The sequence below is a fragment of the Notolabrus celidotus genome, chromosome 1 (genome assembly GCF_009762535.1).
Source record: "Notolabrus celidotus isolate fNotCel1 chromosome 1, fNotCel1.pri, whole genome shotgun sequence".
Taxonomy (NCBI): Eukaryota; Metazoa; Chordata; class Actinopteri; order Labriformes; family Labridae; genus Notolabrus; species Notolabrus celidotus.
The window spans coordinates 29,173,527-29,245,615 of record NC_048272.1 but is presented as its reverse complement, the minus strand read 5'-3'; the positions used below and the strand labels follow the sequence as shown (position 1 = coordinate 29,245,615).

At 38.3% G+C, this 72,089-nt stretch overlaps 1 protein-coding gene across 3 annotated transcripts; it reads left to right on the top strand.

Annotated features, from left to right (window-relative positions):
- Positions 1-16,601: 16,601 nt before the first annotated feature.
- foxp1b (forkhead box P1b) lies at positions 16,602-56,629 on the top strand. Of its 3 annotated transcripts, XR_004632922.1 has the most exons (17): positions 16,602-16,977; positions 24,567-24,710; positions 24,872-24,967; positions 27,275-27,425; positions 27,656-27,706; positions 32,275-32,464; positions 39,678-39,785; positions 44,193-44,280; positions 45,391-45,474; positions 49,335-49,539; positions 49,733-49,809; positions 50,488-50,589; positions 51,910-52,031; positions 52,302-52,500; positions 52,837-52,906; positions 53,102-53,268; positions 55,812-56,629. XR_004632922.1 is itself a non-coding variant. In XM_034695328.1 (16 exons), exons 2-16 carry the CDS (start codon positions 24,591-24,593, stop codon positions 55,954-55,956), a joined length of 1,776 nt encoding a protein of 591 aa, XP_034551219.1. In that variant the 5' UTR covers positions 16,611-16,977; positions 24,567-24,590; the 3' UTR covers positions 55,957-56,629. The 3 variants fall into 3 exon arrangements, 2 of the variants coding, with proteins under 2 accessions (XP_034551219.1, XP_034551231.1); XM_034695328.1 differs by lacking the exon at positions 52,302-52,500 and having other exon boundaries at positions 16,611-16,977; XM_034695340.1 differs by lacking the exons at positions 16,602-16,977; positions 27,656-27,706; positions 52,302-52,500 and adding an exon at positions 23,515-23,641.
- The last annotated feature ends 15,460 nt before the right edge of the window (positions 56,630-72,089 follow it).

Genomic DNA, 72,089 nt, shown 5'->3' with positions numbered 1-72,089 from the left:
GGGGCACTGTTTACCCTCTCCTCTGCAACTCCTCCAATCTCCACCTCCCTTCTCCAGCATTCTTTCCTCCCCTCTCTTACCTTTCCTTTTTTGCCTCTCTCCTCTTGGTTTCATACACTTACCCCCCCCCCCCCCCCCCCCCCCCCCCCCCCCCCCCCCCCCCCCCCCCCCCCCCCCCCCCCCCCCCCAGATATAGACACACACACACACACACACACACACACACACACACACACACACATTCACATTCACACACACACACCCTAGTTTCACTCTACTCCCTCCACTAACAGTTATGCTTCACAGCCCTCTGTCCTCTATCTCCACTCACAGTAAATGACTTTTCTTCCGTCTTATTTCACTACCAGTCAACATTTTCATCCACAAACCTTACTTAGGCCCCTGCATTACCTGTAAAGGAATGAGGTAACAGAGGGAGGTGTGTTACACTAACATAATTGGGTATGTATTGAACTAACATTTTCTCATATGTGAGTGCCAGCTCTCCATTATTGTTTAAATGAGGACTAGAAAAAATGTTATTTTGTCATATATTAATAGATTAGTCGGAAAGTGCAGAGAATAAGGGATTGTAATGGTTGAAAGTGGGCATAAGGCATGAATTTGTAATGTACTAGGATTAGTTGGGAACCCTAAACACAGACTGAAGTGGGTTGTTATTAAGAACCTAATGTGTACAGTTAGATAGTCTGTCCTCCCTGAGGGAATTCTATCTGCTTAACCTGCAGTCCTAACATGAGACTAGAGTGTCATACATATTATTATAATTAACATTTTCAGTCATATTATGTTCATGAGTTATTTCAAGTTATGTATTATAAACTGTCTTGTGGTTAGTCCTACAATCATCAAATTAATGAGATTTAGCTATTGTGCTATTCCTGGCATATTTAAATTGATGCATGCTGCTGTACTGTTGATTTTAATGAATTTGTCAGAATGCATGTTTTAACATTCCTCACTGTTTCCTGCTTGCCACATTTTCTTTGATCAGCCATTAACCGTTAATTTAAACTTTTGTGCTCTCCAAATAAATTGAGATGAATATTCATAGTATTTTTAATATTGTTTGCTGATGACTTTACTGACTAACTTTTTTGCCAAATTGTCAACAGGCAAAGGTGGAACTTCATAAACTTCATAAATCTGTTGGACCCGCTTTTACTATTCGGAAATGATTACCATCGTTTAGGGATTTTGACCAATCAGAATCAAGTATTTAAAACACTGTTCCAGCTCAAGTAACTAATATCTTTATTCAAGTCAAACTTTATTTATACAGCTCATTTTGAAACAACTGCAGTTGACCAGTGCTGTACAAGCTTAAAAACACAATCAATAAAAACAAATGTTAGTTAAAAAGAATAGATATAAAAAATGCAATAGATAACACAAAAATAAATAAAAGCAAAATAAAATGTTGGGATGTCTCGCTCAGTAGGTATTAAAAGCCAACACAAAGAAGAATGTTTTAAGCAAAGATGTATAACTCGCAATGGTCCATGCATTTTTAATATTTGGAGGCAGACTGTTCTACAGTGTGGAAGCAGCCACCACGCAAGCTCTGTCACCTCTAGTTCTCAGCTTTAAGAGTTAAAATAAAAGGACAGATAATGTTACGACAGATAAAAAGATACATGATGATATATGATGTGAGGATAGAATAATTAGAACAAGAATAGGTGTAAGAGTGACCTGTGTGCTCTGTGTTCATTCCAAACTTAGATTAAGGTTACAGAGTTGTGTATAAGCAAACAAAAATACTATTGTCACGATAGAATTTCAATATTTCAATAGAAAAAACCTCTCATCTCTGCTTAGTGTCTTTCACCACTCAGCTAATTATGTAGAAATCAGGTGACTGACACACTGACAGTCCACCAATAAATATTCCAGAAAAGCTAAGAAGTAGGAACTTATGTGTGTCCCACAGCTGCTATGCTCTCATCACCAACAAGAGAGTTGGAGAAAAAGTGAGAGCTTCTGACACCAATTATTTAGAAACCAGAAGCCGGATGATGCAAGTTATTTCAGGAGCACTGGAAGTATACCCTGATTGGTTGTTTGATTTAGACCAGATGATTTAAAAATGATAAATCTATACAAAAGGGCAGGCGCTCACAGACCCAGTTGAGTAAGCACATTTATTAAAAGGAACATTTTCATTTTATAGTGTTAGCGACGTGCAATAATTACAATTTGTTATTTTAACCAACAGCCTATACGTTCTTTAGGCAAGCTTGAGACTGTAATAAAGACTTCAGTGCACAGATAGACACCTCTATACATCATAATTATTGTACTGTTTCTTGGTCTACACAAACACAAATGGACGGCAGGAGAGTCCCATCAGGGGTACTCAGAAAACAGCCTCAAGCACATGACAAAGGATTTTATCAGCAGAAAAGCTGCTGCAATTTGAAATCCTTGTCATTCTCAGTCCTCTGTCATAATACCCCTATCAGTCGTGTTGAACGTTTACACCCTTTTCTAACGTCATTTTCTCAGTAAATAACAGCTGTGCGACTGTATCTACTTTCACATCATGTAAGTGAATGGAAGCGGGAGTGTCTATTATGTCCCTGGGCTATCAGTCTGTATTAAGGGAACTGCTCAGTACTGGATGTCTTTATGTGCAGTGTGCACATGGGAAGTATTTACAAGCTTTGGGGTTTCCTGCTGCTAAAGCCAGCTCTAGATGTCTTGCAAATCCCTTCTCAGAGTATTGCCACAAAGTCTAGTCTGCTCTCTTCTGTAACCCGCCCCTGCAACTTCTTGCCACTGTCAAAAAAACAGCATACTTGGATTTGACTGTAGTTCTCTTTTTATGTAACTTAACAGATCATTCGCATTTAGCAAAAACAGTATGAACAGGCTAAATCTGACAGACATCTCAAAAATCCTCACATTTTTCTTTAAGCATGATGGACACAGAACTCCCATCACTTTTTCAAATAACACACTACAGTGGAGAAGAAATGTGATAGCTAACATGGATAAGATAGAGATGATTCAGATGAGAGCTTACCGGGGATATCAAACAAGCATTGGGAAATGGACATTGATAAATAGGCTAGTATTGTTTGTTTAAACCCATTAAAAGAGAGCCCTCTGTACTGAAATATAAACATCCAGCTCCCCTGGACACAGCTGGGAAAGACCTTGAACATGAAAATGTTTTGAGCAGATTGCTCCTAATTGCGAGATGCACAAGCAGCCGTTACTGGATCCCTGTGGCCACTCAGATAAAAGGAAAAGGGACAAGATGTGCACCTGTTTGTGTATTTGAATTTGTGTGAGTGGGTATGAGTGTTTTTTCTTCACCCTGTTTTCTCAATTACTAAGTAAGGCTCTAACAGTCAGGAGAATGTGTGGCTCAGAGAACGCCTGTAAAAAAAAAGCCTATGAAAACACAGCTTACAAGTCATCCACTACTATAGTCCGACCAAGAAGACACCCCTAGTCTGCTGGTCTTGTTCTGCAGCATCTGTGGAACTCCAGTGCTGGTGGCTAAAATGTTAAGGTTATCTGTTTGACTTAATGAGTGGTTAAACACCCCAACTCACGAGCTTTCCATTTCAAAGACAAAGCCCTATGCTTGTCAGTAGTAGCCAATCCAAGCAAAGATTATAGGTTCTTCTCAAGCTGCAACCTCCGGTCTCAAAATATGAAGCCCATGTGGAAGTGTTATAAACTGCAATTCATCGAGAATCCGCTTGAGGCTGGCTGCAGAAACACTGAAACCACATAGACACCAATTTAAAAAAGATGATCTTTGCAGCATTAATAAACATGTTTACAGCCTGGTTCAAAAAGCGGCTTGGGTCTACATAGCTAATTTCTCTATCAGCTCACACTGTACGCGGGGAGAATTTTTTTCTAACGCAATGGTTCAGAAGATATTAAGATTCCGAGTTTTTGCCCAAATAAGGACATGACTGACTTGACTGACGGGCGAAAAAACAGCGCTCAGGAACAGGTGGGTGACGTCATGGCTACTACGTCCATTATTTATACAGTCTATGGTTCTTCTACTCTACATACTGTATGTTTTGTACAATGTCGAGCTAATTCAGCATCCCATAACAGAAAGACAAACAAAACATAAATGTCAAATCAATTAATATATTGTTTGGGTGTCACAAGATTTTTGATGGTGTAAAAATATAATATTTATAAATATTTAATATTTACTGAATGTTCCTCTCTTTTTTTGTAGTTTAACAAATATTTTTTCAAAAAATAAATCAGGGAAAGTCAATTTTCACACAAGTATTGTGTTAAAAAAAGACACTCCATGGAAAACATGTCCTGTTATTTATTCTTTGTGCATTCAAAGGCACAGTAAAAGAGAGGGAGAATGTATGTACTATTAAGTAAAGGATAAGTTACAGGTTATGAGAGTAGACATTTTCAGCCTGTGGTGATATTTATGCCCTTTGTCATTAGATAGTCGTGTGTTTTGTAGGGTCAAAACACACACCCAAAAACATGCATCAACCTCTGATTCTCTCTTTTAGTTTCAAAGTATAGTCAGACTTGTCAGAAAGATCACCTTTCCCTGATTATATATCTTACTTTCACTCAGTTGTTTACATGCCATTCTTTTTCCCTTGTTTCTTTAGTTTCTCGCACTCTCTTTCTTATTGAACATTCATTCATTGACTTTATACTTTCTCAAATATGTACTGGTTATCTGATAGATTTCAATGTGTGAAATGATCTTGGAAGTCTGCTTTGTTGAAGGAGCAATCCTCTAGGGAACCCTGAAAGAATGAAGCCCATTTTCTGCCCAAATGATTTACATGTGGAGGTGTGAGCCTGGCCAGCTGACTGTGGGAACACAGGGTTTTCTTAGCTTAGCATCACTGAGCATTTTCAGGACCTCTGCGTTTCCCCCCTTGCTCTCTGGATTGCATGTTTGATTATTTAACATGAGGGAAATGGGTAACTATAGCAATAAACATGACTGCAGTGCATTTGTTTTCCTTAGAGAAGGCCAAGTCCTTTAAAAGATACTGGGAGCAGCCATAAAGCCTTTTATTCAGGGAGTTTGCAGGTTCAAAAGCACTTGATTGTCTTTGTGTCAAGTTGTGTATGCTAAGAGGGGAATCTCTAAGCAGATCAATATTTCTTCTTGATGGCTGCAGCTCTCTATCTTCATTCTGTCTGTGACTTTGTTTTGACATCAGGCAATTAATACGATTTGACAGTACATTCATTGTGAAAGCTACTGCTGTAAATGAAGTGAACATACAACAGATTAGTCATTGAATACCCGTTAGTGAAGGTAGTTTATTTTTGGTTTGATTGAGTGTTTTCTGTTCAGCATTTAAATTGTGGCTTATTATTGTCTGGTTTAAACTTCTACATATTAATTTACTTTTACTGTTTCATGCTTGTAGCCCTTCATACCTGCTGATAAAGCTGATTCTGACTAAAGCCTGATGTTTTCTGAAGTTCCTACAAAAATAACTAATTGGCAGTTCATGGCGAGTGGTTGAGGAAATCTACGTTTTGGTGGAGGTATAACCTGCACCAACCTAAAAGAGAGAAGCAACACCACTGGAGACATGGTTCTAGGTGTAGAACACTGTAATTAAATGCTTTTTTACAAAAAAACAACAACTATATATTAAAAACTATCAACACAAGTCAAGAGGGGGTAGTGCAGTTGAAGGGGAACCTAATCAGTGGATCAGGCCTACCTGTGGGGAATTGGATCGATGGAGGGACAGCAAGAGCCCAGGAAAATAAATAAATGCGATGACAAGCGCCAGTCACACACTCATGCATATCTAAACCAGGTGGTTACAAAGCACACAGATGAGGAAGACCACCACCCAGGGGCACCAACACCAACACTGTCAGCTCTCAGCAACTGAAGGATGATGGAACAAAAGAAAAATAAACGTACCAATAAACCAAAATCATACCAAACTTATCTGGTTGGCAGCTACCAATTTGTAACTTAAAAAATACGGTTAAATGTTATAAGCTGCTGAAAAAGTAACAAGTTAACGAGAGGAACAAATATATAAATAAATATTAATTTAAGATAATAATAAATATCATAAAAATCCATACAAATGTGTATGATTAATCAATATATGCATTTTTTGAACCATTTGTTGTCCTTAGCCATTTTCTGTATATATAATTAAATTGTGCCTTAAGTAACAAAACTGATTTGTTGTGTATTCATGTCATCGTGTTTTGGATGTGGTGTGTTTTTTGTAACCTGCAGCAGGTTTAATTCCTTTTCGGTCAACAAATATGAATAATGTGCGTGTTTTGCAAGGGCATGGTTTTGTATAGCATTTAAACTTGATATCTGTCTGTGATGCTATTGTAAGAAATGTCAATGATTGAAGGCTAGCGATTCAAACACAGGAGACTTCTGAAAAAGAGAGGCTAGGTTAGCTAATATGAATGAACATGAACCGGTTCATGTCTTGGGCTGTGAACTTAGCTCAGAATTTAAAAAAATGTTTGCTTACTTGGTTTGTGGTTGATCAAACAGAAAAAGAATAGTGAAGCTATGCAACAAGCACTAGAAAACAGTTTTTGTGAAAAAAATCAAAGCAGAGTTCACAAACAGGAAATGAAAGTCACAGTGCAACATTTGCAGTTTTGTATACTCATGCAATATATGTGATGTAACAGCACTAACACTCAAACACATGCACACAATCGCACACACAAACACATGCACACAACCGTGTTTTGTCACAGTGGTGGGTAGATATGGGCACTGTCGCCCACACATTAGGATGTGTATGAAAATCCTAACATCTAGACTAGCAAGCCTGTGCTTTGGCATCGTTCATACAAGTTTACAGCTTGGTAAAACAGGATGAGTTAAAAAGAGAAGAGAGATAGTTTCTTTGCTGTAAGTCTGGTAAATAAATGTGTGTATATATGTGTGTGTGTGTGTGTGTGTGTGTCTGTGTGTGTGTTTGTGTGTGTGTGTGTGTGTGTGTGTGTGTGTGTGTGTGTGTGTAACGGTGAGGAAGTGAGCAATTGTAGCGGCTTTATTTTGAAAAAGTGTCTTTGTTGTGCAGATGTCTTCATGAATGTGATGACCTTTCAGATGTGTGCTTATTAGTCAGGATTCAAATTAGTTGAAGGATCAAACTCAACAGTTTCCCCGGCCTGGCAGAGGATTTTTGAAGCAGAGGTCAACATAGGAGACAACAACGGCAGATTCCAGCATACAGCCAGTTGTTTTAAGTACTAGACCATCTCCTACAGACAAAGGCAAAAATTAAAATTCTAATTTATTTATGTATACAGAGAGCTTGGCCAAGCTGTCACTCAGCTATTGAAGAGAGATTCGGGTCCTTTCCCCCTGCTTCGTATTCCCTCCCTTCTACTGCCCTGTTGTTATGTGGAGTTTTGGTGTGCTGAACAAGACAGACATTTCTATGCTCTCTAAAGTTGTGTGTTACTTTTTGCTTGATTGAAATTTCAATTTAGAGGAATCCACAGGTCCAGACAAATGTTTCTTTATCTCTGCACTATGCTACGAATCAAACACACTCAAACTATATTTACACACTTGGTTTTACATATAGCAAATTGTGCTGTTTATTATTTTCATGGTTTTCTGAGAACATATTTTTCTTTTTTTTTCTCTATGTCTTTCTCTCACAAACATATTTTGTGGATTATGCTATGATTCTATGCTGAAGTGGACCATGTCATCAAAAGACATGGTCCAATTATGGGTATCAGCATACTGTAGTAAGTTGACACCCATAAAAGCACCTGATCTGCGGACAAGGCTCCATTCATCACAGCAGTTTTCCCATTAGGCGTGAGGAGATGTGCTGAGACTTTTCCTCATTTGGAGATGTGACTCACTTTCCAATTCATTCTTGTTCAAGTCAAAAATAATGAAGCACGCTATACACAGAAGATCTGAAGAAAAATCTGCAAAGAGTAGTAAAAGGGAAAAAATGTGAGTCAAACAAGCCTCAGGATCCTTGATCCACATTAGATGGCTCTTTTGTTTTATATCTCTAAAAGCAGTCCCCACCACCACCCTCCCTTACACACAAACTCACCTCACACATACCCTCACACGCACACACATCCCTCCTCACCTCTACATCACCCACTTCTGCTCTTGATAAAGATGCCTCTGTTGTATGCTCAGCAGCATAGAGGTACTTTAATCAGACTAGGTATACAAACATCTGCCAGGCAGGCTTGAAAGAAGCTTACCATACTTGACTGGTCAAAAAGCAAGTAAATTACACAGACAAAATGACACGTGTGATTAAAAGAATCCATGCTGCTATTACCTTTTGCGCTTCACACCTACAGTGGCACAACACTGAGTGCCAGCAACTCCCACCCCGCTAATTACCATTATCTGTGAAATGGTGGGGTTTGACTCATTAGTTCCATGTGCATTTAATTAGAAGCAGTCTGAAATTGGATTTAACTTATTACTTTTTCATGGATCACTTTCTTGTCATCACTTCAAATTGGATTGCAGCCCCAGGTAACTAATTATGCCAGCCACAGGATCAGGAGTGGAGAGATAGGTAATTAGGAACAACACTGTCGGACCCTTGCTGATAGTCCACCAGCACAAGGGTGGGAGGAGAAGGAAATGAAGCTCGTTTGTGGCCTTAGACACAAACATAGCTGGTTAACTACACTTCATTGCAAGAGATCCCATATAGGTATTCGCCTCCTACTGAGTATTATGTGGTATTCAGCTGGGCTAAGATGTTATGTCAACATGGTGTCTTTACTCTCAGGGTAATGCTCAGATTAAGCTTGTTTTGCATCCAAGATTGTACCTGAGATTAGGCTTCATTAATCATGTCACTGGTGCTGTGAGAAGATTGGCCAGCACAGAGAGCAAGTTTCATGTGTAGCGGCAGCTTGAATGACATTTAATTTTTGTGGTTTATGTCTTTGTTTAACTGCAGTGATTGTAATGAGAGTACAGAAACAAACATTTTGTGTAGAGGTAGATGAAAATGTATGGAGGGTCCAGAAACGCTTAAAAAACTCTCTCTATCTCTTTTCCCTTTGTCTAACCCCTGTTTCAGGGTTGGGTCCTGACATGTACCTTTAATTTGTGGATTTAGTTGGGGGAAGTTTGATGTGACTAGATCCAGGAATGAAGTGTGAAGTGTATATCATTTGGGCTCAGGTTGATCGGCCCTCATTCTCCAACTGTTTTGCAGTATTATGCACTATTGCACGACACCAACATATGTATACTACATTGCATCAATCTGTAAGTCATTAAACACTATAGGATGTAGTCTGTAAACTGGAGCTCATACAGTTGGGCTTCATGAGGCAACATTTAGGGGTTCTCAGAGCATAGTCCATCAATGGCCCAGCAGTGCATGGAAGTGTTAGCCCACTGGCAAATGACAAAATGAGAAGAGCTTGAATTAGTCTTGCTAAGAGATAATGATCATTACACACATAAAACAAGATAGACCTGGCCAATGCATTAAGAGTTTTTTTTAGTATTTAATGTTAAAACATTTAAAGACAAAATGCTAAATCAAAGCAATTAACTAATTAATTTCAAGACAACTCTAAGAAATAGCCAATTTAATTGACATCATTTTGGACAGGATTGGATGGAGCAGAGCGAGCGTAGTGGAAGCTAAACAAAGCTGATCTAATGTCAAATTAAACAGACCTTGCAGTGAGATCTCTTCATAAGAGAGCAAATACATCAGACATTTTTTTTGAAGAGCTGTGTTTTTCCCTTATACTCTTGGTTGAAATTACAAAGGCAGCTTTTCACATACTGTGTTTGCTTCTTTACCTCTAGGATGTTCTGTCTCCATCAATATTTTAGGGAGAAATAGTTAAATACCCCTGTCAGTCTGCAAAATGTCTCCAACGGTCAAATCCCATAATTCATCAGTTCCGTGCACAATCCTCAGAAGGAGTTCATCATGTGGTGTTTATGAAAAGTCTTAAGGTGATGTTGTAATGAAACCCTATTCTGACGCATATGTGCCTTTGAGGTGATTCACTCCGTCAGGAAAGATCATCTCAACATCAAGGTCAGTGCTTGCATGGAACCCCAGGATCAGGCTGTCTCTTTTTCTGCCTGTTTCCTTGTCATCTTTTGAAAATGTATTATGTGTAGTGTATAGAATAAAACTAGGTTTGGGATAATCTTGTCAGAATGAAGTCATATGTCCCAATTCAGAAGCCAAGCTGAGATCGGATAGGCTGCAGTGTTCAGTGTGCCATCTCAGCCAAAACGATGACTGTCAATTTGACTCCAGTCACAGCGCCGGGAGCACCTACCATTTCCAGGACCCTCTAGCATTTGAGTCCCGATGTTTCCCTTCAAGCAGTGAACCCCTTTAACCCTTCTACCCCACTTTGTCATTCACCCACATACATACACATACAAACCCTAAAATAGTCCTCTGGCACTATCTTGATGTCAAGCATCTTTGTTTGCGATGATTCAGAAGACTTTTGCAGAGGCAAGAAGGGATAGATGGATAAACAGCCAACCATAGCATTAAAAAACACTAAAAGCTATGCAAGGCACAGTCAAATCAGCATCAACTCACAATGTATTTTTTCAGTTCACTCAGATTTAATTTTGTAAGGAGCATGAAAAAATTGCTTCCTGAGACAGCATGCCAGAGATTCAGAAACAGAAGGGCCTCAGCTACATAAGAATATGAGGATTTAGAGTTGGATTTAGTCATGTTGTTGTTGTTGTTGTTGTTGTTGTTGTTGTTGTTACAGCCAATTTGACAGCAACCAGAGAGTTCAAGGGCCCTATTGTTCACAAAGCGACTTGACGAGCAGCACACGTGTCATTTTTTCCCACCCAACACAGTCGTCATTTTTCTCAACGCTCAATTTAGCTTAAGATGCATGCTAAATATTTTTTTTATGACCTAGCCTGAACCAGCACGGGTCAAGCTGAACAAAGCACATGCATTCGAACTGAAGAGGAAGTCAGACATGGGACATGGGACAGCATGGCATCCGATCACTTTCAAAACAGAAAAACACGTAGACCACAGTATATTAGATCATGTAGAAAGGAAATCCACAAATCAGTTATCAACGTTGATCACAACTGAATTTTTAACTTTTAGTTTTTCTATTGATAACAATACAACAACAAAAAACAACATAATCCTAAACATCTGACGCACTAAAACACAAGGAAGAAGTAACGCTTCAAATACAGAGGGTACTCACCCTCAGTAGCACAAAATGCATGGCATAGTATCCAAATGAACAGTAAATGAACCTTGGAAAGGCGTAGTAACCTGTTAGTATGTTGTACCCTGTAAACATTAATGTCATCATGTAATCGTGATGCTCCTGCGGGGGACTTGTGGAGTTCTTATGTAATTTTGTAATTTTTGTCCAGCTGAATTAAGTTACCCCAAGTTCTGCTTCAGAAACACTGGGGCAGAGTTTCGGAGCAAAAGTCGTGACAGAACGTGATGCACATACTTGAACCAAGACATATGAGTTGTAAGACACACAGCAGTGCTCCCTAAACATGGGAAAATAATAATAATAATAATAATAATAATAATAATAATAATAATAATAATAATAATAATAATAATAACCATTATAATCACTATAATAATGATTATACTAATGATTATAATAATGTTCAATATAATCATAATAATATGAATAATAGTATGCATAATAATATTAAACTTTATACAGAAGATTTCTTAACATCAAATGCAGCTTGAAGTGCTTTCAATGTTAAATGATCAGTGAATATTACAACAATTAATACAATTGGTAAAAATAAAAATAAAAACACAATGTACGATATATGATAACAATAAAAGCAATTTAGATATATAATACCCTTAAAACATTGTTAAAGAAACATTGAATAGAGGCTGAATTTTATTAAAAGCAAGACCATAAAAATAGGTTTTGAGCTACAACTTCAAATTATAGAGGTTGCTTGTCTTATCAGTGATTGTAGTACATCCCAAATCTTTAGTGCAAAGCTAAACAAAGCTGCCTGTTCAAACTTTCTGTAATTGGTTTGTGGCACACTTAACACGAAATATCAGGGTATTGGTTGATACTGTTCAACGGAGTGTTTTAACTGGATGGAGGGCTTACAGACACAAGTATTCTTCCCCCCATCTCCTTACACGTTGATACTGCTCTTGGTATGGGGCAGATCTTGGGCTGATGGAAGATGAGGACACCCTTACTGTTATCTCATCCCACACCTCCTTCATTGTAGCACTGGCATCACTGCAGGCCTCCAACCAAAACTCCAAACACAGAGCTCTCCAACATGTACACTCTCTTTGACATGCTCTCTCTTGAATACACAGAAACGTGCTCTCACTCACTTGCACACACAAAACTAAAGAGTCATTTTTTCACAATCCACATAAATGACTGTCAGTGCCACTGACCATCATGTCTACAGATGTGATGATAAGACTGAACAGGATCCATTACATTTCAGTACAACACTGCACAGTCATGTGATCCAGCAGCAAAATGAAGTAAAGATTAATGGGCTACATCTCCACAAACATGGGACATCAGTTATCAACAGATCCTTCCTTAACTCTACTGTGCCTTTTACATAAATACGCTTTTCTCTTTTAATTTGAATAGTCACTTTTGTTCTTGCTGTGCAGAGGGATTATTTTATTGGATGTAGCAGCAATCCATGCCTCAACTTAACTCATAGCGACCTGTGTGTTTTCTGCGTTGTTTGGGGCACAATGAAAGACAAGAAGTTAAATTCAGTGGCTCAGCCCAGTAGAAAGGCTGAAGTCCACTGTGTAATTCAGAATCTCTGATTGGTTTGATTCATGTTACGCCCAAAATACACCTATTAATAATCAAGGAGCTTATTCCAACTCACTCTGCAATATGTGCTTTAAACAGTGTATTTTAGATCTTTTGAATAGGGTCCAAAGTGTCTTAGTGAGAAACAGGATTATATTTTTCCCAGAGTTCATACGTGCTGAATAAACAAAGTGTTACTGAATACTGAAATGAAAATTAGACAATCAAAAACATAAAAAATGGAGGAGATCATTGACACAGGCTTGGCTAACTATAAATCCGTTCTGCAGGTGACAACCTCTTCACTCTAATTATGTCATACAACAAATATGGGGGAGTTTTGATAGGTTGTGGATGTTAAAAAAAGCTTATTGTATGGTACTACAGTGTAATTACACTTGATTTAACATTTTTAGTAAATTTGCTTTTGCTGTAGCCATTTATTTCAAGCACATAGAGCAGTGTTACTGTGGCTTTTAGAAGTAGGTGGGACTATGACTGACACATCTCCTCACTGTAGGAATGACGGTGCATTAATCACAGAATTAGGTTTGAAAGCTAATCAAAAATTATATTATGGGAGTTAATACTGCTTGTTTTTAATCAGTGGCACTTTTATCATGTCCAAAATGTACTGTATCTGTAGTTGAGCTGAGGCTTTAGTAGGGGTGCTATGGCTATGGGCAAATATTTACATGCAGATGGGTTCAGCCCTCGATACTTTTTATACAGAATATTTTTTTGCGCAACATTGTACATAAGCACTAAAATCCTTTTAGTTAAAGGATTTAAAGTTTCTGGCAAACTGCAACAGAACAACGTCATGATAGAACGCAATCCCTAGAACATGCTCATAGGGATATCAGACATTCAACTCACATTTGTGGACTTTCTGTAGAGATTTCACCATGCTGACAAGTCTCTGGCATGGTATGGGTAGCAGTTTTAATGCATGTTGGACAAACCCAGTGAACAGGACACTTATTTTTTATTTTTTATTTTTGAAGTTTTAGGGGGTGCTAATGAGGCAGATTATGTGGGGAACCCATAAAATATCTCTCTTTCTTTTTTTGCTAGGCCAAGTTTGTTCAGTTTTTCGGCATGTTTAGGCCAAGAAATAAGCAATTTGAATTGGACAAAGTGGGAAAAGAAAAAGAGAAAGAAAGGAAGGAAGGAAGTAGGGAAGGAAGTAAAATTATATGGGTTCCTAAAGGGCTCTCGCACTGTGAACACAAAGAGAGGTACGTGTTGCTCTGATGAACTAATCAGTTAAAAGTAAGTTCATATGGATAAGACAAGATAATATTTGGTTTTGTGGTCCTGTTTCACCTCTTTGAATTTAGTTTATTTGATATCATTGAAAGTGAGTTATCAAATTAAATATAGTCTTTCTATAAAGTTGTTTGAATTTATTAACTTTGAATTTAGATAATGGTGTGATTGATTTATCTCTACTTTCGCAGGGTTAAGTGTTGAAAACATGATAAAAATAATAGGAGCTCCTTACATAACTGTTGTTGATCTAAAAAACATCCTGCCTTTGGCATATTATATAGAGCAGCTGTTATTTATATATGGGTCCCACACCTGCCCTGCCGACTTCCACTGTCAGTAAATAATGATTTGCTTTACAACCAGACTGTGCAAAAGACTATGTTTGTCTTCTCATGACAGTGGTCCAAGTTAGCATGGCTGTTCAAGAAAAAGAATGACTCTGCCTTTGTAATTTTCCCTACTTCCTCTCCTGTTTTGTCCTTCCCTTTCTGCATAAGTAGTAAGATGCTGGATAGTATCCAGGAGCAGATTATTCACTTGTGGTGTTACTGTTTTTGGGAGGCTTTGTAATTGGAGCTGAGTCGTTATCTCTAGCCAGAGATTTGCTGAACAGAGCCCGGCCAGACCAGACATTAACTCATACTTTCACTCTTACCCAAGCAGGAAATGGGAGTGTTTTATAATGTCATCCACTCTGTCATGAACACAATTGCTCTGTACTCTTTGTAAACTATCACAACGGATGCCCATTGAAGATTCAAGGACACTGACATTTCTCTGTACACAGGAAAAATAAATCTATACAGCATTTGTATCCCATCAGCACATATGTAATTATTTTATGTTGTACAGGCGTGGAGGCATTGGAATAGAAAGACAATGTGTAAAAGGGGGAGCTTGAACTGTGTGTCTGCTAAATTTATCATGAGGCCTTTGGGAGCTTTGAAATGAGAACAGTGGCCTATTACTGCTAAGAAGGTGTTTTATTGAAAATATGCGGACATACCACTTCAGGGAGGACGCCAGGGAGAAGAGTGTGACTACTGTAAACCACTTTGTGCATGTGTCTGTGTGTATGTGTGTGCATGCAGTTATAAGAGCATGTCTGCATGTCAGTGACTTTGTGTGAGCTGTCTTGATGATTTCAGAAAGAAAATAAGTGTCCTTTTCTTCCTCTTAATTATTCACCATGATATGTATTGGAATTGTCACTTTTCATACTTGAGGTGCCAAAGTCAATAATTTATATAGGTCAGGCCAGCTTAGCAGAGCTCATTGTTAGTTATTAGCAGATGAGAGCAGTGACTTGTTATGCAGGCGCTCTGTTTATTTTACCAGTGTGTTTGCAGACTGGAATTCATCCCATGAACATTCCTTCATCCTTGGCCAAGGATTTAGAGATGTTGATATAAAGTATGTTTTAGAACTCTGTTATTCAGCTCTGTGTTTGTTGTCATGATAATTAACAAAGTGAGGTGATAATCTGGCCTCATGCTTTTCCTCTTGTTCTTCACTGAGTGGATTGCACAGTTAGTGAGCTAGATTATATTACTGTTACTTTAAGTAGTCCTGATTAACAGCTCATTGCTTTAATTAACTCTTTTTCTGTATTATGCATTGCTGAGCTATAGTTCTGCGTGAATTTAAAAAAAAATAACACTTACGATTTATGTGGGTCAGTTGCAACTTGAATATATAAGTAGGAACTCATATCCTGCCCTCTCCTTTCCCCTGATGAGTTCAGAAGAATCTCCAGTAGGTGGCAGGGTCCTGTTTTAAATGCCTGTATTTTCCATTTACCAAGTGCATATGGGTGTTAAAGACTGAGATGATATTATGACAGCTAACTGCTCTTGTCTGGATGAAGTTGGATGGATAGCCTGAAAGCTTTTCTAATGTTCTCTATTATTGAAAATTGGTTTATCATGTTTAAAAGTGGTTTACGCATCTCTGCATAATTCTCTAAATGTTTATCATATGCCAAAACAAATTATTTCAAACAAATACACACAAAGTTGTTTTAAAGTGTACTGTGACTACTTTATGGAAGAGTGCAGATTAGTGTAAGAAAAGCAAGCTGAACAAACTTCTCTCTAAATGTATATTTTGTTAAACTTTGAAATAAAAACTTGAGTTCATGTCTGATTCTGAAATGTAAAATCATTTGTTATTTTCAGCTTGTGAAATGAGTTGTGTGTCTGTCCGTGCACTGTAAACATTCCATTAAACAGAACAATAAAGGGCTGATAGCTGGGCCAGTTGTCTTTCTTTCCGCTGGATAGCTTTGTTTACTTATCTGTTGTTTAATTAAAGGGCCTCTTTTCTTTAGGCTCCCATTGTTTCAAAACCATGGCCACAGTCCCGGAAGGGTCAAAGGGTTAACAGCCGTCAACTGTTTTTTTTTCTTTTTTCTTTTTTTTTTTAAAGGGGCCTTCACACAAAGGCACGGGTTCACCTGCAGCTCAGCCCGCGGCTCCCTATTGTGTGGCCCCATTTGAATTGATTATGTTTAGGGGGCTGGTTGTGATTGGTGGAGAAGGGCGTGGTTGATTGGATAGTTTTGTATCTTGTCAGCCAAGGAGCAACCCTGCGCGTGCAAACTGTCTGTATCCCGAGGAAGGTTGGAGACACCACAACACAACAGCGGTAGTTCTCAGCGTCCCTGCCTGCTCGCCTGTGTGCCTCTATCTCTCCCAGCCTTCCTCTCACTCACTCTTGCACTCTCTCTCTCTCCCTCTCTCTCGCTCTTGCTTTCTGTCTCTCTCTCTTTCCCTCTCTGCTCAGCTCTCCGCTCTGCTTCACTCCACACCGCGTGGCCCAGCACTCTGTTTACCCTGCCAGCTAAATGGAGTTTGTCAGGTTTGTCAATATGATTGATTTCCTTGATTTTTGCCAGCTTTCTTGTGTTAAGAACTTGACGACTTATTTTGACACGGAAAGAAAGAGAAAGGAAGCCTATGTGTTTGTCGCTTATGTACTACAGTGTATTTATAATGTTATTAAGCAGTTTGTATGAGAGAAGGGGTTATCCAAGGTCTGCTTTGGCGCTGGCACACTGGCAGTGTAAAGGATTGTACTGATAGGGAAAACACGGAAAGCCGGTGTCATGTACTTTTTTGATTTACATCAGAATGTGTTCTATGCTGTGTGTTCTCAAACAGAGCTTTATTGATAAATATATAGGTATGGTTTTAGTGATTGGCTGTTGGTTATGAGCACTTCCTATTTTTGTTTATGCAGACCTTATTTTGCTTTTCTTGTTAGTTACAGTACAACATACCTGACTATTTGGAATAATATCTGACTGTCATCTCACACTGTTTGTTTAGTTTTGTTTACTTTTCTGTTAGTGGGCTAACCAGTTTAGCAGGATCTGTTCTGTGTTGTACTGTAGTTTGAATTATGGACAGTTCTAGGAAAAACAGAATACATATTTGACAATTTCCACTGTTGTTTCTCTCTGAAAAAGAATTTATCCTTACTTTATTGTCTCTAATACTTCCAAGGTAAGTTATTTAAAATATGCTTCATGTCTTAAGAATGCACTGAGTTTTTCCAGTTTTGTATTTTGTGAAATATTTGTAAAAATCTTCTGAGTAAATAGGTGCAGGTTAGACTTTCTTTTCCTCCTCAGGCTGTGGCCTGGACTTATCTTACTATCCTCATGGTGTCACAATGAATTAAGACAGGCTGGCACATCTCTTTATTTGACTCCTTCACTACAGAACAGTGTTACAGACACTTTGTTAATCCAGAATCATTGGTTGTGTCTTCTTGAAAAGTTAGTGTATATATTGTATGTGCCTATGCGCTTGTGTGTTTATAGTTGCAACAAAGGGAACACAGACTTCTGTCAGGAGGGCAAAGTTGTAGTTTCCAATATTTCTTCTGTGGTCAGCTGTAAGAAGCCTTCGAGGGTTCACGTAGGAGACAACTTTCAACTTCTTTTATAGGGAAAAAAAAAGTATTTCTCCTGAAATAATTTTCATTTATACACTAATGCAACTTTGAATGAAATACAAGTGATTCATTCATTTGATAGTGTTGTTTTGGCTTTTGTCTCACTGTCTGTGAAGGTTCTCTGTCATCCAGCTCCATGCTGATTCAAAGCTTAATCTGAAAAGGCAGCTGGATTTAGTAGACTTTTGTCTCCATGCACTTTTTATTTACCCAAAGCTTACTAGTGTGTAGCGTTTTAGCTAAATGCATCAGAGCTAAAAAAAAAAAAAAAAAGTGTGTGCCTGAAAGTAAGGAGAGACGGAAGAAAATGTGATTGTTGAGAGGGAGAAAGAGGAAGCCTAAACAGGACAGTGTGCTCTGTAATGCCGCACAGCTGTGCCGACATTCACAGTTTGGGAGAGCTGGAGTGCGTGCTGATTGGGCTGGCAGTTTGTAATCAAAGTTGATTTATTGTTCATTAGTAGTGCATTAGCCCTTTCAAGCAGGGGTGTTATTTGTGCAGTGGCCTGTCAAGGCAAGGGGCTGCCAGCACCTGTCATTTTTTAACCATGACATAGGCAACCAGATATTAGCTGTTCACGCATAGAGGGGAAACAAGGGGTAGCGGCAAGAGCCTCACCCTTACTGGGATATCCTTCACAGTGACGGTCTTTGCTTTGTAGTGGAGCAGGCAGGATAACAGAGAGGAGAGACGGCAGAATTCTTTAGCTGTGATACAGTGAGCCACCATTCTCGGTTGTTATCTCAAGGCTTTCCAGAGTGAAACATGCTTTTACTTTTGTAAGGCTTTCTTTCATTCTTTTAAAGGAGTATTACAATGTGGATTAAGTATGTTTCTGTTACTCTACACTTGAGATGCCATGTGTTTGAAGGGGTTGAGGTGGAAGCATGAAGGTGAAATTCCACGGTGTAGTGTTTTATAGCAGAAGGAAGAAGTTTTAGTTTTTTTTAACACTCATCTTTTCCAGACCTTTCTGTCTATATAACACTAAAGGACAAGATGAAATTGACATGTGTTGTGGGTGTACGAACATTATTTTGACATTTTTATTTTTAGTTTATGCTATTTATCAACTATTAATTATTGCCCATAAACTTTATAAAAAGCACATTACAAAGTAACATCAAAAGTGTACAGAATAAATTTGATTTGCCTTGTCAGTGAACAAGGTTTAGTTTTGTACTGAGTGTGCAGAAAATAGAAAAAAACAGCTCAATGCTGTATCGGCCATTGTTTCTTGACTGCAGTTTTATCTAAAACGGCGTTGGAGGCTTCATTAATTATTATCCGAGTCAAATACTGCAACTGTTAAACATGCATGGTTGCAAACGAGCGTAGATCCCTGGCATGCAGACTGACCCACACTAGATGTAAGATATTGACGAATCTGAAGAGTTACCCACTGTATGCAGGCAAGGGGTTGTCATCTGGATCTTCTAAATAAGGTTTCAGACGTCTAATGCCTTGTAATTGGAAAATAATAAATTAGAACTGTCTTTAAAAGTTAAAATGAGCAGAAGGCAATTTAGTCACACGTTAACATGTAAAAGTGAATTAACTCCTTTAAAATGAAAATGAAAAGTTGACTGTGTATTTATGGAGTGTATTTAAGTTGACCGATGCACATGAATTATCATTTCAGCAGCAAGTGTCAATGTGAATATGCCGGAACTAACACATTACAGAAATTTCATCCGTAGTCCTAAAAAATCACCCGCAGTCCTATCCTTGTGTTGTTGCTTTAAGATAATCTCTAACAACAAAAACTGTTTTTAAAATGTGACATTACCATTAATTAACATTTTATATGAAATAGACATTACCTAGTTTTTCTCTCCTTTTTTTTGCCATTTTAGGGGATTTTTTTTGTTTTACACTAAATTCACACATACTAATGCTAAATCAAAAATATTAAATTTAGAATGCCAGACAAAACTTGAAGGAGATGCAACGGGTGATATTTGTGTTTGTGTGTATGTGTATGTGAACATGCACTTGCATTTGTGTTTGTTGGGGGGGGGGGGGCTATGTGCTCTACTTTCAGCTGTGGTTGCCAGCAGTGATGGGTGCCTTCAGTGTGGGAAAAAATGTTTAACTCACAGCTCAGCTGTTATTGTTGGGGTCAGAGCTCACTCGCTTCAGTGTGAAGTTTGTTTGCTTAAACCTGACACTGGAAAAGCTCCGGCGAAAACCTGTTTGTTTGTAGTTGAAAAGTTAATTAAAAGGAAATCTGAAGTTTTGTTTTTGCAGATGCTCCAAATTATTTTAGCTCCAGCACCAACACCTCATACTCATATGAGAACATGTAGTTTATGGAAAATGATGAGTAATTTAGAAAGAAAAATCTGCTCAGTTGTTGATGACAAGCAGGGATCAATAGAGGCCTTCACATTCAGGTATTCAAATCAGACGATTTTTGGTTTAAATTAGAAAATTCTCATTTATATTTTTTGCACACAGACAACATTTTTCACAGTTTAGATTAATTATAATTATTATAATAATAGTAATAATAATAATTATTATTATTTGTATCATTATTTCAGAAGAAAAGGTTATGTGTCTGATTTTTTCGTGGTCATTTTTTTTTTCACCCCATCAGCTGTTTCAATCAATCGAAATCGATGATCTAGTCTTGTTGATGACTTACTATGCTCCCTTTGGCATAATAGATAGATAGAAAACCAACATTTACATGCAAAGACATTGTAGTCAGAAGTAGATATGGTTTTCTTGCATAACTACAAGCCAAAGTAAATCAATAGCGTCAAACAAACTCAACGCAGCAATTTGTGGAGGGCTGATTTGTGATTTCTTTTTTATTTCTCCATTCAGCGTGATGCTGTGACAAAACAAGACGACCCCAGGGGGCAACAAATACAAATTTGGTCATTCTCTTTTCTTTTTTTTTTCTCTTTCAGCTTGGCTTCACCTATACGTCTTGTGTAACGCATCCACCAGTCATAGTGATTTTCACCTCCTTGTCCCTCATTTCTTTCCCCCTTTAATCACAAGGGGCTCATTTTGAGACACTTTCACCTCCCTTTCAACAGACTTTGACCTCTGAGTTGTGACAGGAGGCGGTGTAGGGGGATTTTAATGTACTCTAAATCAGTAGCTCTCTTGCGTTATAGGATGTGCGGTTTTGTTCATGTTCCCTCATTAACTTACCCTCGTTTTTTTAGGGATGGGGAGAATATTTTTTCTCTCTGGAGGTGTCCTTTAATATCAAAGCCTTACTTTGTGTGAGCACCAATTTGTCAGTGCATGACTAGAGGCAGTGCAGACGATAACAAACACATAAATTAATGGTTCCTATCTCTGACAAAATTAACAAAACGCTTTATACTTTTCTCAATCAATTATGTTTTTTATGTAATTGTTTTATTTTTCATTCCATGTTCATCTTTGTACCCGTATAGTACCAGCACTTTTGTATTCTACATTTAAACCTGGTTTTAAGCTTGAAGTACAGTGTATCACTGGCCATGTTCCTGTATGCGCTTGTGAGAATGAACTCACCAAAGTTAAGATTTGTCAGTGTGTGTGTGTGTGTGTGTGTGTGTGTGTGTTTGGCCAGCAGGCCTGTGCTAGCACAGTACACTGCCTCCAGTCCCTCTGCAGCTGTGTGAGAATTTGCAAGGTTTGAACGCTTATGCATGGGAGGCACCTGGAGAGCACCACACTTCGTGAAATTCATAAATGTCAGATATTTCTGGCATCCTCGGAATGTCCCTTTTTTCACACCCTCATATTGGTATAGAAGATTAGAGCTGGGTCAGTGGATCCCTCTAGTTATTAGCTCAGTATGGGCCTTACTTTAGAGTATCGCTGGACAGTGATATATATTTGTGGATCAGGGATAAGGAAGTGCTTTAAATGGTGACTGGCGTCCTGGGTTTGGGTTTAATGGGCATGATACAGTGGCCAGGGTAATATTTTTCAGTTAAAGTGCTCCCTCCCACCCTTCCCCTCAATGGGATCCAGTCTTAGGCAGATTTTCACTCCTTCAACACAGGATTAAATGGTAGTAGTTTCATTGATCAATAGGTTAAGAAGCAGACAATCCCTCTTGCTACAAATGACCTCAGTACTAATGGAGTAATGGGTAATAAAATTGGGGTCTGTAATAGTGTCTTGGCTCTGCACAGAGGAAGCTGCTCTAGCAGTGGTTACTGTGAGCAAGACATTCCTGGCAAGAAAAGGTGTAAAGATTGAAGATAGTTAAAATGATGAACACTCTTTTTTCTTTTTAAGAAATCGACAGCTGCTGAGAGCAATTTGTAGTATTTCTAAGTAAACTTGAAAACTGTGGTCCCTTTTTCATAACATACTATGACATATGGCATAATATAGAGAAATAGAAAACCCCAGAAATGACAGTTCAAATATGTTGTTAAGTATGACGGTATGACTCGTATGGAAAATTACAAAAATCTGGACATGGAGTGGATGGGTTGTGCACATGGCAGCACAAGTTGTGCAAAAGTCAAGATTATTTTAATATCAGGACATTAATGTGGAAATTCATATCCCACTTTCCTCCATGCACCAATATTGGAGATTATAAATGTACATTGTGTTTTAGTCATGGATGGGTCTGAGCCTCTTGTCTTTCTCTTGTGGCTGGAATAACACAGCCCAGTGTAGTACAGCAGCGCTCAAGCATTAGAGCATCAGAGCTGGTCCTATTTGATATCACTGCCCTTTCCTCTTTATTGTCAGTACAGGCTGTTCATTATGGCAGCGCTTTGTTGCTGTTTTATGCTACTGAGGGGAGAATGAAGTGATATGCATGCAGTATGTGACAAGAAAGCACCTTTTAGCCAACAGAGGACATTTTAAACAGCAAAATCAGATTCAGAAATATATGAAAAATTCAAAGGGTGTCATTAGATATAAGGCGGTCACACAATTTGGGCAACCTTGGTGAAGAAAGGCTGTCACCCATTATTCCCGCTCTTTCAGCTAATGACATTGGCCTTTGAAGAATAAAAAAAAAAGAATTATCACACGCATGTGTACTAATGTGGACCAGCATGTACACAAAAGAGTGATCGTCGCAACACGTTAACTACATCTAAATGCAAAAAAAAAATGTCTTATTTGCTGTTTGTCATCCAAATGTCGAGGAAAGAGCTTCTCATGGTATCACACATCTAAGCAGTAAGTGACAGCATCCAGGCCCACTCTGAGTCTGCTATGCCGCTGGAGCAATTAAGGCACCCTGGCAACTGTGGGTGCTCTTTCAATGTCACAACAAATCACTTGTTTTGAGTCAGGCACTCACACCTTTCTACTTGGGGTAAGTTTGAGGCCTGCCTGTTATTCACTGTGGCTCCTCCCCCAGGCACTCTTTATCTACACAATAACATATCGTATTTGACAGTGTCTCTAATGAAATGTTCTCACATGACATGTTGTGCGATGAGCGCAGCACAGCTTTTTTTTTCGAGCAGTCTCTCATGTCCTTAGGTACAGCATGCTTACACTGTTGTAAAGAAGGCCAGCTTTGAGAAACAGCAGGGGTTGTGTGTGAGGAGGAAAGATTGTAAGATGCAGGTTGGTTGGATATCATTTTATCGACGGTTCGATCCACACCTGTCTGTGGCTTGTATGGAAACCCACTTTACACTGGTGTTATTTTATTATGGTCAGCATGGTCCAAATGTGCTAAAAATAATGTATTCTTTTTTGACGGGCATGTGTGGATCAGCGGTAGAAGAAGACAGTCTGAAGAAGAGCAGACTGATCCCTGCTCCATTTATATATACACAAAAATATATCTGAGTGTGTCTATCTATCTATCTATCTATCTATCTATCTATCTATCTATCTATCTATCTATCTATCTATCTATCTATCTATCTATCCATCTATCCATCTATCCATCTATCTATCTATCTATCTATCTATCTATCTATCTATCTATCCATCTATCCATCTATCTATCTATCTATCTATCTATGGTCATTTTCTGTTATATAATTATATATATATAATTATATATAATTATATAATTATATATATACATTTAATACAAACACATTAACATATATATTGTCCCTCTTAGGAGGAAACCTTGTATCTCCATATTTTATCTTCCATATTTTTTGCAATAATAAATGCTATTGGTCTAACATGTATGCATGTCAATAGGCTTTCTAAAATTGAAATGATGAAAATATTTTTCAAAAAGCTTGTGTTTGAATCTCATGCAGTATGAAGTTAAATGAAATACAAAGGTCTTTTTTTGACTTCCTGGAAAGTAGTGGTTTTGGAGATACAGGGTTTCTTACCGGCAATGACGATATTTATATATAAATGGAGCTGGGATCAGTCTGCTCTTCTTCAGATGCTCTTCTTCTACCGCTGAGAGATAGATAAATAGATAGGTAGATGAAATGGAATGACAAAATCATGCTCCCACTTTGTTCCATTTGATAAATGTGTTCTATATCTCTGAACTTTTACTCTGTCTGTGTAGGTGCAGGGTCCATTGTCAGCGGCTATGATGACACCTCAAGTGATAACTCCACAGCAGATGCAGCAAATCCTTCAGCAGCAAGTCCTGAGCCCTCAGCAGCTCCAGGTTCTTCTCCAGCAGCAACAGGCCCTTATGTTACAACAGGTAAGGTACAATTACAGTTACAGAGTTGCTCGTCTTTTATTATCTCCAATCCTGAAAGACAACAATAAGTATTGAAAGTGTTTCACATTATTAAGTGTTTTATTCAACCCACTTCCTGGTTTACATGACGTGACTTACACATAGTATTGACTCTTTTGCAGCAGCAACTCCAAGAGTTCTACAAGAAGCAGCAGGAACAGCTCCATCTCCAGCTTTTACAGCAACAGCAGCATGCAGGCAGCAAGCTGAGTAAAGAGGTATGCTGACATCACTGCAACCACCTACCATGAACAAACCCATTGGTCAGACGAAGCATAGAAGCAAATGAGCTCCCTCTCTCAACCCCATCTGCTTCCTTCTAGACTTTGGATAAAGCGGAAAGAGAGGGGGAGAATCAAGTGCAGTCATGCTTTTGATTAGTATGTCACTTACTAGATAAATGATAACAACTGATCGATGCTTAGCTAAGATAACAGTGTCTATTTTTCTTGAATCATCAGCATTAAATTTGCGAAAGTTCATAGACTCTGAGCAGCATGTCTTTGTTCTAGTTTTTCTTCAAGTAAACAAGTGTTGTATTTAACAAAGATACGGCTGTCTTTGCATGCCGTATGTTGGACATAATGAAAGGAAGAAGGGAGAGAGGCAAGAACACTGAACACATAAATCTGTGAGGCTCTCAGTAATTAACATGGAAATGGCAGAGGAAGAAAAGCCATGTAATTGTGAGATATCAGTGCGGAAAGCGCTCCCAGCTTTGTTGCTGGGTTAAGTTTTTTTCTTCTTCTTCATCGTTTTCAGTGTCTCCCCTTCGCCCCTTCCAGTCAGCAGGGGTTGCTCATAGGCAGCAGCTTAATGCGTGTTAATGACTGGAGGCTACAGGCATCACTGTGGACAAAGCAAATTATCATTGTGCGGTCAGAAGAAGTTCAAAGACAAACTGGGAATTTTCTCTCTCGTCCCGATTGGTTTCCATGTTTGGTGATATGAAGAAGCATAGAACATTAAGCCCCATGTTAAAAGCACACCCACACATACACATCTCCACACATGCTCACACTCATACACGTCCATGTGCTGTCCAAGCTCCCAACTTCAAAGTCTTTGCTCCTTAATTAATGAACTGTGGGCTTCAGTTTGGACAAGTTGTAGCATGATGCTCCCATAAATCAACATGACAGCAGAGCTCGGCAGCCTCAGATAGGGCCTGTCACCAAGTCGTATCTGATGTAAATACTAGGGGAGCAAAGGAGAAAAGAGGGGGAGGTGATGGGAGAAGCAAGGAGTTGCAATTGATCAGTTGAATGCAGTATGAGAATAAAAGAAAAAACTACTTTTGAAGCATATTATGTATGATCACAGGAAATGGATGCAGCCTCGAGAGGCTCTCCCCCTCTGCCGATGTTTTCTTTCTCTCAGCATTGCTCCCTCTTTTTTTCAGTCACATTTCCAGCAGCCATCAAAAGACAGAATAAGAATTATGCAGTGACTCCCCTGTGGCTGCCAGACAATAACCCCCTGTTGTTGCTTTGTGCCTCTTTTATTTTAAAGGCATCAAAATTTAGTCTTTCAAAGATTTTTAACTTTATATTTGATGCTTGACAATAAAGGCCTGCCAGTGCCACTCTTTATCATTTGTTGGCAACTGTATTTTCCCTCCCTCTTGCCACTTCTAGTTAACCACTTATTTGGTCTATTGGGTCAAAGGTTTTTAATGTGTCTGCATGCTGGGAGCACACAGGAACTCTTGTCAGCTGACAGGACCAAAAGAGAAAAAATGAAGGGGGGTACATGTATTGTAATACTATTGTTTTCTTCTATTTATTGAGCATTATTGAAAGAAGACATTGGCCTTTGAGAACACTCATACACTTAGCACTATGTATATGACATGTAGGGCATTTATATCATATCACACACACACACACGCACACACACACACACATACATATATATATAGATAACAGTCAGTCATCAGCAGGTGATTGAACAAACCTTGCTGCGCTGGTTTGGGGAGGACTGTATATATCTGAGCTCTGTGCTGTGTCTGGGAGAAATGTGAGACTTGGGTGGTTATTAAGCACTTTGATTTAGTCACACATTGTTTGCTGAATTATGAATGGCTGTAATTAAAATTTGTGTGCCTCTTATTATGAATGATTAAGTATGCTGTTTCGCTGTTTGTCATTTGCCTCCCGACTCCTTGTTAATTACGAGAGAGAAAAAAAGAGATGTACACTCAACCTGTCTTAAGTGGACTCAGGCATCCACATAATCGGGACAGCATTTATGAAATTGAAACTGCGCTTTTGCGTATTTACACACTTTAAATCCAGTGTTTTTATTTTGATTAATTAATATGTTATTATTAAGTGTTACCTTTAACAAACTGAGCTATTTATTCGGTGTCCTGGATCTTCAAAGGCACACATGAATGAAGTGATGAACACAACAGAAAATCAGCTTTATGTGTTTGCACAGGCCTTTAAAATTGTATTTAAAGTGTGTTTGCAGATGGTGTGCCTCTTTATCTTACATGTATGTGCATATGTGTGTGCCATCAGCAGCAGGTGTCAGCACAGCAGTTGGCCTTCCAGCAGCAGCTCCTGCAGGTCCAGCAGGTCCAGCAGCAGCATCTGTTAAACCTTCAGAGGCAAGGGCTGCTCACAATACAGCCTGGACAGACTGGCCTGCCACTGCACTCGCTCACTCAGGGTCAGTACCCCATATCACTGAAATATACTGAAATACTAGCGTGTGTCAAGTCTGTCCATCATCTTACAACTTTCAATTGAGACATTTGTAACAACACAGTATAATCATCACCATTTTTGACCTCTAATGTTCTATGATTAAAGTTTGGTAATTACATATGTAGATATATTTGATGATTCTTGGTTGGTTAATTATCTTTGAAAAATATGTTTGTCTTTGTTTTGTTTCAGTCGTTTGCCAAACATCACCCGAGAATGTGTTCCTTTATAAAAATAGAAAAGGTAACCACAATTTTAATTATCTAAAAACACACATGAAAGACTTATTTTTCAAAGACTTTTGTCTAAAAGCTGTGACTTGAAACTAAAGTGTCACATACCAGTTTTTGAAGACGGAAATCATCCCACAGGACTTCATTATCTAACAGTTTTGGGAAAATCATCACACGTGGACTTTTTCCCCGTCCTTCATTTTGTATCCTGGCAAAGACTGCGAGTATCCTCAGTGTAAAAACATAATTATTCTTATCTATCTGTAATAAGCTAAACATTTTTACCAGTGAACTTGTCATTGTGAGAGTGCTGATTACTTAAAAGAGAGTCAATACTTGTTTCTTTGTCAAAGGGCTTTTGGAACGTGATGCTAACTATTCATTCACTGCTAAGACAAACAGTTTTGAAACAACAAGATAAGGGCAGTAAAAACAGGATTCTTTTTAGGGGGGGTGTGTGTATGGGCAAACAAACATGGCCTGTACAGTGGCGTTATTGTTTGGACTGGGTATGGAATCACTCATCCACTCGCAGGCGATTACCATGGGCACAGGCGTGGCGGTACTGTGTTACGAGTGTGCTTTGCTGCGTCACTCCTTGTCAGGTGTCTAGCGTACACACGCCTCTTGAGTAAAGCATTGGACTTGACTTGGAGCTGAAGGCATGATGAATTTCACAACAGCCCCTGAACATCCTGTTTTCATAGTGTTGTTACCTTCCCCCAAGGCATCTCACCCTATCAACAGAGTACATGTTTTTCAGTTTTCAAAATGTCTTTATCTTTGATCCTGTTGCACTTGTTGATTTTTTTTAAACGGGACTTAAATAGTAAAAATGCATTCACCATGAAAAGGATCAGAATACATGCTCATGTCACATACTTCTTTAGGTTGCATCATTGTGTAATTAACAAAAAAAAGTCTTAGATAAAATGTCTTTGTTTTAATTCTGCATGAAGAAATATGCTACAAAGTTTGCAAGTCATTTCTAACCAAAACAATGAATTTAGATGAGCCCTACTGAAAACTCTGCAGATACAATCCATAAGTTGTTGTTGGCATTAACATCAAAATAAGGAAGTGTTTTGTTTCACTGAGTTATGACTAGTTCAGCCTTGTTAGTTTGCCCTTGCAATCCACTGAAGGTTAACTTTGTGTCACTGACAGCTGTTACAGCACTCAGGCTAGTGTGTCAGGCCTCCAGTTTCCTCCTAGTCTACACCTTAATCTGTTGACTATTGGAAGTCATTGATGGTCTAACTGGTTTCCATGTCACAATTTTTTTAATGCATCAGTGGCTGGGTCTTAGGTGCCAAGATCTGATCTGCAGTATTCAGTTAGCACTGCATTGCAAGTGATTAGGTCCTGTTTGGCCTCCCATGATTATGGATTAATGTTGGGGCGAGTAAATTAGCGCAATGACTTTTGTTCCTTTTATTTCAAAATGTCTCTATAGTTATTTTAAAGAGTCTTTGTTAGCATATGCAATCTAGTGAAATGTCCTTTATGGTCCAAAGGGACAACGACATGAACAGAAACATTTTAACTTAACAGTTTAGATCTGTACTTGTGGTTTGGGTACTACTATGTAGCTTGTATCTCATCGGCGCTTCAATTTTCTACTAAAACAATAGACTGAGGGATTGCAGGATTGCTTTATGTGTGTATGTTTGCATGTTTACACCAGTGAAAGTGTATGTATGTGTGTGTCTACAAATCCTCTCTGAAATGAATGCTCATCCTCTAAGGTTTCTTTAAAAGAGGTTGAGTTTTTTTTGCCTCACAACATCATTTATGCTGCAGAGGAGAGACCAGGGGGACAGTAACATGACAAATTTGGTGATATTGAGAAATCAAAGAATGTGGCAGACCATGAAGTGCTCACAGAATGGCAGCACATCAGAGACAGCAGTGGGTAATGCAGCTGACCTGTCAGTGATTGATACATCCAGCAGTGGGTAACCGGTAATAGTTCCTTCACCATTAGGACAGGACATATTTCAGGCCTAAGGGGTGCATATTAGCAGGCCAGTGATCACAGCAACATAAACAGGGGTGCAGTAAAGGTCCCAGCCTGACAGAACAATAAACTAATAGCGATGTCACAGCCGCCGCATGGCACCAGCTCTGTGTGTGAGAAGTAACAGCTCGGTTTATAGAGCCCAGGGGCCATTTTTTATTTGGGGGATGATGGCCTGAAACTGATGCCATTATAAACCTTAAATCAACTTTCTGCTTGCTTGAACATGGTCACCTGGGTACAGAGGGACAAGGACAGGAAAAGGTTGAAGAGCTCGGCCTGTCTGGGTGCCAGAGCTACCTGCAGAGATAAAATTGAGTTTGGAAGCTGGTGATCAATCAAGTGTCCCAACAACATACATTTTTTAGAGTGCTTGTCCGTATTTTCCAGTTATAATGAGTGGAATAGTTGTGTTGAAAAATGGAAAGAGGAAAGATAAACCAATACAGCATTTGGGGGTTGGGCAAACTGGGGACTTTGATAAGAAGATTTACAGATCTTTGTCATTAGATGTCATAAAATAATCAGATGGAGAGATGGCCAATGCATTGTGTCCAAAGAGAAAATATACTTAAAAAATAACTACAAGACATTTGTGTAATAATATTTGATCGTCATTTGGACTTGTGAACCGTATTTTGAAGAGATATGTCTAAAATAGGAGTAGTAGAAAAGCAATAAAACTGGACTAGACCCAGAAAAAGACAGCTTTGTCCCACTCAGTTACCTCTCCCATCAGACGAGACTATCCTCTGCTGTTGTATCAGAGTAAACAGTGTCGGGGTCACCAGGACTGCTTGGTAATTGAGCCAGAGCGGACCACTCTGTCAAGCACATCGGCTAAAAATACATCCCCCACTGTCAATGGGCACCAAGTGGGGGGAAATGATTGTCCCCGCTGTTGGAGCACAGGACACTCACATTACCAGTGACCTTCGTGTTCTAAACTAGCTATCACAGAAAAGAGGAAACATAAAAGAAACTAAAAAGTCATTGTAAACTATGAAAACATTATATCCTTTGATATTGCAACTGTAAATGAACAAGCAGTGGGTTATAACACAGTTGGACATTTTAAGGATGTTTGGCCTGGCATAGGTGTACACTTTAATTAGGGCACATCAAGGCATTGAAAAGAAAAGGGGTGAATACAGGCAAACAGAATAGAGCGATGGTGTTAAAATATTCTAATGATGAAAAGACACCACTTGGAACGTGCAGAGGTTATTGATTTGTACTGCAATCATTTCCTGCTCTTTGATATGCAAACTATCTAGTGTGAATTTACAGCAATCCTATCAGACTCATTTCACAGTTCTTAGCCCCTGCAACTCTCTGGAGTCCTCTGCCTCATTAGGCCAATGTTCTCCATTACCAGTATAATTAAAATCTTTAGTAGCTTATCAAATTAAAAAATATATATATATTTTTTGCTGATCATATTGAGGTCTCCACCTCATAGTTATTTTCCACAACAGGAATAAATGAAGACTAAGCATTTTGCAGACAATGTAATACAATCTGGTCCTTGAAAGGAGCACTTCTGATATCTATTAAGCTGGTGATGAGAAACAGGGAGGGGAGGGGTTCTGGAGAGTGTAACCCCAAGTAGATAAGCATGTGCAAATCATTCATTTGCCAGTGCTGAATTGGATAGTGGATTTAATTAATTGTAATGTTAAACGCGTGGTCTTTACTATCCATAAGATTTTTTTTCAAAAATGTGTGGCTTATTTAGGAAAATATTTGAAGAACTATTTCAAATCCAAACAAAGTCCCCTGTTTAAGCTTTCAGTATGCTCATAAAATCAGGGTTAACAAGATGCTGTAATATCTGAAAGCGCAGGTTTTGCATCCATGAGGCGCTCTATTACTTGCCACCATCACTTTATCCCCATACGTGACAAAAGACAGCACTGTCTCAAGCACAGTAACAGACCATAGATGGACAAGAAAATTTGTGCTCAAACAAAGGCTTTCTTCTCTCAGAGATGTACAGGGTGTAGAAACTGACTGGCCCTGGTTGTTGGGATAGCTGTCACTCACAGGCCGAAAATATGCATGTATCCTGAATATGGCTTTCCAGCGTACAAAAAGCATCTTCTGCCTTGAAGGGATTTTTTTTAAAGGCCGTTGTAGCTGCAGTGTGCTTGACTTGTTAAATGAGGTTTAAGTCGTCTGTCAATTGTAGGCGGTGCACATCAATGCACTTTTGAGAATCTAACCCCAAGGTCATGGTAGGGATTGAATGCTTTCTCATGTTTCTGCTATGACTTTTTTGTTTGGATGTGAATTACTCACTGAGCATTACATTTATGCAAATACCAGGGGTTCATGTATACAAACACTTTCCGGGTAACAGGAGGAAGCAGGTGGCTGAGACTGAGGTGGTGGAAAGGGGAGAGAGGGGCCCTGAGCTCTGTGTTCATTGTCACGTTGTGAAATGTTTCCTAATTAATGCGCTGCTTTGTTTACAGACTGCGTGATTTAATTTAGTGATGAAAAAGAGAGTTTGATTAACTGCTAAGTGATCTAATTATCCAATTTGTTTGTCTCAGGCATGATTCCAGCAGAGCTACAGCAATTGTGGAAAGAGGTGACGAATGCTCATGTGAAGGAGGAGCACAACCATAGCAGCAACAACGGCCACCGGGGCCTTGACTTGTCATCCCCAGCACTGCCAAAGAACCCACTCCTCAACCAGCATGCCTCCACAAACGGACAGTACATGAGTCACAAGAGAGAAGGGTGAGTCTCTCTGTCACCCTCTGTGTGGTTTTATTTACTTGTTTGTTTGTTTGTTTGTTTGTTTGTTTGTTTACATGTATCTTGCATATTTTGGATGCTCTCACATTGAGAATATAAGTCAGTGTGGACACACAAGCCTTTTAAAGCACTCTTATGTTATTTTCAACCCAATATTGATAGTGATATATAGGTAATCAGCTTGTATGCCGCCTTTTCCCATTCAGAAACATTTAACATTACTATTACTCATAAAGGATTAGTTGATGGACATGTTCCCATTGGATTTAGACAAAAACCGCCATCAGGTCAGTTTTAACTGTCGTTGTCATTGTGTCACTGGTCTTTGTGCCTGGATGCAGCTGGGATAGGAACAAGTTGACAGATTACAGTGAGTAACAAAAATGTACATAGTGGGAAATTGGATCAGCATACATAAGTGAACAGTATTTACTGGCTACTGCTGTTGTTTAAATCTCACAAGTGCAGCGATGAAGTCAGTTACTTTTAAAATACCGATATCTTTTGAAAGAGAAAAACAATTTCTTATATGCTCAGAATTTTCTGAAATGTTGTATTGACATCGTGTGTAATTTCAGTAAAAAATGAAAACACAAATATCACACATTTGCTATTTTATTAACCCCAAAGTCTGATCTTTGAACTGTGAGGGAGGAGCCTTCAGTCACCATGAGCTCACTAACTGCACCGTGCTTTACTGATTAAACTGTTTTATTTTCAAAGATTGGTGCTACAATAGGCAGTATGTAGAGAGGATCTAAATCACATTCTGGATGTAATACTAATTAGGGACAGGCATTTTAAGCCAAAATACTATTTGATGATCAGTGGCATCGATTCGGCTGTTATTTGTAATCGAGTGGGACGAGGTGCTGCTAGAAGCGGGCACTGGCAGCGTCTGTCTTGACCTTCATGCCAGTGTTTCTGTGACGCAGCAGCGTGGCATGTATGTTTACGTTTAACAGCAATGCTCAGTCTCTGTAGTGTTCTCATTTTCTGAATCTAACACCACCACACACGTATTTGCAGCAACTGTGGCTAATGTTTTCGACTTCTTTCGCTATTTAATGCAGTTAGCATTCTTCTTCTTCTGTTATTTGGTGCTGTTAGCAAACAGCTTTAAGACGCTCTATAGCCACTGTTTGGCGGGAATACCGTATAACAACCAGGCGCCGGTGAAAACGAGGAAAATAGAATTTTCAAAATGAGATAAGATTGGCAGTTATCTTCTATATTATGTTTTAAGCTTAGCATTTAGTACATATGCTTGACAGTACCCATCAGATTGTAAAACCTGTCTCTCCAGACGTATAGTTTCTTGTATTGAGGGGTGTCTATCCAGAAATGTCAATGTACAATGACAAAAAAAAGACAGTGAGAGTAAGTAAACACAAAACAATTCTTAAAACATAATAGACTAGAACAGAACATGTTAATTATCATTGCACTCCAAATTATTTTGCACCTCCTTAACAAAGCTAAATAAAAGACATACACATTAATACAAACTCTTGTAAGAACACACACACAAAGTTCAAAACTTGCATACACAGCACTGACAGAAACTTGGATTTAGCAGATTAAAATGAGTATTTCTTTTGAAATGCTTGTTTAGATTTACACAAATGTCAAACTAATAATCTTTATGTGAAACCTGGAAATCTGAAACCCTGCATCCATCAAGAGCAGTGTTCCTCTCTTTTGATGATGCTGACTCAATTCGAGTCAGACTCCATGGGCAGAAAATGAAACATTATGATGTATAATTATTCCAAGCAAGGCTCTGAGAAAACGACTGTTATAATCCAGGGATTTGAATAATCAGGTTAAAGATAATGGATTGGGCCAGCCGGTGTAAATAGAGAACATCCACTCATCCTCTCGGTGCTGAACTTAATGAACTTTTAATTGATGCTGTTTTGCAAACCTTTTGTCATGCACCAGAAACAAGCCTCTCTGCTGATGGGCCTGTTTTCCCGACTGGCTTCAGATTGGTTTACAGCAGACCCTAAGTACCATGTAGTTAGTTTCATGTGTCATATAAAATCTGCCCAGGCGCAACGACGCCTGCAACTAAAACCTTAAGTGCATCCACAGGAATCACTCACCGGCTTTGCACTTCCGTCTTAAGGAAAGAGGAGAAATTCAATCACTGCCGGCTTGACACAACAAAGACAAGGCACGTGTTCCTGCCTTAACTTGTCTCAAAGATCATTCTGGCAAAGCAGGCTGAATTTCTGTTTGTCTGAGCAGCATCCTTGATATGACTAGGGCCTGAGTCTCTCAATCTGTCAACTTGTGCTGTTTTCCAGCACAGGAATTGTGATGCATAGTTAAGAGTATACCCCTGAGAGCGAGGTCACTTTTATTCAATGATTTGCTTGTTTAAATGAAATGTGCCTGATCTGTATCCAACTCAAATTCCCAATACAGTGCTGCATCAGCTCTGTAAGTGTAAGTGTCCTCGCAAAATACTTGGCCCACTTTACTTCCGAACAGCCATTAGTAACTGCAGCTCTGGGACTGTAACACAGCGATCAGTGAAGAAGATAAATTATCAGATTTAGCACAGCATTCCCATTTCTCTTGTCTTTCATGTGTCACACAATAAAAAAAAATCATTAGTGAACACCATGCAGCGACAGAGAGAAGACAGAAGGACAAAATAGGGTATGGAGCTTGAGAATTGAGGAGGGTAGTGGGTTTGAACGGGGGATTTCTTTGAAAGACACAATGTAAATACTTGAAAAAGAACACGCACATTCAAGACACATTGAAATAAAAATCTATATTTTGACCTTATTAATAAGTTCATATAGTCAGAGGGGATTTTAGTTATTTGGAGGCTGAGGGAAAAGACCAGTATGAGGCTCATCACCATCATTGCTAGTGAACAGAAAACATTTTGAGGCATCTCTTTTTGTAGTTTGCAGCAAAGCCACAAGACTACAGAAAAGCTCCTAATATGAATTATGAATAATTACACACACATAATGACCAGCACCTGCTCAGCATCTTGTAAAGATGTAACAACATAACTCTAAAGTCTCTTGGTTTGGTTTTTTAAATCTAAATATAACTACTCCCTATTGTTATTTTGCCACAAATTATACTTTTTTTTTTTTAATTTCATGCCTTTTGAACACACAGCTAGCCACTGATTCACTGACTTGATATTCCTATATACAGTCTATGTGTCATATAACTATAACTCACATTATGTATAGTCAAAATTCACATCTTTATTAATTAAAATGATCTGAGATGTGCACCTCACATATGATGAACATTAAACATTGAATGATTAGAGATTCAATTCAAGGCAACAATGCTACCATGAGTTTAGTAATACTATACATGTCTTTCCTACCAACACATACACTTTCAGATACAGTTAATGAAGTGTAGTGTCTGCCCTCTTTACCTGTCATCATATACTGACTCCTCTTCTTTCTCTTTGTCTCTCCTTTTTCTTTCTGCAGCATATTGTCTGATATTTTTCTCTCCTCTCACTACATTTCATCTGCGGTTGTATGTCTTAACGTCTGTATGTCTGAATGGATGGCCTGAAAGAATGCCATATGATCACACAGTTATGGTGTGCTAATTAAACAATAGCACCTAGAATTAGAGCTGGGCGATATTGAAGAAGACGTTACTGCGATAACATTTTAGAATATCAGTTGATATCGATCACTCTCACAATAGATACTAAATCATTGTTTCATATCATTTTAAAGGCAGATTTTTTTTCTCCTGGGTGAAAGTTGAAGAAACCAGACGGTTTGTTAGCCTGTTTGATTTAGGAGTCTAGTGAATAGCCAAAATATCTTAACTAATGAAGTTTAGTGTCCTTTCTTGTCGAGCATGTTTTCCCTCTGCTTTGAGCAGGTAGGTTTTGCGTTTACTTCAACGTCGCTGTTGCTCGTTTCAGCTGTGTTTACTTTCTGCTCCAAACGTCTTTAAGCCCCGCCTACCTCTTACCCTGCCACATGATTGGCTGGGTGGGCGTTGTAAGAAACACTAACGCCCCTTCCCTTTCCAGTGGTTGGAGGGTGTAATAACAGGTTTAAATATATCAACATTTTATCGTACATTTGTTGTATTTATATTGAGAAAAATAATATCACTCTAATTATCGGTATCGTTTTATCGCCCAGCCCTACCTAGAATCATGATGAAGACAAACGTAAATAATCATATTGGTTGACATTTTTTGGGAGAAGTTACTCTTATTTCTTTGAATAATCAGAATACACTCATGTGTCTTTTTCTGTAAGGACAGAACACTGACATTTCTCCTCCTGATATAGTTTGTGTCTGGGGTTCTTTGTGAGTGTGGTTAAGCGAGTGAAAAACAGAGTTGTAAAGTGAAAGCTGTGGAATCGGAGCAGGGAGTTCAAAATCTATTCCTTCTATTTCTTCTTCTTCTTCTTCTTCTTCTTCTTTTTACAATTACCCTTGCTCTGCTTCATGGCTTTATTTCCAGTTGACACCCACACTGTTGAATTACCACCCCCTTAGTTTTTAACCTCTCAGTTTACATTCAATTAAAGCCATATTTTCAGTTAAAGAAACCACAAGAATATGATCAAATTTCCCCTGATTTGCAGTAATGAGCAACCAATGATTCTTGGGGAGAATTGTCAGAGTAGAGGTACACATTTTATTTGGTTATGTATGTGTAAATGGAGTACAATTATTAGATTCAAGAGAAGACACTCACAAGAAACCCTTAAGTAACGAGCACAATTACTTTGTCACATTAAACCGATGACTGTAATGGTGACGGACAGGACTGGGACTGGCTCCACACCTTGCCTTACGTTCCTGCTGTCTGTAGACACATAAAACAGTGTAACATCTGGAAGGTCGGCACACTTTCTGTTCAGGCCTATTGACACTTTAATGTTCCTTCTCCTCTAAAGGAAGCTGATGGCACAGTTTTCCTCATCGCTGTTACAAGATCATTAGGGTGTTCTTTCCCCCGGGCTACCTGACAATAATAACATTCTGAAAGGACTTCGCGGGTGCAAGTCAAATTTAACGCAACACAGGAAACTACAAAGTGGTTTCCCTTTTTCCCCCCTTCTAACATGTTCTCAAAGGGGTGAAAAACCCACCAATCTTCCTATCTTCTCCTTTTATGCTAATTTAGCTAATTTGTGTAAATTCTGTCATTTACTATTGTTTAGCCAGCCACAGTTTAAAATAGCTGCTATGCCGCCAGACCCTTATAGTGCTTTGTGCTCTCTGATTACCAATGCACTTCACATTTCAATGTGTAAATGTAGAAATTGAAACACTGCTTGCCAAGGATTAAAGAAGAGATTTAAAGTGGAAACTAGCATTGCCTGCACCAGTCCACACATTTCAGATGTAGTTCCTCTGCCATCTGTGTATTAACTGTATCAGTACAGAGGTCTCTATGTAAATACATCATTAATTATTGAAAAGAAACACTAAGCAGGTCTCTTAAAGAGAAAAAAAATACCCTAACCACTTAAATTAATGCTTGACTGCAATGCAATTGTCACATTTATATGAACTCCTAAGCAAGTAATTATAACATAATGAACCCAGGGGGACCCTTTTAATGTATTACTTAAGATATAGCTTCATATAAGATTCATATAAATTAGATTTTGATCCAAATATCATTTTATTTAATCATGTAAAATTAGTATACCATGGTTAAGTTACTGTCTTTAATGATAATTCATTTTACATTGAAAGCCACATGTTAGGCTAAGTAATGTAAAATGTCATAGCAGGTATTTGTTGCGGTATGCTTAAACAGGTCCCCTAGAATAGAAATATTACACATTATGTATTATTTAATATATGTATATGATGACTTTATTTAAGTGTAGAAATTCTAAGAGGAGAGCTTTGTGTAAGGAGAGGAAATATACTGTAGGTGGGGTGGGTCATAGAAAAATAATTGCACAGTCAATAAGGAGCTGATACCAATACAGATTATTAGTTCACAAGACCGATAACTGATATTTGGATCCAATATGCATTTACAGTAAAAACGAAATTACTGTTGTGAAAATTTAGAATTTGTCATTCATAAAACTAGGCTTCATCATTTCTCATTACTACAGATTAATATGTGTAAAAGCAATAAAGGTGAGTTTTTTGTCTTTGCAAACTGTTCACCTTTTACAGATCATGTACAGTATATTTTAACCAGTAGTACAAATGCTAATATTTTGTTGGTTGGAAATTAGTTGAGACAGAGTGAAAACAGACCTCAAGGGAGAGACGCACCAGCAGAGCCAAAGTTGCCCCCTTTGTAATTCCTTAATTGTATCGCCAATCGTTAAAATGAAATACAGATAAATGGCCAAATGACAAATATCGGCCCCTGATAGTCAGCCAGGCCGTTAATCCATAAACCCCTGCAGTTGATATACAAACTGACCTAATGATAGAATTAATACATGACATTATATAATATAAATAGGCTGATGCATTTCAATAGCTCTACCACCACAGATACATTGTCATTCTGCGGGAAACACTGAAAAAGGGATTGTTGTTATCACCACATGGCACCACCAGAGTTTTGGTGCAGTATATCTCCCGAACTGGCCCATAGACTAGAGAGCAGGGCTCAGTTTAGAGGAGAAGCATCAGTGTTGTGCTCGCAAACTGCCAGAAGCACAGGTGGTAGCAATATAGGCCAGTCCCCTAGGCTCTTGTTGCTGTAAGTTGTCTGCCTTGTATAGTGCCTGTTTCCATATGGCTGGCTGTCTCACTCTTTTAGCAGACACTGCCTCCACACAGGTCTCTTCCTCTCAGCGCTGGTTGTGGTTAGCTGTACTTCCATAAATTGCCTTATGGAAGATGTTGTAAGTTTGTTTTGAGGGATGTCCCTGCTATTGAGACTCATTGTACAAAGTGATTTCCTCCCTATAGGTGAATGCAAAACCCCCCCTAGAGAGAAGCACAAGTAGGGATCACACAGGTGCACTGATTCCACACAGACCAAGGCCCACAGATTAAGTTTGAGTACATTTTTTATATGGAAACAAAATACAGTTAACAAAAGGAAACCCTTATCGGGCATTTTCTCTTTTTCCTTCCTCTGTAAAATCTTTCATGTAGTATTGGCAGAGGCCTGAAACTGTGTTAGTGTTCCAGACTGTTTATCTAACCTATACCCCTCTGTGAATTTCTCTTTTAGATCCACAGTAGAAGAGCTGCCCCCCCACAGTCACCCTCTCTATGGTCATGGTGTTTGCAAGTGGCCTGGATGTGAGGCTGTGTTTGAAGATTTCCATTCATTTCTCGAGTAAGTATAAGCTTTAGTTGCAGGTGTGTTTCTGTCATAGTTTGTTTGTCCTCTTGTTGGGTAGATTACATGATTCATGACCCCCTAGTGACTCAGAGGCACTAAAGGTACAGCTGTTTGTTATTCCTGAGTGTGGATACCTGGGTTGGTACTCCCTTGACAAAGGCACTGAGGAGGGGTCTCCTTGTAAGAACGGCATGTATCTGTAATTCCTGTGATAAGTGTAGTTCCCATGGTGACAGGGGCCATTTTTCCCAAACAAACAACAGTAGGATGTTTATCGTGGCAGCCTGCGCTTAGGGCGCTCTGCATGTTTGCCCTTGTCACTGGACAGGGCTATTGGTGTGTGTGTCTTATCTTTTTCTCAGTGGTTGACTGTTTTTCTCTCCCCTTTCTGATGCTTCACTTCTTTGTTCTTTGTTCTATGGTATTTCCATTATTTGTTCTCAAAATGAACCATGTATGCTGTCCTTTTAGAGCTCCATTCTTGTCAGGATCACTTTCTCTGTAGCATCTTTTCAGTGTCAAGTGTGTACCAGAGTGACCCTGTGCCTGACTCAAGTCTTTGTTTTGCATCATGTTCCTCTGTCTGATTCAGACCCCTGGTTTACCATCTGCCCCGTGTACGCATTCACCGCTCTAGGTAATCCAACACATAACAGTGCCGTAGTTACAGAGAGGATGAAAACATCTGCACTGTGGCTGCAGATCAATTACTCACTGTCACCCAGGATTAGTTGCACTTTAAACAAGATATGACACATTTCTATTAGCACTCAGTGAACGCACCGTTTCATCACATATGCAGGAGGGATAGGTTCTTCATACCTGAGAGGCAGAAGCTTTTCAAAGGCAGCTGAAATTCTTGTCTGTCTTATGATCATTTTTCTTTTTTGGGGATTTACCAGTACAACTTTGGGCTTAAATGCATGCACTGCATTTCATAGTAGCTAAGTCAAGTTATTTAGAAAAACAAAAAAGTAATAAGTATTTTTTTTGTATTAAATAAAAATCATTTTTTAAAAACACACCTTCGTAAATTATAATAACGCACTTTCATACACAGACACACATTACAGTTTTAGGAGTGCCCTTTTCCATCTCCGTCATTATTTATTGTGTTCTGACATTGCCTCACCCTTTGTTCATAGAAAAAAAAGGGAAGTTAAATTCAGAGAGCCCAGTACAGTTCTGCCCTGTAGTCTGTAAGTGCAGTCTGCTCTGTTTTTACAAGTGTTTTTTTTTGTTATCATAGCAACATCTTGTTTACTTTAGTTGCCTGCCCAAACTGCTTGGAACATGTTAAGAAAACATTTGGGGGGACTCTGCACAAAGCTGCCTTTGTTTAACAGCAGGCAAGAGTGCAAGCAGCTCACCAAGGTGTAAACTCTCAAACCCTGAAGCACTTCCACATGAAACCCAGCAACTGATCCTTTAGTCCTCCTCCCCCCCCAAAAAAAGGAAGTTAAAAAAGGTAAAACAAAAAAAATGGATATACCACTAGGTGTTATAGTGCTGTCACAAAAGTCTGTAAAGGCTGTGAGACAAGTTAAGCTTTTGTTGTTGTGTGTAGGGTGTGTGTGTGTGTGTGTGTGTCTGTGTCACTGTATGAAGTCAGCAGAACACAGTGTACTGCGTACCAGAGGAGAGAAAGGTGAAGAGGACTCTAACGTCAACCAGATTTCAGCCCCGCATGCCAACATTAACAACTAACACAGGACTGTAATGTTGCTTTAAACTGTGTGTGTATTTATTTTATCTTTCAAAGAAAACATTACATACCTTCATGCACTAGCTTGATAAATACAAGACATTAAGTCTATGTTCCTGTTTTCAGGTTCAGCACACATGAGGGTTGGGTTGGGTTTACTCTGGAGCTGGGTGTTTTTATGAGGGTCAAGACCCTTCTCTTCAGTGTCCAGTCAGAGAAGGTCAGAGCCAGTGAAACAATGTAGTGCCCTCTAGTGTTACACTGACTGTCTGCCTTAACCATTTGTATGCTATTCTCACACACCACAATATGACATACTGGTAATTGTTTTGTGTGTCATTGAGACTGGGACAACTGTAAACTATGCAGACTTGAGTACAAAAAAAAAACACAGATAGGCCAACATATAAGATATGGAACATGTGAATAAATCCTCAGGAAATGTTGTGTAGAACATTATTAATTTAATTACATATCATTTTTGAAATGCTCAATGATTAGCAGGGGCAACACAATTTTGAATGCATTTGAAATGTTGATACAACTGGTCAAATTTGTGATTTAATTTAATCTCGACCCAACATCACAAATAGTAAATGTTTTCATAGACAGAATTAAACACTGGTTCCTGTTATATAACTGGAAATTGTCACAGAAAAAAGCACCAGGAGCTGTAAATGAGATGTAAAAAGCAAGAATGTCTGTTTAACTTGTTTTATTGTTGCAATTTATATTAGGAGCTGACATTTTGCCAGAGAGCTTTTAAAAGTGGCTTCATTTGAAGTCCAGAAAGTGACACATGCCAACATTCATAGTCTCTATCCATGTCAGTTCACAGTATCCACTGCTCCTGTGTCCAGACACTCCTCACAAGGCTCCATTAAGGCCATTTGAATATTTTATTTCCTATTAATTATGCACTGTGACTCTCATGTCATTAGAAGAAATAAAGTGGAATGTAACAAAGAATGAAAAGAAGCAGGGCACATGTCTCCTATGAACATGAAATTCCAAAGCAGCTCACGTAGGCAAACCTTCATTAAAAATACAGTCTCTGCCAGTTACATTGAAGTCGTAATGTCTTTACCTTTTATTTTCTTCTTTTAAACCCCCAAAGATGTTCAGAAATGTTTACCAGTTTAATTATTAATCTGCTTAATTAAACTGGCATTTGTTTAACTCAAACAAATGTGAAGCCCAGAGAACTCTGAATTCATTCTTTTTCTCACCCTTTAAAATAAAATATGCCGTTTTTGATTTATTGAGCGACGACAATTAACTCCAAGCACCGAGTGTGTGTCACTTTCATTTTGAAAAGTGTATAATCAAAACACAATAGGTGGACCGTAAGGGGTGAAATTGACTACATTGCTGTTAAAGATTTAAATTAGCCACCTCCAAATTGAAAATAGGACAGTTTAACAGAAACCCTCACAGCTTGGGAAGCAGAGAATACGTTTTCCTCTACATCCCTCTTAGAGTGTGGTGTCAAATGCATATATGTGATTTGTAGGGCAGCTGTGTTTCAGTGGCAGAGTGGTTTGAGCCTTAATAGGAAGGTTGGCAGTTCGATCCCAGCTCCTTCAGTGTTTTGCCAAAGTGTCCTTTGGCAAGACACTGAATCACAATGACAGAGTTAGGTGTGTGTGAGTGGGTATGCATAACATTTGCTAATACTGATTGTCCCCTTCTATAGCAGCCACTGCCGTCATTGCATGAATATGATATGACTGAGTGGATGAGATGAGTAGTGTAAAAAGTGTCTTGAGCGGCCAGAAAGACCAGAAATGTGATATATAAGTAAAAGTCCATCTACCACCTTCATAACGTTACAGCATTGATTTGATTGTCTATCCAAGCTCTGATGCCACCACGGTCTCTCTGCAGGTTGACTTTGGCAATTTTTGTGATTTGCGGTGAATGGGAGAAAAAGTGTGTTGAAAAAGAAGGCACTTCTCTTCCGTCTTACTGTGTGCACACAGACATGCCTTGCGACAGTGACCTACATGGTCAATGGAGATGTGATATAATTTATGATATATATAATATATTGGATCCATTAGCGAGCATAATGAAGTAGTGAAATGAAAGGGTATTTGTGAAATCAGTTCAAACATCCTGCTCGGAATATGATTAAATGATTAATGAAACGCCCCTGCATAAGCATTTTCAAACAGTAATTCATGTGGCTGCTGATAAAATTCCTCCAATCATATTTCCCTCACTGGTGAACCTTATCTCCACCATTTTATATATATCACAGAAAAAAGCCTGTCTGCTACCCAGTGAGCTACTTATTTAGATTAGTTGTAAATGTGGAGGAAAAGAGAACATCTTCCCTGTATAAAATAACCACACATAATTATATCCGTAATTCACGTTTGTGACAGATCCCATCTCTCCCTCCTGTTGTCCTATGCGTTCACTCCAACTCAGTCAAAATTATCTTAATTCTAATGAAAAAAGTAACAGAGAAAATAATAATGCTGAAGCAGAAATTCTTCGATCACTCCTGTTATCTGTAAGCTGCAGTTCGAGTACAGTGGGCTGTAATGAAATATTGAGTATCAGTCTTGTGTGTCAAAATAAGTATGTCCATTTATGAGGAGGCTCAGCGTAACAGTTGGCTAAATGTCGCCATACATTTTCTATTCTTTCTGCTCAACCCGTTCTTTTTTATCCTTTTGGTTCTTCAGGCATCTTAACAATGAGCATGCCCTGGATGACAGGAGCACGGCCCAGTGTCGGGTGCAAATGCAGGTCGTACAACAGCTGGAGCTTCAGGTATTGTCTCTGGTTCTGTTTTTGCCCAAATATTTATATGTCCTTCTCTCCTGACATCTCCTCAGTGTCTGCCGAACCCTTCCTTGTTCGTCTGTTATCAGCCATGGGGTCACTCAGGAAGAGGGAGGAGGCAAAATGAAATAATTTCAAACATTTGCAAATAATCAGACATTAAACATATTGAACATTTGCTGAGCTGCAAGGGAATATATATTTAAAGGGTTAGTTAGATAGAGAGGATCATGAAAGTAATCATTTAACTTGCTGTTATAGCTTTTTATGACGTTAAATAGTTTAGAATAATCTGTGAAATGTAACAGCATGTGGATGGATCCACAATTTTGAAGAAAATAGTGCACAGAAGATAACTTTGTATCAGTTTAATTGTATACTTCTGATCTGTGGGATTTCATCATCATTTTCCATGAGGAAGATGTATCTGTGTTTGTTTATTTAAATCTGCACCCACTGTTTTACTATTTAGGGTGCATTACCATGGATTGTCTCATATGGGTTAAATAGAAAACGATCATGGCTAAACAAACTTTGGAATGAAATGATTTTTATAAACTAGCAGATGTTACAGCTGCAAATTAAATACAGCTAGGATAACATGTAATGTATTCTAGGCTTTATGCAGCATTCTTCATAAAACTTCATACAAACCCCACAATAAATGTTGATTATACTTGTAAAAAAAAAAAGTTCTGGGTTAAACAATGTTAAACTTTAACAGTGTGCTCAGTTACCAATGCATAACACCTTCCGACGCCCTATTATTTCCGCTCTCGTGGTGCATTATCCCGAGAGATGACGCAAGGGTTTATCAGACTCGGAGACTCTGTGATTAAAGCTGGCAGCCAAGACAGTGCTGAGTTTTAGACAGGTAGAACGGGCCTGGGATTTTTACTGGTTTCTGAGACAAAGTCACTTTTAACCTTGAAATTAAGGAAAAGATAGTGTAGTTTGTAGTGCAGTTGCTGGCAGCTTATTAACTATTTCAAAAAATAAGACGATTAAAAAACAAATTTAACCACTCAGTTACTGTTAAATAATAATTACATTGATTTTTATCACTTCTTTAAAAAAAAATCTGATTCTTTATTACAGCTATCAAAAGACAGAGAACGTCTGCAAGCTATGATGACGCATCTCCATGTCAAGTCCACTGAGCCAAAAGCCACGCCACAGCCGGTAAGCATCCACCCTTACATGCATTTCCTCCTTTACCGCCTCCACCACTTGCTTGTCTTAATTGATACACATGTAGTCTATAACCATTTTCTTCATCTTTTTTTTTTTTCTGCTAAAGTGAAATAGCTGTTCTCTTGAGGGAGTTTATTCATGTTGTTGTGACAACATCTGCTTACATCTAAGATTTAATTTGGTGCTATCTGTTTCAGCTTTGGAGAGAGCTGCCTGTTTAACAAAAGAAAAGAAATAATGAAAATGTATAATGATGCCAATAATAATAATAATAATAATAATAATAATAATAACAATAATTACAATAATTACAATAATAATAATAATAATATTTTGATAATAATGAATAATACAAATTATAAAATAATAATGATAATAATTTGTATTATTATTATTATTTATTTTATTAATACTATTAGTATTATTATTGTTGTTGATGTTATTTATAGTCATTTTCATAATATACAAAGTATCATATTTTACACAAGATAAAAGATAAGATGACATTCCCTCCACTCAAAACAATGGCATAAGAAGACAAACACACACACAAACACACAAACACACACACACACACACACACACACACACACACACGTATGTGTGTATATATAGTTAAATTGAAGGTGGTTCCTGAAAAAAATGTGAAATAAATATGAAATACGCAATGATATGTGTCATTGTGAAGTATTTACTCATAACTTGTCGAAGAGTGTGAGTCTAGTATTTTTATTAATGTGCAACTTTTACAACTTTCTTTATAAGTACAAGACATAATTTATTTAAATCAAATTTTCATACAATATAAGACAACTTGTTGGAACACATTTTATTCATAGCATTCTGAAAAGCATTTTGAGATGATTTTTATTCTTCAAGCTTGGTGTCACAGACTGCTCTGAATAAAAAGTGAACAGGCTATTTCATTGAAATAAAAATACTGCAGCAAATGAAAAAAGAGAAAAGGTTTTACTCATGCTTTATGAAAATAAGTTGCAGGTTAACTACAGAAATTAAGAATGATTTGACTTCACCTTTTTGACAGCTTTCTAACGTCATGCTTATTACTCTTGATAAATGCCATAAAAGCCAACTCCTCAGTCCTTGTCCTACAGGAGATAAGCCTTGCAATATTACATTGAAGTGTTTGCCCTTTTTTGTCATTTTTAGTAAGCGGCCTTAACCACCATTTTTCAGTCTTATTGCCATTACATTCATCGAGCCATAACTGGATAGATCATTTCACTTCAGGGCATGAATCTGAAATCACACGCACACACGCAGATACACAATTTACTCTTAGTGGTGTAGTCTAGATTATTTAAAATGTAATCTAATTAAAACTGACCATTGTATCATTTATTAACAGTCTGGGAGAACAGAGTCTGCATGTGCGCTCCACACAGTGCAGCCACTTATCATATAGCTTCTGACAAAGGACAGTAGGCTGCATGTGTTAAAGCTGTTCGAGTGTCACACGCTGATTGTGAAGATTTGAGTTCAAAACAAGGGCTATGTCACAGGACATTTGTGTATGAAAAGTGGTAGAGACGGCAGATATCATCTTGTTTTCACTTCCTTTCCTCTCTCCCCGGGCCTGAGAATGAGTGTGTCAGAGCTTAGCATTAACACTGTCAAAGGCACATTTTTATTCAAATAAATTCAATCTCTACTCCAGCGCTGCTTAGCCTGCCATGTGCCGCTATTAAATGCAATGATGAATATATCTGGCTTCGAGTTGGTGAGCCGTGGGCTTGCACAGGTCAGGCCCATGGCCCAACTTAAGCTTTTGTGAGACTGCGAGATCATTTGGGATCCACCTGAAAAAACCTTTGAGAGGAAGTAGAATGAAAGTATTCTCAGAGCTGATTGCAGGTACAGCCCCATGAAGAGACAGTTGTGTTGTGCTTTTCTGCCTTTCCTTGATGTTGCATATAATAAAGGCATATATTAGTAACCAACCATGATAAAAAATGGAGTTGGATGAATTTTCTGGTTTACTTTTAATTGTTAAGACAGTCAAACTGATACTGTGTAAAGAAAATGTCAACTAAATTGGTTTTATGTTATTCTTCTAAGGTGGGTAGGAGCAGAAATAGATCAAAACAAATGTGGCACATTAGAAAAGCTTGTTTCAGTGTGTTTGTATTTGCCCATGACTATGTGGGTGGGTGTCTGCACTCAGTGTCACTAAGCATTCTTGTCAGAAATCTGACCTTTTACGCCATACATAATTAAGGAGGGACTTTTTGTTTATTTTCTGTAGCAGCTTGCCGAGTCAAAGCCAGCATAATTAGATCACCAATTACCATTTAATTAATTTCAGTCTGAAGTCTCATTTTGTCTAGGCACTGGAGTGAGCCCAAATGGTGAGGCAAACAAAGGCAAGGCTATTACCAGCCTGTCTGGTCTATTGTTGAAGCCTCTCTGTGTTTATTGCCATGGAATATGGATGGAACATGAAACAAAGCCTGCTAATCCACAGAAAGAGAAGTCAACACCCCAGCACCATTCTATTGATAGCGTTGTGTGAGAAACATGCATACCCAAGCGTGAATTATTTTGCTCATGATTTAGAATAACACATCTTCTGCTACTAATGGTGAGCATGTAGTCAACAATTTTACACCCCAGCAATAATCCAAATTATACAGGCAAACCCTGCCAAAAAGCCACAATTTGCCCTTCTAAACACAAATACTTGTAGTTAAGAGTAAATAAAAATTACAACTAATTTTAGTGGAATTAGGTGGCAACTTAATCATTCAATGAGGTCTATTTTTAAGTAAATTAAAAAGCTAAATAATATTGGTAAAAAAAAAAAAAAGAGTTTCATTTTTTAAGTTATCAACCCTTCCATTGCCTCCATGCTTTTATCTTTAGAAATAATAAATGTGACTCATCCGGTCAACAAAGTCTGAACACGTTATGTTGAAGAAGATGTGTGTCTCACCAACACTGTTGCCTTTTTTTTATCTCTCCATTTCCCTCTGTGTGTTTTTCCTTTTCTTATTTCATAGTCTGAAGTCATGTTTAATATGGGAACTGGCCTCCTTTGGCAAATTAGCAATTAGAACAATTTTGTAGGAATATGTATCTGTGTCAATAGTTTTCCTGCCAATTACTGGCTCTAGCAGGGGGCCAGGCTAAAATTTTCCACTTGACTGCTGCTCCATTATGGTAGCTTGGCACTTGGCTCCGAGCTGCCACAGCTGCTGAGAGACATGCTATACCTTTGGAGCATTTTCAGTAATATATTTAGCTTGTAGACATTATTACTTAAATGCATCCTTCTCCTTCGTTATAAACGCAGGCCTCAGTGGTACAGCAAAATACTATCTACAAATGCTGTCCATGAAAATACTGTGAGGCAATCTTTACTGTGACCAAGTTAGATAGACTAATTACTCATCAGGTCACCTCCAAAAGCAACTCATAATTCCTCACCACACAATTCGATTTTTCATGAAGTACAAACTGGCTTCCACTTTTTAAGAATGAAGCTATAATTTTCTGAGCTGTTTTGACCACTTCTCTTCATGCTCTGTGCAAGCCTCAATACTTACTCAGCAGACCCACAGTGGGTGAATGCGGTGGGGGGTGTTGTCCGAACAGGACAAGTGGGACAAAAGATTTGACCTCAGGCCTGACACGCCATCAAGAAAGAAGGAGGGGGAGCAAAGTGTGGAGAAAAATAGGTGGAGAAGCTAAGTTCCATGTATGCTTTTTAGAAAATTAAGGGAATGTAAATGGATCATCTCAGTGCCCAACTTAGACACAGGGGTGATTAAATGACTAACTGTGCTCTTCTCTCTCTCTTTCTGTTTGTCCCATCTTCTTCTCCTTAGCTCAACCTTGTGTCCAGCATCACATTGTCCAAGTCAGTCCCTGCATCCTCTCCCCCTCTGAGCTTGCCCCAGACCCCAACCACACCCACGGCGCCCCTAACGCCCCTTTCCCAGACCCATTCCGTCATCACAGCCAACAGCATACACAGCATAGGTCCAATGAGACGTCGCTACTCAGAAAAGTACAACATGCCCATCTCTCCAGGTAACAAGGGAGGAACACACAAACTCAAAAATATCAATGAATGCTTGGAACACTTGTCACAAGAAAGAGCTGCATCTGTGTGAACACATAACCATTATGATACTGATATCAGTTGTGTCAGATTGTGCATTACTGTTGATACCTGATCATTTATTTCATGTTATCACATTTTGTGTTTTTACTTTCTTTACAGATCTCAGTCAGAACAAAGAGTTTTACATGAACACTGATGTTCGGCCACCATTCACATATGCCTCACTAATAAGACAGGTAAGGAATTTGCTTGTGCTTTTAACACACACATACACAAAATTGTTCATTTATATATATATATATAAGTAGATGAAGTAGATGAAGCAGGTGAAGACTCAACTACTGAGGTTACAAACTGCATTTGTTCAACTTATTTCTCTTTTCCTTCCTCAAAGAATTTCTAATACAAATCAGAGTGAGGAGATAAATCACCTTTGAATGAACGAAGGATGTGTTCCTGATCCAAAAAACAGCCACATATGACAACTGCTTTCGATTAAGCATTTCAGTTTCTGAGATTATTACCAAATTAATTTCACACAACAGTAGGGATGAACCTGCCTTAAGGTGGCCAGTCAATTACAGCCCAGCCGCAGCAATCTTGGATCTCAGGAATTAATCTGAGCCAGCTATAATTGCTGCCTTGTAATCTGCTTGAAAAATGTTTTTTGCTTGCCCTTCATTTTACTTACAAAGAAAATATATTCAAATCTACCATTTTGACTGAAAAGCGCAGAGGACCTCTATGAACAGAGTGAAGAGAACAAGGCAGCACATAGTTTCTGTGCTGTTGTCTGTTTTTCTTCATTTCTCAAGAGAACACACACTTACCCACATGCCTCTTGTGAATTATTGATCACTCTTTGAAGGAGACAAAATTGTAAATGTTTGTTTCTGTCACTATTCCTCATCCAGGCAATCCTCGAATCTCCAGAAAAGCAGCTAACACTAAATGAAATCTACAACTGGTTCACACGCATGTTTGCATATTTTAGGCGCAATGCAGCGACATGGAAGGTAACTTTGTTGTTCTTTCTGACATCTTTCAATCAGAAGGAGACATTGTGATGTTAGTGAAAATAAGATTCTGTTGAGTGCTTAATAAAATTCAAGTATTAAACTTCTTTTTATGAACCTTTGTCCAAACATGACAATACTCAGCTTAGTCAGTCCAAATATTTGTGAATCCTTGTTAAAAAAACAACAACGGGAGAGTGAATCAAAATTAAATGACTCACTGTACATGTATACAGTTGTGCTCATACATTTACATACCCTGGCGGAGTTTATGATTTCTTGGCTAGTTTCTGTTGTTATTATGATATAAAAAGAGTAAACGCAGTTGTTTGACAATAAATGGCTTCACCTAACCACTAACCATGAGTGAAAAAAGTGTTTTTTTCCCGTCATTCATATTCTCTGAAAAATGGCCAAAAAAAAATCACAAATTCTGCCAGTGTATGTAAACTTATGAGCACAACTGTATATGTTCTGGTAATAGGTGGCTTTAGTTAAACAAAGCAGTGTTTTCAAATCGCTTCTAGCTGTGCCACTATCACTCACTTCTAAAGGGAACACTGTGTTTCGTCTTGTAACACACCTTCTTTTGTCCTTTCGTAAAGGCATGTTGGTGCTATAAACATTAGATACAGTTGTGCTCATAAGTTTACATACCCTGGCAGAATTTGTGATTTCTTTAGCCATTTTTCAGAGAATATGAATGTTCGGAGACTTTTTTTTTTTCACTCATGGTTAGTGGTTGGGTGAAGCAAAATTTTTATCAAACAACTGTGATTACTCTTTTTTATATCATAATGACAACAGAAACTACACAAGAAACCATAAATTATGCCAGGGTATGTAAACTTATGAGCACAACTGTATGCAACCCACAACCACAACACATACTACACACATATTACACACTCAAACACATGCTCAGCATACCTCCTGCAATAACACATGGGTCATATATGCAAGTCTAGTTTCATGTTTAAGTGATTTGGTTTTAACGTACTATTTTAAATTTGTCAGTTCAAAAAAAAATTAATAATAATACGTTTTTTTTTTTTCATAAATACTGCAGGTTTTTCTTTCTAATATAATTCATAATAACAATAATTTGTAAATCATCAGAAATGGCAGCCAAAAGGGTGTCAATCAATAGGACACCACTAACTCTAATGCCTGAACCCAGAAATATGAAATTGTTGTATAAATAATTTGAAACTCATACTTTTACTTCTCTCAGTTCTCCAGTGTCTGTCAAAAATATTTATTCTGTGAAATATTTTCTTGATATTTTGCACTGATTCCTTTCTCTCTTGTTTTTTTCAGAATGCAGTCCGGCATAATCTTAGCCTTCACAAGTGTTTTGTGCGAGTAGAAAACGTAAAAGGGGCAGTGTGGACAGTCGACGAAATTGAATTCCAAAAGAGACGGCCTCAAAAGATCAGTGGGTAGGTACATCCTTTAGAGCACTGACTAGTGTCTGTCTCACAGTTCATATTTACAGAGGCTGCTGCTTCACCTTCTCATTGTCTCTGTGCCATGATGTCTTGAGTCCCTTGCCTGCTTTTGCTTGTCCCCTTCATTATTTCAAGTGATTTTTGATGATTCCTCATACCCCCAATGGCTTTTTCATTGTGATCATCACTCTCTACTCTCCTCTTTGTGTCTTGTCTATGTCTGTGCTCTGTCTGTCCCGTTGATCACTGCATCTGCATCAGGCTGCCCCTCCCCCCGCTGAGTTGCTTTTCCAGGGTGCCATTTGCACCAACCTTTTCCTGCATAGGTGCTTTGTGAGAGTAAAGGATGAGTTTGGGTCCTTTTGGGCTGATGGTGCTGAGTTTAAGCGTGGTCCCACATACACCGAGGTTACCCTCAGAAATACAGAGCTGATGAGAACACAGTCAAGCAGATTGTACAGTAAGCACTTCCACCTGCCCTGCAGACTTCACAGGCAGAGCCCCCCAACCCTCCAATCTCTTTTGTGATTATAGTATGTTTATCATGCCATCGACCATGCTTTAGAGAGAGCTGCTTTCATCACTTGAAATGTGAAATGTTGGAGATAGTTGTGTGACAGTGTGTAGTGATAGAACACCTTAGGACTAGAGCCTTAATATCCACTATACCAGCAAATGTATTAAGTTCTTATACAAAGTGCATTTATTTCCTTTTATGAAATACAATACTATAGCTGAGATGCATGTTAGGTGAGACATGAGCCTGAGGTTGTAATCTGATTTTTCTTATTCGCAGGAGTCCAGCCTTAGTAAAGAACATCCAGACCAGCCTGGGCTACGGTCCAACCCTCTCTGCTGCCTTCCAGGTAGAAATAAAAAGTGACTTTATCTTAAGCAGAACCCTTAAGGACAGTATGACGAAACTCTCAATCCCTTCTGCCCTGCCACAGATTCTTTGTTTTGAGGAGGTTGTATTTGTATGAAAGGAGTGATGGGCAACTGAGAAAGTGCTGACAACTCCCTTCCATTTCACATTTTATGCTTCGGTCTTTGCTTTTCAGGCTTCAATGGCAGAAAACAACATACCTCTATACACTACTGCTTCCATTGGAAGTCCCACCCTCAACTCCCTTGCCAACGCCATCCGTGAGGAGATGAATGGATCAATGGACCATGGAAACAGCAACGGCAGTGACAGTAGCCCAGGACGCTCGCCCCTGCCAGCTATGTGAGTGGCATTTGCACTTTCTATCTTCACTAAAGTCTGTGTAAGATATCAAAAGTTTCAGCTGCCTACTTCCCTGTGACAGCAACATACTTAGTATATTTAGACAAAAAGTCATTTCAATGCCTGCCCAGAGAGGGTCTAAAATAACCTAATGCGTGGCATTAGATGAAACAGAAACAATGCTAAGAGGACAATACATCAAGTTGAGAGGGGATACAGAGTTGTATGTGGGGTCATGGCCAGGGCTGTGGCTTGCCTCCATGCAGAAAAGGAAACTCCACCTTTTTGAATAAAGAAAAGACCGGAGCCACTCTGTTATTCTAGCAGCAAGTTTATGAACTTTCCTGCAAGTGTTGCGCTGTCTATCTGATTCCTCCTGTAATCAGCTTTACAGTTTGTTAAAATATTGACTGAATGCCAGCGCACAGTGACAGACATACAGCTTCAGTAATGCTCACAGCCCTCTGAAGAAAATAAAAACTAAATCATAACCACTATAATTGAGTCATCTTCTTAAACTCTCATGTAGGAATATTTTGTCAGCCTGGAAACCGCAGGTCCCTTTTCACTTTTTATATAGGAGAGTCTGCTGGGTTGCTTGAAGCCTAGAATAATACAGCACACACTGCATCGTTTCCAGATGTGGGGGCAGACCACCAGTGTACAGCTCCGGTAGACTCAGGGATGGCCCGCTGAAATGTCTGAGCTAGGGGGAAATTCTGCCTGAAAACAATAAATGTGCAATAATGAGCTCCTGGCCAAATGAAGGAAAGTGCCATCCCTAATCATTGTGAACATAGCCCTGAGCGTGGCTGTGGAACAGGAAAGGCAGAGACAGGATGGGTGTGTTGGCCTAAAGGCTGCCTGCTTCTCCCAGTACCCCTTTGCTTTCTATCTTTAGGCTGATGAAGCTCAGAAGCTCTTTCTCTATAATTATGTGTATTAGCTTTATTCAAGCACAAAATAAGTTATACCTGTTAAAAGAACCCTCTCACAATACATTTACCAGCTTATTTAAAATCAATGGGTTGGGTACTAAATTTCATGTAAAGTAGCACAATCCCTGAAAGTCTCAGCAGTAAACTAACATGTGAATTTACTAACATGTAATGTGGTGGTTCAGCTCAGACTGTTCCTCACACAAGTTCATCTGAGGTGTTCGGTATGTAACATCATGTGCTTTCCATATGTCTAAGTATGCATCTGGTTTACAGAACACAGCTTTTTAACATTGTGGATAAATTGTGGCAGTTCTCGATAAAAACAGCCAATCTAGGATCCCGTTACTAGAGATAACTAAGTATAAGCAAAATGTAAAATCAGCTTGCAGTTCAGTGGCGTAATGATAACAATTTCATGTCTGCCCTGCAGCCACAGAGACAGACCTGAGGCAACAGCACTTGTGGAATTACTTTGATGTGATAAAAAAAAAAGCTGGGTTTACTTTTACCTTTTTATAATTTAAACAAAAATATGTCAGCTCATTTGCATATCAGTGTCTCTATCACAATAGTTGCAAATCACACAAGACATCCTGGTGTGAATAAATCAAATGCAGGCTTTGGTGATGAAGGATCTGCCAGTTGTCCTTTGTTCTTGTAGTAAATGAGCCCAGTGCCTCATCCTGACACCACTCTACCTTCACTTCAGCAGCCTGCCACCCCTGGCAAAGTGGCAGGTCCCCTGCAACTGCTATTGAAGTTTTTTTTTTTTCTTTTACCCTCCTCTTTACCACAGCCAGGACTCCCCCCACTCCCTCACCCACCCTCCTGCTTTATTCCTGCTCTATTCCTGTAATAAGAAATTTGGCAGATCTCATCTCTTTAGTGGCTCTTTTGCCCAGGCTGTGAGCTGGGGGCTCATGTTTTTGCCTTGTTTACAAGTGACAGAGTTATTATTCTCTGAAGGGCTCTGTTTCTTATCATAGTGTTGTGCCGAGTATGCCGCCGCTGCTCTCCTTGTGCGCCTTTTCTGCCAGAGCTTTTCTTCCCTTATTGACACGTGGTTGAAAATATGCATTAATTCTGGAGTTTAAAGCCTGTACAGCAGTGTCTGGTCGCTGTGTTTGCTTGAAGTTGATTAATGATAGAAGCCGGCTCAGGGTCGTCCTCTGGAGACCCGCCTTGCAGGTTGTGCATGTTAACGAGCAGGAAGGAGAACACACAGCGTGCCGGTGATCATTCGCCACCAGGAGGCTGACAACAGCAGCCCACTTACTCCCAACAGTCCATTCTCTTCTCTGCTCGTCTCACATTGTTAATCTTCCTCATTTATCAGTTCTAAGTGAATGCCCTGTTGTCAGTTGCCATGAAATAAAAAGCCTGCAGCTTTGCCACAATTTCAAAACCCTAAAAGAAAGCTTTAATTATCACCAGCACCAGTGAGACCCAACATTTGTTTTTGTTCCCCTGTTTCTTTTTTTTCTGAACAGGATCTGCAAAGGTCTGTGTTGTGTTTATTTTATGCCTGGCTCTGTAAAAGTTTATTTTTATTTTTTTTTATGAAAACGGGAGCTACATTTTCAGTTTTTTCTCCTCCCCCAGGCATCACATCAGTGTTAAGGAGGAACCTCTGGACCCTGAAGACCACGAAGGGCCTCTCTCCCTGGTCACGACTGCCGATCACAGTCCAGATTTCGATCACCACAATGATTATGATGACAACCAGGGCCAAGATGACATGCTGTAAAACTAGCACCACCCCCTCCCCCGCTTTAGAAGCAAAGGCAGTTTTTGGTCATCTGGGAGACAGAAACCCTCAGCAGATAACAAATGCAGACTTGCAGTCTCAGCCACTGTTGACAGTTCTAAAATGTCTCCACGTTGACTTTTTAGTGCCATTACAATACAAAGATAGTACATACACAAAAAACAATGCTCATTATTTTTTTTATGCTGATTACTTTTTATTTTTGATTCAAGAAAAGCTTCAAAACTTCAACTTCATTTCTAACCATGTGTCGGTTAGACCTTTTCGGTACGGAGGCAACATGTTTTGTGGTCAGAGACCCTCAAGAACGTACCCAGCAGACTGCAAGAGATATATTGTCTCTACCCAACCCCTCTCCTCCTCTACCCCATTTCATTTTTTCTCCGTCCCCCTCCCAGACAAAAAGAATTTGACCACAAACTCAAGAGAGAGAGAGAGAGAAAATGACTGATGTTTAATTTACACCCCCTGCATGTTCTGTGTATGTGTGTGAGAGGAAGAGTGAGAGCGGAGTTCTGTTAATAGCCACTGTCTTCAACACTGCTCATTGCTTCGATTTCTTATACGATGAGATGGATGTTGTTTTTATTTGGGTGTCGTTTTTGTTGAGAGGTTATAATTTAAACAATAAAAAACTGTTTTTTATATTAAATGCTGTTTTTTCGTTGTAACTGATCAGACCTCATGTCTATGATGTGGAGATTGTGTGGGACCAGCACTTGATGATGAATGTTTATGTTTTGTTTTCTTTATATTAATTTCTGAACATACATGAAGCAGAATATCTGATACCAAGTAGTGTTTTCAGTCATTTACTCAACAAAGCTCACAAAAGGTCACCCGTCTGATGTGCAGCCTTCTGCAACTCCCTTTCTTCGTACCTCTTTTCCCCCTGCATATGAAGTCCATTGGAAATGCACTAATCATCATGAAGCCTCGCTCCATGCATCAATGAAGTTTAATTTAAGATGGGAATGAATGACAGAGAAATCATGCAGGTTATGATTTATCTTTTTGTGAAATTATACTTTAAAACAGCCCCTCACTGCACAATTTGAGATCACTACCGAGCTCTTCTTTCAAGGAAAATAATATGTCAGGTGTGCAGTGGTGAGATAATGTTTCAGACAAAATAATTGTTATTTCTGAACATGACTGCTTTTTGTTAATCTGACATTTCTGCTTTTCCACACCGTGTTTTCATTCAGCATGTGCACTCTCTGTTTCATTTGTATCATGGGCATAACTGGTTTCAAGTTTTTAGCCAGTTGTATTTACTGCATGCTGAAAAAAAACTCTTTATTTTTCATCAATGGAAGAAAAATCCAAGATTTAATTATTACACATTCCAGCTGATGAAAAGGCCCAAAAACACGGCACATGCCATTTTGGGAGTATGGATACTTTAACATTCAATGTCACCTGAGAGCCAAATTTTTTAGTCCACAACATTGAACCAAAAGGAATCCACGTACAGTAGATATGTGATGCAGCAAAATAACAGAAAAAATCATCTTTGGTAGACTATTCAAATTTGGGGCAAGGAAAAAAACCTGGGTCATAAGACTGCAATCAACAACTTCTGATATTTTATTTATGTAGTTTTATTGTTTTTTGTTGTTTTATCAGGGTTTCTTTGAGTTATTGGTGATTTGTAATATCTTGTTATGTAACTACCAAAGAGATACTACTAAGTCAATGTTATGGGTTCCATGCAATAGCAGATGAGGCCAAATACCCCCCGTCCCCCCGTCCCAAAATTTCAGCAACTGGCATTGAGCTGGTGGCAGATTAACGGGAGCAAAAAGTACTCCTCAAACTGGTGTTCTCGTTCATTTAAAACCAAAGGGGGAGTCTTGAGCAGGGCGACTGCAGTAACGCTTGCAGTGACCAAAACTAATATGAGAGCCACTGACAGTCTGATGTTATGGGGAACAAATTAGGGAAAAATTCTGTCTGTATTCCAATAAGTGGAGAAGAAATCATATTGATCAAGAGCTGATTTGTGTGCTCAGGAAGGGTATGCAGATACAGGAGAAATATACAAGTAAATAAAAACAGAGAACAATGTGAAAGGGATTCTTGCTAGATCACACATGAATTCATTGTTAATTATCTTTTGTTCTTTATTTATTTGTATCCTTTTTAAAATTATTGTATTCCCACTTTTTCAGGGTTTGAGTGTCTTTGTTAAGATTGACAAGACTTAATGCTTGAGTTTTGTGTCCATCAACTTATTACTTTTTTATATTAAAAGGCACTCCTGTCAACTGATAAGCTGGGTAAAAGGTACTTTATGACGGATATTAGTTTTATTATCATTATTTTTATATTCACAGCTCATTGTCTAAAATTGAAAAAAGGGCGATCAATGGTGTCCAGAAGAAGCAGCTGGGTCAGTTTACGCAAGTTGAGGAACATGAGAATAAGGCTAAAGCACTTCCATAACCCCCCCCCCCCCCCCCCCCCAAGTTATGTCGCAGATTTTTTTGGTATTCAAACAAAGGAAAAAGTTCTGGTGGGATTAATACATTCTCAGCATGCATAGCTTGAAATTATTAAAGATAACAGCATGAGAAAACCGTTTTTACGCATACCTCAGTTCAAACTAAAAGGAAATGAATGAATAAAATGAGAAAAAATGAACTAATGTTTCACTCAGATGCACTTAGTTGTATGTCTTGCATGTGTATTCTGATACTTAAGAGAGACTATTATAAAATAGAAAATGAGATCAGAGCTTGTTACTTTCAAGTTTTTGCCATTTTTGCCAAACCAATCCAAACCTCAGGCCTGATGTCCATTAAACTCTCACCCAGCCGTGTGTGGCACTATTCAACCTGTTAAAGCCTGTTCTCTAATGTAAAGGATGTTTTTTATGTTAGGTTGTACATACATGTCATTAACCTGTCCTTCTCTCTCGCTCTCCTTCTCTCTCTTATTTTTTCTCTTTCTCTCTCTCTCTCTCTTTAAGATAAATTATGCATTTGTGTATTATGAATCACAACTGCTTTGTATTGACTGCTTTGTATGAAATAGCTATGAGAAAAACTGCTGTATTGGTTTAGCAAACTGTGCTGCAAATGAATTTTACTCAGAAATCCTCCTTAAAAAGAGAAAAAAATGGAATCATCAACACAGACATTTGGGTGAGCAGGGCAGGGGCAGGCTAGGGGGAAGGGAGATTATCCCTTATTTAGGATTTTACTGTAATATAGAAAACAGACTTTTCTCTGTTATCATTGACCTAAGCATTTTGTACAGATTTTTTCTCACTTTGTGTTAAGCTGTTTTTTGATACTTATTTTCATGTTATCACTGCCTTCTTTGGCTGTATGTTAAAGATTACTGCTCTTAGAAAAAGGGCACACTGGTATTTTCCTTAACAAGATGGAGATACCGTGCATGGCTAATCCCAGGGTCAAAGAGATATAGGGCTTGGGGGTTGATACGGTCTAAGTGGTCAGTTATAAAAGGGTTTATCAATGTAACGATATTTTATATGGAATTAATACGGAAAAAGTGCCAAGATGTAAAGAATATTTCAAATTCCTGTTGTTTTTTGTTTTTTGTTTGTTTTTTTAAATAAATTAATTACACCCATGCATCAAAGATGTGTCCTTCTCACCTGTGTCATACAGTTTTATTGGCTTTAAGATGTTAATAATTTTATTTAGAAGGTCATTGTAAATGAGTCAAACCATTATAACAGGCAGGTAACAGGTGAGGGGGTGCTGAAGACTTGCGTTTTAAGATCTGATTCCTCAACATTAGCACTGGCACCATGAGCTAAGACCTCTTTGTTTTATCCATTACCATCTGTTTTAGGAGGCAGACCAAGAGCTGTCAGGGTTTAGTCATCCTGCAGCAGCTCTCTCTCTTTCTTCTTGAAGATGGACTCTCTAGTTTATTCTTGCTTTTTTTTTCTGTAGGCATCTATAATTGCTCACCGAACGTCTGTAACCTTGTCGTCGTTCTGTCTCTCCGATGCAGACTCTGTTGTAGTCAGTGGTGATGACTGACTTGGGCATTTTAAACATGCAATAAAATCCTGGTTGCTCAAATAATCTCATCCAAGTCACTCATTGTATGTTCTGTGGGGTATGGCTACACAGGGCTTTATACTTTTATACCATAACTGTTTTAAGCTTGTCTGATGACTGAAGGTTTAACATAGAGTTTTTTCAAGTGAGGCCACTTTCATTTTGACCTGCACATCAACAACGCTTTTTTCCACAGTAATATCCTTTACTAATCTGAATTACAATCTGAATGTTTGGGGGGGACCAATTCTAAGAAATCCAAAATGATACGAGCAGATGTGTAATCACATTACGTAAAACAAGACGGTCCTTCCTGTGTTGTTTTCCTCAACACTCATGCTGGCAGATGAGTGTTATACAGACGTGTTTGTCATTTCTTGCAGGACTCTTGTCTCAACCTCAACATTAAATTATACCATAATTAAAAATTCAATTTAGGTAACTGCATTTGACAAGCTATAAATTTTAACAACATTAAATTTCCAGAAATATTAGTGATATGGACTTGGTGACAGGAGCTAACGCTGACAATTTTTACGGCAGTGTTGCAGGTCATGATGGCCACTAAACGGGAGACAGAGTTCAAGTCTAAGCACTTTTAATCTTGTGAAACAAGCAATTACAAATACTTGCATTGATTTGTTAAAAAGCTTTAGGTGGCATAAATCGTTTCTTACGGAGCTTATTGCTGGAAAACATAAATGTCAAGTGTGTTATTAATAAGGCCTTTGAAAGACAAGATTTAATGGAAATGAAATAAAATCACAAGCAGTATTTCACTGCATGGTCAGGATCCATGCATATCTATGATATTTTTATGACACTGATCACAAACTGGTTTAGAAAACATAAAGGTAGAGCGAACACGGCAGTGGTGTTTAGGTGCACAATCATTCACTTAAATACATCCACAGTAACTTGTTAAATAAACATATAAAGTTCCAAGAAGTGAATGAAAAATTGTAGATGGATAGGTCTGTTCGATGTATTGGTAGAAAAAGAAGTGATCAAAGATCAAAATTCCTTGTAAAACATTGCTATTGCAAATTGCAATATTTTTAATGTATTTCCTTATCAATTATTTTTTCATTTGAATGACACAGTGAATAAAAAAAGGAGAGTATTTGGCTAATTTCTTTAAGGGCTCCATGATGATGACAGTGCGACACATATAATCTGATTATTTATATTTTACCCAGGTTTGAAGATGTCCACCTCAGATTCGCCCTTTTCACAAATGTACTTTAAATCTTCCCAAGCTTAATTCAATGATTCAAGGTTTTTTATTGTCATACCAACACAAGCTGTCGCATGAGGTGGATTGAAATTTTGTTTCTCAGGTCCCGTTTAAAAAGCCACAATAAGAAAACACAATTAAAAAAGAAGACAAGCAAGAGCGTTTAAACTGCAATAGTAAGGCTTCTTCAAAACATGCTCATAATTTTGGGGACAAGCAAAGAGCGTGAACACATTTCAGATTTGCTCAAATTGATGAGATGTGTCTCAGGTATTCAGCCTGTTGATAGTATGGATATACTGCTTGTGTATAGGAGTGTATGATGTAACCATGTTTTTAAATCATCATATATTACACTTTGTAGTGTACTGTTGTTTCCTATCTCAATGAAATAACACAACTTGGCTGATTTGTGGGTAGTAATTCCACTTTATTGTCGTGTTGTCAGAAGTGAGCCTCCACTTAGTATGTGAGAGCAAGCTAGAACTACAAACACCCCCAATTCATCTCCATTATTTTAAGGGTGTAGCAGTAATCAGTATCAGTTTACTGAGAAAAAATATCTTTCACTTCCTTTAGATACCAAAATGAAATGTAGATATCTGCTTGTATTTTATTCTAGTCAAAGCATGTGGCACAACCTCATAATTTTACAAAAGTACTTGAGTCAAATAGTCAGAACTGGCAAATTCCCAACATTGCAGCGAGGTAATTGGCAGTCCTGTAGTGTATGTTATTCATGGTTTGATGTAAAAAAATTGTTTATTAAGATGCACTCCAGGCGCCTGTGTGTGATAGACCTGCTTGTAATTAGTTTCCAATTATTTGTCTGTTTCTGATATTGTAAACTGGCACTTAGCACATCAGTTAAATTGACACACTGCACTGCTTGGTTTACCCGGTAATTAAAATGTGTTCTGTTAATTAGATGATGACCACTTTATTCCAGTGCTCTTGTGTTTGGGGCTCCTCAGTGACTCGCTGTTTGGATCATGAGTTGCCAGACGCTTCCCTAATCAGCTCTTGTTTTGTTTCAATTACCACCTGCTGTTCAAAAGGCATGCCTCGCTGCCCCCAACTCTTACACACACACATACAAAGCCACACACTAACACAACAATACTACAAGCCCTGTTTTACCACCAGCTCCAACTCCAAACAATCAGGTACCAGCAGCGGGGCTCACTTTCTTCTTATAGAGAGCACAACTAAAATTCAAAGGGAGTCCAGGCTATTAAAAAGGAAACTAAAAGAACTTAACACATCAGCTAGCAAGCCCTGTGTGAGTAGCTAGTAGCAATTACACTCATCAAGTAAATAACTGAGATGCCCAGATGCCTCCTTCACTTGGCAGCAGAGGCTGGGTTGGGGGAGTTGTTTGATCCACTAATGGGTTCACTGCCTGGAGATAACACGCAATGCACTGTAGTTGCATTTGATTACAACTTAATGTGAATTCATTGTTGGTTTCAGATACATTCACTGTTGTTATCCTTATTTCCCAAAATGTATTTACCTTCTCTCAATTTCAATTTAACATGAACCTGTTTGTGTTGTTGGAAAGGAACCGTTATGGTGAAGTGTCTTATGTAAGGGATAATGTATGGTGACCAGGTGGTTATGGGAAATAGATTCCCGACAGGGTGAGACAAGATGCGTCAGCCTGTCGTGTCCAGCCTGAAGGGGCTCTATTTCCCATAACCAACTGCTAATTATACATTATCCTGCTAATTACCCAGCTACTAACTTAAGATGCAGACATCTTGGCAAAAAACATTGTTTAAAGATTATTTTATTGATTTAAAATGATTAGGTATACAGGGTTTAAAAATGATGGATTCTTATCTGCCTGTTGCAGTCGATTTAACATTAACTGTCCTCATCCAGCTCACCTTCTCTGAGCTCAGCTGTTCACACAAACGAGGCCAACTTCACGACTTCTAACACTGCTGCCATCATCACCACTGCTAGTCAAAGTTTATTTGTAGGGATTGGTGACCTAAAGTTGCTCTCACCTGCTCCGCTCGTTGCTAATATTGCTGGACAGGATCAAATAAATAAATATCCGTGTTGTTTAGCCTGCCGAATTAGCATGCCAACTGAACCTGACGGTGTAGCCATATTGTTTTGATGCTATTGGAGGCTAACGGTTTTACATCACATCACCGTTTATGGTGTCAACAAGCAGAAGCAAAATTTTCTGGAACTTTTTTACTTTTCCACGTATTGATTTGACCACGTGTGATCAGTTTGCCGTTGCTCATGTTAGTGGAAGTTGTTAACTGTCGTCAAGGGGTTTTAAAGGGGTTTTGACCAATCAGAATCAAGCATTTTACACAGCCGGAAGACCAGTAAGAAAGCCGGATAATAAAGAATGTTAAAGGTATTTCTTGAATTTTTAAAGGATACTTTGACAAACAGTTCCTACTGTAGTCCACATAGCTTTGGCCAGATATTTCAACAGCATCAGATGGTCTGCTTCAGGGGTTGGATATGGCTTAGATTTTTAGCAGATAGATTTGTTGACACGCAATCGTATGAGCTGTTAGGATTTCAACACTTTTTAAAACCTTTTTCTGTGTTGTCAGTAAAATTCAATGACACTTCAGTGAAGACTCCGAAGACAAACAACATTTCCAAACCCCCCCAAAAATTCTGGCTGTAGACTATATAGATTGTATCTTATTCCATACAAATACAAATTACTATTACAAAAATTACAAATCTTTATTGCTAAACTTCATGAATATGAAACTCATTTAGAATTAAATGGTTCAGAAGAGAAACAAAACCTGATGAAAAACACCAATCTCTTTTGTAGCATTGAGATCAAAAAGGCTTCAATCTTGGCTGCAGCCTGCTAATTATCAGTAGGCTGTAATGAAGCTTATTAGCTGGAACAAGTGCTTGGTTGATCCTGGTCCACTGTAAACAGCTTCACACATGAGCTGCACTGTATCCCTCATTGTCCAGCCTTAACAAGCATGCCAATAAAACATTACTGCTAGAAATGTTGTTATTTTTTGGGGTATAATCAAAGATATATATCCAAGAGCATCACCATATTCTAAAGTGAAACAAAATATCAACCTGCAACCTTTAACATTTAACAAAAAGCTGTCATTTATTCACAATATTTTCTGTATTGCAAACATTACATGAACTTCATTTTTGACTGACTTAAAAGCACCACACAGGTCAAATTGTCTTTTTTTTTGGGTTCTGTGACAGATATGGTTACAAAGAAGAGTATTTACAGAAATGTAGATAGCTTTCACTGCCAACAGTTGGTATTTGCTATTCACTTCTTGGATGCTCTGATACCTACATGCGTTTTATTCCCCTACTCTGTTAATCTAAACCTTTTCCCTCCTTTAAAAAAAACCCCTCTATCATTAAAAACATGTCATGGTTAGTGTTTAACTGCAGTGAGCCTTGAATGAAAAAGCCTGTGACTTTACACTGATTCCCTTTTAATCTTTATGACCGGCATGTTAATTTTTCTGACGCTGCCATTCAAAACACAAACATGAAATGTTGGTTTAAGAACCGGGAGACCTGGTAGAGTGAATTTCAAGTACTTATTCAAATATTTCATTAAAATGTAAATTTTTATAACTCTGTATGTCTAGCTGAGCACAAGGCATGACTTAAGACGTTGTGAAGTTATAACAGAATTGCTTTCTCTGATGCCAATTAACTGGTGGGGGACTTTAATGTCCCTACCTTGTTTTATCACTGCATAATAGTTGGACAACAAATGCAATACATGCAACAAGAGTTTCAGGTATTGACATGTTGGATTTGAGCATTGGAGAAAACATTTATAAAACTGAAATCTTCTTGAGAGTGCAAATCAATTCTGTTACGACCCTATAACCCTCTACCCTCTATTGTGCAAATTAAATGATAAACGTTAAGGTCAGGACAAAATCATTGGAAATGGGTCAAAAGGTCACTAAAGTATGTGGCAAAGCAAACACAATATTATAGTATATACCTGTCTAAATTATTATTATTATTATTATTATTATTATTATTATTATTATTATTATTATTATTATTATTATTGTATTTTAACTATTATTATTATAATTTGTAGTTTTTTAATTTGTATTACTATTATTATTATTAGTAGTAGTAGTAGTAGTAGTAGTAGTAGAAGTATTATTATTATTATTATTATTTTTTTAATATTATTAATATCATTATTATTATTATTATTATTATTACTATTGTTATCATTATTATAGTTGGACTAATAAGATATGAGAGTAGACTGAGAGCACAAACATTCAGGATACTGATCATCACTTCACCCAGCAATCAGATAATTGTATTCACTCTAATTTAGTTCATAACAGAATCTAACTTTGTTAGCCTCATTTTAAAATAAGTAGTTAATGTTGTTTAGGCTTCACATCATGTTTACTTCAGCTTCACCTTGACATGGTGAAGCTGAAGTAAGGGGACAGTCTGCAAGAAGAGTGCAGCAGTCTTCTAGGGTGGTTGTCTCTACAACTAACATTCAACTTGCAAGTTTTTAAAAATATTTCATCTTTTTTTAGTAAAGTAATTATATGTTTTTTGTGCTTATTATTCACATTTTTTAGACAACTTTACTAACATACTCAAGTTACTTACCTTATTTTAACCATAGGTATGATCTTTTTCTAGGACTAAACCTTGTTTTAGAATAAGGGCGGTCAAACATTTGCTTTTAACCAATTAGTAACATATTTTCAATAGTTAATTGCAATTAGCTCAATGGCATGTTCAAAATTCATTCATTTTTGCATTTCAAAACAGCGCTCAGATCCATATTAAGAGATCCAGTGTCTTGATTTGAGAATCAAGGTCAAGAGGTAGGAGATAGATTCAAAGTGCTAATTCTGTGTGTGTGAAGGGTAGCACTGTTACTTATAAAGAAATACACAAGATTGCATATTCAACATGTTCAATCAGTGTCAATATATTCTGCAGTTATTCTGAGATAATTGGTACTGATGGTATTGACACTGGTTCTGTATGCTTGACAGTACGGTTCCCCATGACTGTGAAGCATATGACTGGGCCAATCTGAGGACGTCCATTAGATCCGTGTCACAGGTCTGTGGCAATTCCCACACTTAAAAACAGTGCCCACTAGCTTCATGGTGTGTTTGTCTGTTGACATCAATCTGATTAGCTGCACCTGTATGCTTAGTTCGCAATTGGTAGCTCAAACTCAAAGTACTTTGGTGATATTTGAATTTGGTTTGACACCAAGTGCATAATACTTTTGAATTGTCAACTTAATCATGTATCTTAAAGTTATTTGGCATTCAGAAGTGCAGTGATGCTGCTGTTTTCCATCATGGAGGCAGCAGGAAGATACTCCAGCAGCTTAACTGTGCCAATAAAACGCAATTTTTTAAAAATCTGTCCATTGTCCAGCGATTCCGGAAGTGTTGCAATTCAGGAAATACAATGCTGCCCAGCAGACCAATCCCAGGGCTTCCTGTTCACATCGTTTGTTGAAGGTGTCATAAATTAGTTTTAAGATGTGTGTGGGTTACGCTTATGGAGATGTATGTGTGAATGTGTGTATGTTTGCATGTGTATCTAGGAAAGAGAGATTTCATGAGGTGAAAAAAAAAAAATCTTGCCGCAGAAAAGCTCAGTAACTACAGATCACTCAGAAAGCCAGCCGCTGAACATAGATGAAACAGCAGTGCCACTGCTCTTTCAGATGATGAAGACAGTTGCAGTAGCTGAGAATTAAAACAATACAACAGAGTTCAGCCATGTCCAAAGCAATTGGCTGGAACAAAGGCGGCCTTGTTAACTGATTTCTTCACAGATACAGATGGCTTCTCCGTGGCAGAGGAGGATAAACAGCAGCATGAGTTGGCTTGTCGACAAGAGAGGGGCTCAATCATCCCACTGAAACAACTGCAGCTGAATGTGGAAGGCAGGAAAACCCTTCTGAAGTGCACAGCGCTCCATGAGCAACTTCTGGCAATGAAAAGGCAACGAGGAGTTGGAGATAAGGGTTTTTATGTCCTTGGTGCAGTTTTCCACAGGTCTCCTTCAGTGAGTGGAACTTAACACCTAGTCGTGAACCACCACAAAGCATGCTGGGATATTGAGGCATTGTAGTCTTTTCTTCTTCTTTGTTTGGTTTCCCTCCAAATGTACGATTATCAGGCTTGTAACTTTACATACAGACTGAAAGGCTTTGTCCTTTATCTAGGCCTAAAGTCTTTGTCTGATACACATGGGCTGATTCCAAAATAGGTTTTCATTAAAAAACAAAAACAATAATGTGTCTACTGATAAAAAGAGGGTATACTAAATCTGTACAAAACAGTGATGTTAAAATCAAACAATTAGACAATTGAAGTGTATTTACACTGTAAAGATCAAATGATCTCACAGATATTAAATAAGAAAACAGTAAGAGTTAGACATATAGTTTCTGACACTACAGAAAATAATGACCTAGTTTAATGCTAAACCAGTTACAAAATACTAACATGTTAAATCAGAAAAGGGACATGTAACATGTGCATGTATTCTGTTTCTGAGAAGTCTCTCTACCTGTACCGTCTGATTGAAATGAGCTGCAGCTGGAAGGAGGAACATTTGATAAAGTTGTGATATATACATTAAAACCCCCCGCTAGGCGTTTTCTCCGTCAATCAGTTCTTCCTTATCTCCTCCTGTTTTCTTACCACTGGATGTTTCAATGAATAAACACTGGCATGTTGACCTTAAGGGTGTCTATCTGCCTTGCCTTTGCAGTTTCTTTGCCTTTTGTTAGACACTGAAACTTCAGTGACAAGGGTTTGTATTGCTCTAGGTTCTTAACTATCCCCTTTTATTTCTTTATTTATTCTCTCATTTTTAACTTGCAGGGAGAAGAAGACAAAATGGTTGCAGGTGGTGATGAAAATAAGAGCCATCCATCATTATTTATTAGGCATGAAAAAGATACACAATAATGTAATTTAACCTCTCAGAAGACAATTATTTCCACATATTGATAACACAATGCGAAAAGTGCCATGAATTCTAATATGATGTTTGCTTTTATTGGTGTATGATACAACCATAACAAATAATGTAATTGTATCTGGGAGAAAATGTGATTACTCGCAAGTGATAACATTATGATATCAATCTGCCGCAGACAATAGTATCATATCATTTTGCTGTGCTTAACTAGTTACAATTTGCATTAAGTTATTATGTCTGGGTGGCAATAAAGACAGCTCCCTCCCTCTGGTCTTTGCTTTTCTTAGTTTCTCATTTTAGCTCAACAACCTGCATGATTCCTGACTTCAAAAAGGAAACTTTTAACGAAGTTATTATCTTTTCTGTCTTCTTCTCTGCTCTGTACTGTTTTTATACGAGAAGATAACGGAGAACGGGGAATTTTAAAGTGTTACATCCGCAAAACATTATAAAATAAACAAGAGCACATAAAATAGTAATTATTAAAAAACTATTAGCAATTAAAAAAGTAAATACGTATATCCTAAGAAAAGTATGTACAGAGCTAAATAGGTAAAATGTATAATATATTTACAAAACCAGTGATACAGTGAGAAATGTGCACACACTTGTAACATAGTTTAAAAAACAACTTTCGAAAGTAAGAAGATGGGTATAAAAACGTATTGCACATGTTAGGAGTGAGATGAAGGGATAATTGCATGGTATCTGTATATTATTTTATCTATTCAGCTCAACTTAACTCTTGCAGAGGTGACTATCAGTGTTCGTGCCGGTCAGTCTTAGCAGTCATTACTTCACAAATTATAGTGCCAGTATAAAAAGAAAAAACAAAACAATGAAGAAAACATCTTTTTCATTGAAATGTGAAATGCTTCAGATATTTGTATAGATGCACAATGATTTAGTTATTCACAATTTCAAGATGATTAACATTAATGAAGAAGCTGCGTGATGCACTGACTGTCAGGATACATCACGCCACCTCCGTTACCTCTTCTGTGTTTTGCATTGTGACGCCTTTACGCTGTAGTGAACTAATGACCATGCCAGCCTGTGTAAAATTAGACTATACATACACACACTTGTCTTCCTGGCATTATGACAATGTTTTATTGATGGCTCATTATTAGCAGTCCAGCAGTGAGGTGAGTTTGATCCACCCAGAAGATGCAAAGTGTAATAATAATAATGCCTTCTTAATTATTAATATCCCTAACCTAATCCATCTCTGCAGAGAATATGTACATGTTTTAGTGGCTCATTTGAATTTTCGCAACAAACACACCTTAAAACCATTAGAAGTCTGTGGTAATGTCAGGTTTAAATGGGCTAGTTTTTTAAGAATTAATGTGTTGTTGCCAGTCTGGCCGATGCTAAAAGAAAAAGTCTTCTTGTTTATTCTGTATTCTATAAAGCATGCAGCATCTGACTGCACCTTCCCGTAGAGAGGCGAGCAGAGCACACACTGTGAGAAGGCGTCATTCTGCACCGGAGGCTAGAGGAGTGTTTGCAAGTCATTAGTGTTTTGTAAATGATATTTGTTCCCATGTGACATATCATTTGAAATGGTTTTCTAATAATATCACCCACTGATAATAAAATAAGAGTGTCCTCATGCTGATATTATGCTTTTCATAAATTTGGTTTTGAAAAAATGAGGGAGACATTTCAAAATGCATGAGTGCTCAGTATGTTAATATGAATTTTACTCTTAGGGGCTATAATTTTATCTCTGCTTTCAACTCGGGTACCTGTCTGAGCATCTCATCATGAGCTGGGATAGTCTCTATTTACAAAGACTATCCCGTAAAAATGTAGAATTTGGACTCGAGAGACTGAATTTTCAGAAGTGTTTTACAGTTCAAGTAGTATTGACCAACTGCATATCAGCAGGCTTTAGTGTATGCAGGAAAAACTGTCCATGTGGGAAGTCAAATCCAATGTAACGACAGTCCGGCTCCTATCAAGGATGTCAGACAGCAATTATTAATCTCTATTAAAACAAATTAGCAGTTTGTTAAAGATCAACATTTAAACAGGAGCAACAAATCTGCTAAATGATGATTTGCAAAGACTAATGAGTGTTCTGATATTCTGATGTCCGCCATAAAAAAAACACAGCAAGCATTTTAAAGTTGTTTCCTTCTCTCCTCTTGAGGACTAACGTACATGCTAATGGTATTTTGGCTCACTTTAAACCCATACACTGTGAGTGAATCACAAGTAGGTTGGTGTCTTGGTTTTATACCGCTGAAGTATGAGTGATGCTTAATGGATTAATGTTAGCAGACTAGTTTTAGCTCATTGGAATTAGCCATGGTTAGCCTGCACACTACGTTAGTCCATCTAGCTTTCTGTGGTGTTGTACCCAAAGAGGAGAGAGTGTTATCAGCAGTGAGGAAACCAGGAAAAAATATATTTGCGAAAAGACCATCACAGAGACAGAGAAGCCCATTTTAGGATAGTTTGCCTGCTTGCTGCTGCTGGGTGTCGTGATGGATACTGAGAAAAGGGACCCTCCTGGTTTACATTACAACATAGCAATTTTATTTTTGAAGCAAAAAATTACAAAACCAATCCCTTTGTAAGGGCTTGTCTATACAATGCAATATAAAAATAAATCAGTATTAATATTGTTATAAATATGAACAGCATCTGCAGATGTAGAAATAAATCTAAATTTGACATGCCCTTCTTTTAAACTCGTACACTAAATGTCTCCCCTGTCATGCAAACTTCAAAAAGAAACAACATATATATTCTGCCTTTTTAAGGAGGCAGGAGAGAAAATGATTCATCTTCAACATATATTTTGGTTTCAGGATACTGGAGTACATGAAATACAAAATAGTGCGTCTGAAAGTTATTCTTTTTCATATAGCATGGCAGGTTCTTTTTTTCCCAAATTGATTCCTTGGCATTGTTTGTCTACAATCATATCTTAAATGGCTTTAAAAAATATTGCCTGCACATGCTGTTTCTGTTATGCTCAGATGATGCCTGTGCGTAACACATTACCAGTGAATTCTTGTTTTTTCAGTAAGTAGTGAAAGGTAAGGATTAAAAAAACCTCAGATCTCAGACAAAATAGATTTTGTATAATGTGCATTTTGAACTCAGCTGAATGTATCTGGTAATTTTCAGTATCTTATTAAGTGATTTTCAAGTAACAACAATTTAATTGGGGAACCATTAAATTCCCAGGGACCCACTCAAATCACTACTCAATACAGAGCTAAAGGCAGATATTGTTGTCGAATGATAATAGGGGATTGCTTTTCACCTAACTTGGGCTGGAACCTGCTTTGTTGTAAAGAATAAAAGGCATGTTATCTAACAATTGTTGCAAATAAAAAGCTTCAACTGTCATCTACTTCCTCAGTGACTTCTGCCCTGCCGTCCTGCAGTGTGTTTCCTGTTCACCGTAGCACAGGGATGAGACAACTTGGCACAGGGCTCTGTGTGCCTGGTGAATAGGGAGTCAAACTCCTGCACTAACACCATTTGCCTTGTATTTTATGAAATGAACCAGAGGCTCTGAGATCAATAGGCCCCCGTGGTGAATACAAACAACGCTACTGGGTTCTTATCAGGAGCCCTCTGCCAATCTGTGGCAAGTGAAGCCTGCACCTTCCCTGGATACACCATTGGTCTTTGAAATTAAAGTTGACGCCTGTAATCCGAGGAAATGGTCCCTCTACTCTCGCTTAACACCGGTTTAGTTTCACACCAGCTGATGATAAAGCATGACAGAAATACAGAGAACTATCTTCACGTGGGGGTTGATATGTTCTGCCAGCTTATCAGGAAACAGGCAGCTAACCTTCTTG

What these genes read in the sequence shown, in the direction of transcription:
- foxp1b (XM_034695328.1), top strand. Translation starts at nt 24,591, where the DNA reads ATGATGACACCTCAAGTGATAACTCCACAGCAGATGCAGCAAATCCTT. An exon ending in ACTGCACTCGCTCACTCAGG is followed by an intron (nt 27,426 to 27,655) that starts GTCAGTACCCCA and finishes GTTTTGTTTCAG; the next exon opens with TCGTTTGCCAAACATCACCC. An exon ending in CCCTCTCTGCTGCCTTCCAG is followed by an intron (nt 52,907 to 53,101) that starts GTAGAAATAAAA and finishes TTTGCTTTTCAG; the next exon opens with GCTTCAATGGCAGAAAACAA.